At 45.0% G+C, this 72,089-nt stretch overlaps 1 protein-coding gene across 1 annotated transcript; it reads left to right on the plus strand.

The window, feature by feature from the left end:
* The first annotated feature begins 17,204 nt into the window (after positions 1-17,204).
* On the plus strand, positions 17,205-53,336 carry Sspn (sarcospan). Its single transcript, XM_059256996.1, has 3 exons — positions 17,205-17,410; positions 46,583-46,669; positions 52,900-53,336. Exons 1-3 carry the CDS (start codon positions 17,213-17,215, stop codon positions 53,263-53,265), a joined length of 651 nt encoding a protein of 216 aa, XP_059112979.1. The 5' UTR covers positions 17,205-17,212; the 3' UTR covers positions 53,266-53,336.
* Positions 53,337-72,089: the final 18,753 nt, after the last annotated feature.

A 72,089-nucleotide genomic window follows, 5' to 3' on the forward strand; every position in this document is an offset into this window, starting at 1 on the left:
TTGCCCTTTCAGTAGTGGAACCAAATGGAGTGGAAATGCTGGCATCTGTTAAACGTGGTGTACAGTTCTGCTTGCCACGCAGAGCATGGAGCATCACCATGGGAACTCCACAAGCAGGCATTGTTAATCCCTATTTTACAGATGCAGGAGCTAAGACTTGGGGTAAGTAACTTGGGCAGAAACCACTTTAAGAGATGGAGATGCGGTTCAAGTGTTACAGGTTAGCTCTCTTAACAATGGTACAGTTATAGTTAACCCTTCTGGGTTTTGTTTTGTTTTGTTTTTCAAGACAAGGTTTCTCTGTGTAGCCTTGGCTGTCCTGGAACTCTCTCTGTAGACCAGGCTGGTCTTCAACTCACAGAGCTCTGCTTTGTTGTGGAATGTTATTTTAACTGGATAAAGATGTGTTTATGCTGTGGAATATTACTTTAGCTATGTAAAGGTGTGTTACATTTGTTTAATGATGTAAGGATGTGTGTTTAATTATGTAAAGATGTGTTGCATTTGTTTCACCTCGCCTGCCTAAGGCACCTGATTAGTCTAATAAAAAGCTGAATGGCCTATAGCTAGGCAGAGAAAGGCTAAGTGGGGCTGACAAGGAGAGAGAATAAATAGGAGGAGAAATCTAGGTTTGAGAGAAGGAGAGAGAAGAGGGAGGAGAGGGACACACCCTGGGCAAGAAGCCAGGCAGCTGCCAGCCAGACATGAGAAGCAGTGAAAGTGAGATACACAAAAGGAAAGAAAGGTAAAAAGCTCCCAGGCAAATAAAAGGTAGATAAAGAAAAATATGTTAATTTAAGTTCAAAGAGCTAGAAAAGAGCCTAAGCTAGGCTGAGCATTCATAACTAATAAGAAGTCTCCATGTCATGATTTGGGACCTGCTTGGTGGCCCAACAGAAGAAGCCTGCCACACTGCCTGACTTTGCCTCCCAAGTGCTGGGATTAAAGGTGTGCACCACCACCACCAGCACCACCAGCACCACCAGCACCACCAGCACCACCAGCACCACCAGCACCACCACCACCACCACCAGCGCCGCCGCCGCCGCCACCACCACCGACTGGCTCAATCAATCCTTCTCTATCGGAGTCTGATGAAGCTCGCTGTTACCGTCGCTATCACCTCTCTGGACACTATCCATGTTCTGATTCTGCATGCATTTTAACTGTTCCCTTTGGCAGCTGCTGTTTTGGCCCCGTGGTTTGTGCTCTTGACGGGATGGACACGTTTGTGACATCTAGGCACTTGCTCACACTTAGACAAAGAGATGGGATGGAAGAGCTGCAGATGGGGTGACTTCCAACTTCCATGAGGGAAGCTTCACACTGGGACACGATGGTCAGTTTCTTTGTTTTGGGTAAGTTTGAGAGTTAGTAACAGAGCAGCAGATTTCATTATGACATCTTCATGCATTTATCATTGCATTTTGTTCCTATTCATCCCCCATTCTTCCACTCTTTAATGATGCCCCAGATTGCAAATCCATTCCGAATTCTTTACTCTCAAAACTGCAGCTGCAGAGCCCAGTGCCTCCCCAGTGCTCCCTGCAGAGCCCAGTGCCTCCCCAGTGCTCCCTGCAGAGCCCCAGCTCTGACCTCAGCTGCACCCCTTCTCTTCGGGGCTCCCCAGGGCCACCTGCCCTGCCAGGATGCTCTTGTTCTGATGGTTCAGACAGTACCCAGGTGCCTTATTATTTTCTCTAAGTTTGTTCCAAGTTTTTCCTCTTCTTTAAGGCTATTTCTATAGGTCTGGGGGGTGCACACAAACACATGATTGCTTGCTATACTGGAAGCCTGTGTCCTTCTTTTGGGGAGTTATTTCATGCGTCGATGGACAGGACACTCTATCTTAGAATCTTATATTTCAATGAATTTGGAAATAAAATCCCAGGACGCTATATTGTCCTGGACTTTTATCTCTTCTGTTACTGTGCTGACCATGGCTCCTGTCTGTGGACGATTAATCTAAAGTGTCCTCAAGGATGGATGGAAAAATGATGACTTATTTGAATAATGCCACTGAACAGGTAGACGCAGGACAGCTCAGAAACAGAAATGGAATAGGTGAGTGCTTGGCATTTCTGGATTAAGTTTACAGGTTTCTATTGGAGCATCCTGGCTAGAAGAGGCAGAAAGTCTGTGGTTGAAAGTGTTGTAGGGGGAAATGGCAATGCTTTCATTGATCTCCATGAAAATAAATATGCCTTGGTTACAGCCTAGTAAATACAAAATAAAAACAAACCAGCAAAACTCCTTGTGGTAGCTATGAAAAATATCAGGCATTGACTGAGGCTGAACGCAGACTTCTGGGGGCATCATCACTACCTTATTGCACACCTTATTTAGTGATCTCTAAATATCATCTTGGCTAGATATTGATTGCTTTTCCGGCTCTACTTAAACTGCAAATACTGACCACATCTTCCTGTGATTTTCCATGGATGGCTTTATAGGGCGTACGATTGACAATTGATGACATACACATAAAATGTACCATTTGGTAAGGTGTGTGTGTGTGTGTGTGTGTGTGTGTGCGCGCGCGCGCGCGCGCGCGCGCGCGCGCGCTCATAGGCCAAAGGCCAACCTTAGGTGTCATTCCTCAGGTGCCTTGAGTGGCTGGCCTCAGAGACCTTGTCTCTGCTGCCCAAGTGCTGAATTACAAGCTCTCACCACCATGCCTGGCTTTTTACATGGGTTCTGAAGATTGAACTCAGGTCTTCAGTCCCTACAGTTTATAAGTTTTGATATGTACACCCTTCACACTAATGCCTCCTCCGTTCCCCACCCTGTCCATGAAACCCCTGGCCCCCGTTCTGTCCCTCTTATACTCTGAATGTTCTAGAATTCTGTTTTGTGTGTCTCTCAGTGGCCTTGCAGAACTTCTACAGATTGCCCTGTGCATGCTTCCACTGTGGCTCTGTCGAAGCTGGTATGCCTGTGGTTGCCAGTGTCCATCTTCCCATACTGCATCAGCTTTGGTTTCTCTTGAGCTGTTTCACATGATGAGATTGTGTTCAACTTCTTCAGAAATGGCCACTCCTTTCCCAAGTGGTTTTTATCATTTTCCATGCAGGGCCATCAGCCTACTTCTCTTTTATTCCCTTTAATTTTTGTTTTTTGGGGGCTGGGCAGTGGTGGTACATACCTTTAATCCCAGCACTCAGAAGGCAGAGGCAGGCAGATCTCTGAATTTGAGGCTAGCCTGATCTACATAGTGAGTTCCAGTACTCACTACACAGAGAAACTCTATCTGGAAAAACAAACAAACAAATATTTGTGTGTGTGTGTGATGTGTGTGCATGTGTGTTTGTGTGTGACTGCATGTCTGAGTGTGATGGAGACCAGTGGAGGTCCAGGTATTCTATCACTATCCATCATACTGCCTTTTGACAGGTCCTCTTACTGGGTCTCTAGTAAGGGTAGCAGCTAGCAAGCCCCACTCCCCCTTCCCTCAACACTGTGATTGTATGTGCAGTTAGTCACACTCAGCTTTTAAATGGGTGCTGGGCATTCGAACTCAGGCCCTCATGCCTGTGCAGCAATTTGCTCTTACCACTAAGCCTTCCCTCCAGTCCCTGCCTGTCTTTGTAGTGATAGCTGTTCTGATGCGGGGAGTGACTTCCCACCGTGGTTTCAATGTACGTTTCCGTGGGATGGGATGGGAAGCGTTTCTCAGCTCTTGACCGGCCATCTGTTTTCTTTCACACGGGTTCTGTCCAAACCATTTGCTTGTTTTCACTGGATCTTTTTTAAATTGCTGAATTGGAGAATTCTCTGTGTATTTTTTGTCTGGATCCGCCGTCATTTCAGGATTTTTCACAGGTTTCCCCCAGTGTGGGGGTCCTCTTTGCAGTCTCACTCCAGTGTCTGCTGCTGTTGTCTTAGCTGCTTGTCCAGACCAACAGTAGTCAGTCCTCCTGAACAGCTGCTTTTCATGGTCTAGATTCTTTCAGCCACTGCTTCAGCCCCTTGTCCTGTGCAGTGGAAACAGCACCCCAGAACTGGTAAATACTTAAGAATGATTTCCCCCTTCTCTTGTTCCCAAGTCTCCTGCTCTGTTTACTCCACCAGTTCACTGCTGGGTCATCATGGTGGCCTCCGAGGGGATGTCACTGTCTCCTTTCTTCCCCTCTAGGTCCATTGTTCATGCTATAACTCTTGGCATTTTCACAGTATAAATCCAGACGCTTCACTTGCTCCTCAAGTGCTTGCATAGTTTTTATTACCTTAAGAATAAAGTTCAAGGTTCTCACTATGACCTTTCAATGTCCTGGTTTGTCCTTGTTGGATTCTACTTTGAGGTAGTACCAATATGGGAAGGGAGGCTGGTAGGATAGAAGTTCTAATGGAGCAGAGGAGGAGGAGGGATGGGGCTTGCAGAAAGTACATTACATATTTGTATGTGATTCGCTTTATGAAATGCAGTGCCATGTATGAAAAATATAATTATTATTTTCTGAATAGCTGAGCAATGTTGATTTGTGGCAAGGACCCAAAGAGAAGATGTAAAGAAAATGCTTCAATGAGCCATCTTACTGTTGGTGGTCCCTTTTAGTGGACCCCTGAGAATTACTGAGTACTAGAATTCTATTGTTGGTGGCTTGTTATTCCAGCCGAGGCTCATCAACTCCTGGATGTGTGATTGGTTGATGTGTGGGTCCAAGCTCTCGGATACATGCTGGGCCACTGGGAATTTTGTCTTCATCCATAACCATCAAAGATGCTCAACTTTGAATAGTCATGTTACCCCATGGCCACAGTCAAGTCACCCTAGGGGAGGGACTGGGAAGCTGATGGAAGCCCCCAGAGACCCCATCTGGTTTACACCCACTAAGAGTCTAAGAAATCCCTGCAACTGTAAGGCAGAGAAGCTAGACTCTGGGACTAGTTCCCCAGACTGTAAGGACTTTGAGTATCTTGGACTCCTCAGATATCGATTAGGAGGCAGAGAGTGGAGAATGCTGGGTCCGGAACTCTAGCCTATAGATACGTCACCCACACTCAGGGTTGTCTTCCCTCCTTAGTTAATCCTCTCTGAAACATCCTCAGGGACACACCTCTAGGTCAATTCCAAATGCAGTCAAGTTGACAGTGAGGTTGAGACATTGGACCACCCATCCGATTCTTCATTTCTCCCTATATACTGTATGTTTTATATATGTGATATACAGCATCACTAAGAGTGAGAGAGGGCACTTGTATGCTTGGATTAGATTTGCAAATGCTAGCAAAGGGTGGAAAGTGAGGCCAGTTAGGGACTGTGGATCAATGGATATGCAATAATGATGCAGATATAGGATGACATCCAGCTTGAGTGGGGAGGTGTGAGGATGGAGGAGAAATGAGAGAAAAAAAAAGAAACAAGAACAAATTTAACTCTGGTTAAAATTTGGGGGATGTTCTTCAGTGGTAACAGAGTTATTAAGTAGTCTGTGTTCCATTAAGCAAACCCCCACCCATGTTCATGCAAGCCACCCTAATTAAACCTAGGGTAACAAAAATACAACACAAACAATGGTGCTGGAAAGAGGGGGGCACTGGAGAGGGGGTGGAGAGAAGGAAAGGTCCAATGGGAGTGTGATGAGAGAGGGTAATAAGAAAATGACCACAAAGTACATTATGTAGACATATGCAGTTGTCAAAGAATAATAGACATATCAGAACAGTGATACAGGACAGGTTGGGTACAGGGAACAGCAAATGGAACTGAGTCCAGGTCGGGTGTAGCTGGGATTCTGCACCACAGCCCCAGGAAGTTGGAAGATCTCCACCCCAACTCCCTGGTAGCATGTTCCACTCAGATCTCCAATAAGCCTGGCCCCTGATGCATTCTCCCTAAGTCTGGTGCTGTTTAAAAACCTGAATGTCTTCTGAGGAGCTTGAAGACACAAGCCCTGTAAAGAGCTGGCAGTGGCGTAGCTATCTGGGCCAGTTTAAATCACCCGCCCATCAGAGACTCACAGCTCTTCCAGGTGAGAGGTACAGTAGTAATTGTGTCTGTCACAGGAGCTCAGGGAGAGAGCCAGATCATAGGTACCACCAATAACCAGACAGTGGAGATGGGGTGAAAGGGATTCGGATTCTCCCTATGGCTGGATCTCCTCCACAGTGATCAGCTGGCTCCTTCTGAATACAGAGTAGGGACCCAGAGCTCATGGTGCAATGGCCAGCTGGCAGAAGAGGAATCCAGAGCAAGGTGGGTCTGTTTCCCCAGAGGCCTACTGTTGCCCACGTGTGCTTAGGGACCTTATTCCCTAACACATCGGTCAACTGAAGTCCTGCTGGTGTGTTGCCAGCAGCTATACAGACCCAGGATCAGAAACGTTGATTTTATTGTGCAGCCATGGGTTCAAATGCCTCCAAAGGCACCTTTCGAAATTGGGCTAGTACAGTGGTCAGTGGTCATTAAAAACAGCTGTAAAAGGCCATGCTTAGTGAAGGAGGCAACAGCTAATTCAGTCACACAGACATGTACAATGTTGTGTGTTTCCCTGATGGTGCTCACGGCATCGAAACCCCTAAACACTGGCTTGTTTTAGCAGGTATGTGTGCATGTGTACCTTTAGTAAAATACCTGTTTCTGCTGTTATCACCAAGACAGGCCCTGTGGGTCCCAGCTAGAGGCTGTGTGCTGCATAGTTGTCTGGTCTCCCCAGAGACAACTTGACTCTCCTACAGCCTGGTTTGGAACCAGAGAACCAGGAAGATTGGCATTGGAAGAAGTTGATGAACTTATGTTTCTTTTCCTTTTCCAAGTTCTTCCTGGAGGTGCGAACAAATCATGAAACTGCTAAAAAGAAAGGCGATGTGAAGGAGGGAGGCCACACAATGGGTCCTGGGAGACTCAGAATCTAGACCATTAGCCGTGAATCCAAGCAGGAGGTGCTGAACATTCGTTCACACAATTGGGCACATCACAGTGAGATTTCTTTTCTTGAAACAATGAACAGAGTGTCCTGACACCTCTAGACATTAGGGTGCTTACAGGGCCTTGTCAGGGGTAACAATCAGGAATGGGACTTTCATGTCACCTCCCACGCTAACCCCAGAAGTTCTGTCCTACAAAAAGACACACAGAGCTTACGCTCCAAGGTGTGAGCTCAGTGGGCAAGTAGGAAATGCACCTCCTCTCCATGTGAAAGTAGATGCAAATGATGACTTAAATTTGACTAGTTACTTCCAGATATATTTCCTAGGATACCGGCAATGTTATTTTAAGATGCACAGAAACTTGAAAGATTCGTGAGGCCCCTGGGGAAGGAAGAGGAAGAAACTAAACATTTATACTTTAGCTCCTTCTGACTACTCCAGTATCTCCCACACAGGTAGGAACTCAACAGTCACCGAAGAACCCAAGCACTGCTCTATGTGCAAGTGTCCAGCAGGTGTTTGCATGGACACAGCAATTGGACACCAATGAAAACAAAAAGCTGGCGAGCTACTTAACTGTTTGTCCCTCTGGAAAGAAAGTCGTAACATTTCCAAGAGAGCCAGATGTGATGACACATGCCTGTCTGAAACCTCAGCACTTGAGAGGTTGAACCAGGATGGTTTCTATGAGTTCCAGATCAGCCTATATGCTTCACAATGAGTTCTAGGCTAGCCTGGGCTATAGGATGGGAACCTGCCTCAGAAAAAAAAAAACAAAACAATAAGTGGACTGCTATAGTGGTAGACACCTGAAACCCATCATCCCAGAGGTAGAGGCAGAGTGACCATGAGTAGAGACCAGTTTGGTCTAGATAGTGAGCTCCTGTCTCAAAAAACAAAACAAAGCAAAACACATCTTGCTATCTGCCAGTTTCTCCAGCACTGTGCTCAGCTGGACCCTCTAGAACACTCCACAGCCAGTACTGGGGGTCGAGCAAATGAGTCAGACACGGCACAGAGTCTTGGGTGAGGTTCACACTTGTGCTGAGTGTTCAAAGCCCAGCACTCATTCTCATGAGTCCCCCAGTGAAGAAGCCATGGTGTGGAGCACTCTCTCCCTTGAGAGCCATTGGCGTCCCTCTCCTGTCTAAGAAGCTGCTCTGAGTCGCAGCTCTCCCGCCACTGGGGACTCTCCTTTGGTCTGCTCTCGTCTGTCAGAACTCCGTGTTATCTTCTACTTAGAGCCATGATAACAGCAAACACCTTGGAAGATCCTTACTGAGGGCCAAGGTTGAGGACTTTCTCATTGCTAGAGGGGATTGGTTGACAGCTGTGGCCCTTTCATTCAGTCTTGTTTTTAAGACCAGGTAATACTATAGTGGTGTTTTCTCACTGGTGGCTCAAAATAGGGAGTGCTGTGAGAACACATTAGAAAAACACAGTTTCTTTGGGAAATGCAAGTCAGTTTATAAAAGGCAGTCAGATGGGCAGCGTTATCTCAAAGCATTTGATTGTGAAAGTGGAGACACTAATTATAGAGCAAAGTTGAGTTGCTTTTGTACTCTGCAGGGCAGTTGAGTCCAACTTGTCCAGCAGGGTAATCATCTTTGTCCAGAAAATCAATCACCTGATAGAAGCTGGTAAACTAAATCCAGAGCACTGGTGTCTGCCACTGGGACAGTTATGAGAGGGTAGCACAAGGTGATTGGGAAACAGAATCAAAGACCCGATTCCTAGGAAACAGAATGCCGATGGCCAAAACTGCCTGTCTTCTTCAAGGCAGTTGCTTTGAAAGGCACGCTCCTGGCACAGTGTGACTGTTGCTCAAAGAATTTTTAAAATCATTTTTGAAGAATTGCATTTAAATGCTAACAGCCCCATCGTTTTTCTTTCTCTATTTTTAAAATGTATTTGTACTAATTTTTAGAAATTGAATGTAGCTGAGAGTTTGTCTGCATGTATTCTGTATACCATGCATGTGCTTGTTGTCTGCAGAGGCCTGGAGAGCATGTCAGATGCCCTGGGACTGGAGTTAACAGTTGTGAGCCACCGTTTGATTGCTAGGAACCAACCTCTGGTCTTCTGTAAGAACAGCCAGTGCTCTCAAGCACTGAGCCATCTCTCCAGTCCCCATTATTTCGTATCCTTCGAAGGATGGACTTAACACCAGGGATGACTGGCAGTTGTTGAGCAGTAAGTAGGAGAGGCCGTGGGTCCTGGGTGTAGGCTGAGCTGATCGGCAGCCAGCACCGACGTTTGCCAGTAGTGAGGTCATGGGAAGTTGGTGATCTGAAGCATTGGATCATTCATTCATTCATTTATTCATTCATTCATCTATCCATCCATCCATTCATCTGTCTATCCATCCATCCATTATCCATTCATTCATTCATTCCAGCTGTCAGTCATTTGATCAGTCATAAAGGCTTCCTTAGAATTTGTGGTGAGAGCGTTTAGGCATCGGGGATGAAGTCAGCATCTTTACTTTAAATCTCTGCTCTAGGTTAATGGTCACCATTTTTAAAAACAAAAAGCCACATTTATAATTATCAAAGTTCCCCAGGAGAAATTCTGAAGGTTGTTGAATACCTATAGTGTTAGCAAGTAAGCACTTGTCTTAAACATGGGCAGAGATGCAGAGTCTTCCATTTTAGAGGCATCTGTTTGGTATATGGCTTGGTTAGTCCCCTCCCTCTCTCCCTCTCTCCCTCCTCCCTCCCTCCTTCTTTCCCTCCCTCCTTCTCTTCCTCCTCCCTCCTGCTCTCCCTCTCTCCCTCTCCCTCCCTTCTCTCCTCCTCCACCCTCCCTCTCTCTCCCTCCCTCTCCTCACTCACTCACCCACTCCCTTCCTTTCTCTCCTCTATGACTGAGGGTGACCTGTAGGCCTAACCATGTATCAGAATTATTCGGGAGTTCTTTGGAAAGTACAGGCTTTCCAGTCCCCTTCCTGAGTCAGGATCACCAGGGAAGGGTCCCAGTCACAGACACAGGCACTGAAGAGCCTGGTGGCCGAAGCCGAAGCCAGGATCAGTTTGAGCTTAGTGTCCTGTGTGTACCTGCAGAGAAGTCTATCTCCTCTCATGAAGCTTCCTGATGAAAAACACCCCCTTAGCATCAGGCTCTTGTGTCTTACCATGCCTTACACATGCCCAGCTGCCTCCTATAGTCCAGTGGGAACCTTAAGGGCCACTGCCAGTACCTCTCAAGTGTGAGGACTACAGAGAAAGAAGGAGCAGTGAAAAGGCAGGGGACTTAGACAAGGGGTGTGTCCCGCTGCCTTTGTGGGGTCCAGACTGTAGTGCTTAGCAGGCCTTGGTCACCAAGTTATGTCTCAGCCCAGCTAGGTCAGAACCAGCCATGGCGCTTCAGTGTGATGGTTAACTCCACTGTCATCTAGACTAGATTTAGAATGGCCCAGGGGACCACGGAAGCACACCCCTATGTGTGCCTGTGGGAGCTTTTCCAGGGAGGATTAACTGACCAAGAGAGACCCATTCTGAGCAGTTTGACATAAACCCACAGACTGGAGGCCTAGAAAAGGGGGAAGGAGAAAGCTGCCAGAGCTGGCATTCAGGGGGACCGCCTCCACCACACTCCCACCACCATGGTCTGAGCTACTCTGTGTGACTTCTCACTGTGAAGGAGAGAACCCTCCAAAGCCATGAGCCAAAATAAGCCTTTTCTTCCTTACATTGTTTCTGTATTTTATTTTATTTTTTTTTGTTTGTTTTTGGTACCTGCTGTACGAGAGATACACAAGTGAGTGTCTGTCTACACAACACTTGAGCTCTGATTTGAGCTGAAGTTTGTTTAGTAAGCCAGCCAGGCTGCTTTGTAGACACAAATACACCCCAGATAACAGTGTGCTGCTTATTAAATAGGACCTGAAATTCCAAATTGCAAATGCTGTGGGGAGGCAATGGTACAAGATGGTCTCCCAAGGGATACTCCAGAAGGTTCTGGCGTATCCCAAGGGATACTCCAGAAGGTTCTGGCTTCAGGCACAATTAATTTCTGATGCTTAAATACTGTCACCAGCCTCCCCACACACACCATTTTTCCCCTCTATTAGTCTGTCTCTTATTTCCCATTGACCTTATTCTTACCTCTCATAGTGACTCGCTTTAAACTATGGGAAAGAACACTAATCGTGGGCAGCTGGCTTCCAAGAGGAAAAGACCCCCCCCTCCACTGTAGCATCTATTCATCATATCTAAAGAGAGAATTCTTATAGCACCTGCTCCGGCATAGTCCTTCATATACCCACTCCTTGATCCCAGGGTAGTGGGCAGGGTACCCTGATTTGTGTTTTATCAAGCTGAGGCCTCAGTTCTTGGGCCATGAGTGTTCCAAGATGATGCCAAGAAGGGGTAGGTTGTTTCTTGACATAAAGAGAGATAGGAAAGATCTTGGGTCTCAAAACAGTGATGTCTCTAACACAAGACTATTTTAGGGGTAAAATGTTAGAGAAATGTGAATTTTCTCCTGCTGAGTTTGGCTATATCTGCTTCACTGTTCACATGTTAGTTCTTTTTCATTTGTGTGTCAAAGTGTCTGACAACGGCAACAGGAAGATGCGTTTAGTTTCTCGTAGTTTGGGGGTGTAGTCCATCATGGTGAGAAACTTGTGGAGGCAGGAGTGTGGGTAGCTGGTCACACTGTGTCCAGTCAGGAGGCAGAGGGGATGCTTGTGCTCAGCCTCTTTCTTCTTCTTTTTATTCCATCTGAGACCCCAGTCCATGGAATTCAGGATTCCACACTCAGGGTGGATCCTTCCTACTCAATAACACCCGCCTCCCACAGACGTACCGAAAGCTGTGTGTCCTAGGGACTCTAAATTTAGTTAGCTTGACAATGAAGATTAGCTATCAACATTAGATTATCAAAACGTTTCTTTTGTTACCTGTTTGGTTTCGAGGTAGGGTTTCACGTAGCCCAGACTGGCCAGGAACTTGCTATGTAGCTGGGGCTGGCCTTGAACCCCTTATTCTCCTGCCTCCACCTTCCACATTCTAGAATTATGGGAGTGTGCCACCATGCCAAACAAATGTTTTTGAAATGCCAGAAATAAATAACTCCCACAAAATAATTTGAAATAAACTATGCAAATCATATATAGAGAACCCTTTCTATTTTGATATAAACTTCACAAAGCACACTGAAGAATACTATGAATAAAAAAGCAGAGGGTCAGTGCTGTGGGATGGTCTGTATGTCAAGTATGTTGCTGATTGGTCAGTAAATAAATCACTGATTGGCCATTGGCTAGGCAGGAAGTATAGGCGGGACAAGGAGAAGAATTCTGGGAAGTGGAAGGCTGAGGGAGAGACACTGCCAGCCGCCACCATGACAAGCCGTGTGGGAAGGTCCCGGTAAGCCACGAGCCATGTGGCAAGGTATAGATTAATGGAAATGGATTAATTTAAGATATAAGAACAGTTAGCAAGAAGCCTGCCACGGCCATACAGTTTGTAACTAATATAAGTCTCTGTGTTTACTTAATCGGGTCTGAGTGTCTGTGGGACTGGCGGGTGAGAGAGATTTGCCCTGACCGTGGGCCAGGCAGGAAAACTCTAGCAACAGGTCAGGGAGACAGCTAATAATTACTGATCACTTACAATTGATCAATTATTAATACTAGGATATATCATCACTTAAACTTCAAGCCAACCTTCTGAGGCAAGTATTGTCAGTCTTCACATCTCATGCAAGAAAAGCAGACTGAGTCGGTCAGGAGATGCTCCACTCACGGACACAGTTGGTGGGGACGCAGTTGAGGTTGGCAGTTCACAGAATTGGGGGACAGAAGGAGCTAGCCTACCATGGTTAGTAGTGTATCCTAAGTTAACATTAAGAGTGGTGGTGACTAGATGTGGAATTAAGTGCAGGGGACTGAGTCCATGGAAGTGCACATATTAAAGATGAGCAGAGGTGCCAGTCTGGCTTAAAGGCAGCTGGTGACTTGACTACTCAGCTGGGGAGGAGAACTGGTTATCAGAATGAGAACCTCATAGTTTGTGTACAACACATAGAGTGTTTACAATGATTTTAAGATATTTTTAATGTCATTGCTTAGAAAACCTGACTATCATCCATCCAAAGTGTAGTGGTCAAATGGTTGCTAAAGACAACAGCCAACAGATAAAATATGCAGTCAAAGATTTTCAAGAAATGTTTATATTGGCAATGTTAGAATCGAGATTACAGTTAGGACTTATAAATGTATTTTGATAGGCTGGGGAGATGCTCGGTTGGGAGAGTGTTTGCCATGCCAGCCTGAGGACCCGAGTTCAGTCCCCAGCACCCACATTTAAACACCAGACACAACTTCGTGTGCCTAGAATCCTGGCCCTGGGGAGGCCGAGACAAGAGGATCAGAGCCTGGATGAGCCTGGGAGCTCCAGGGTCAGTGAGAGATCCTGTCCCGAAAAGTGACTGAGGTAGCACCCAACATGGAAGTCTGAGGTACATGGAAGTCTGAGGTAGCACCCAACATGGAAGTCTGGCCTCCACATGCGTGTGAATCTACTAGTGCAACAGCACTTCACCTGTGTACACACGTGTACATGTACACATACAAAAAAATAAAAAAAGAACATACAGTTTCTCTCACAATGAGGTGGTTAATATGGAGCCAGATGTCACTAAGAGGGACTCATGGCTGACACCCCACATCACAGCTTAACTCACCACCCTGATACAATGATAGGAAGTCTGTGCACAGAGGCACATTCCCTTGGCATGAACAACTGCTTAGGTACATATAAATTAAATCTGTACAGTCAACCCCCCAAGTCTTTCAGCTCAAAATGTAAGTGAAAAGAAAGAGAAATTTAGATTAAAAGTTGCAGGCTTTAGTCATAAGTTAAAAGAAAAAAGGACTAGAGCAACCCACTTATCCCATCTTGGGAAATTCCCACTTAAATACATAATATGTAAGACAGTTTCTAGCCTTGACTAGCATGTGTATCTCCCAGGCATTACTGCTGCTGCGGCTATTAGTGGAGTTTCGTTTCTAGAGAAATTTTTGAGAAAATGATGTATTATACATTAGAACTTACATGATTACAAGATAAACGATAAAATGTATTGTAAGCTAGAGCCTGGAAATACAGTCATCCTATATTTAAAGTCTATATCATTTAAAGGAAAATATTGATGCTGCATTGATTGTATACACATTCTAGGAGATTCCCAAAGGCAAGAGCTTTCTCAACAGCCTTCCTGCCACCCCTACAGGCTCAGCGGCATTCTGCCTTAGGGTCTTCCTCTTGTCTCCGTCAGTGAGGGACCTCTCCCCCTGCAGAGATTCTCCTACACAGACAACTTGCCTGATCATTACCATCCCCTGTGCACACACACACATCAACATCTTTATCAGCTTCCTCCTCAGTACACAGACATACCGAAACATCTCCCTGAAAGGGGAAAAAGGCAAGAAAACCAACTGAAAAGGAGGCCAAGGTTTAATCTTGCTCACGGTGTCTGAGGCCTCAGTCTATGGTCACTTGGCCCCGTGGCTTTGGGTCTGTGAGTCTGTGGTGACATTGTCTATCACGGCAAGAACTCATGATGGCAGAAACAGTTTCCCTCAAGACAGAGAGAGAGGAAGGGGCGGGGTCCCAGTATCTACTCCAGGGGCACGCCCCAGGGACAGGACTTCCTCCCACTCCGCCCCTTCCCTAAGTCTTCACCATCTCCCAATAGTGCCTGAGGTAAGTGACAGTGTCTTTGGCACATGGACACTTGAGGGACATTTAGATTCAAGCCATAACAAGAGAGAAATTTTACTACAGCTTTATACTTCTATTAACCACTGGTTATTTTCTTTGTGCGCCGTCCCTTCAGAGAGAGGTGGCCCCACACATGTATTTACCTTTATGTCATGTGCATGAGTGTTCTGCCTGCATGTGTGAGTGTGTACCTTGTGTGTGCAGTGCCCATGGGGGCCAGAAACAGGCACCCAATCCTGGAGCTGGAGTTAAAAATGGGTGTGAGATGCTCAATATGGGTGCTGGGGTTTGAACCCACGTTCTCTGCAAGAGCGGCAGGTGCTTTCAACCTCTGAGCCATTTTTTTAGCCCCAGGGATGTGTTGCTTAGTTATTTGTCAACTCGACACAAGCTAGGGTCATCTATGAAGAGGGAGCCTCAATTGAGACAAAGCCTCCACAGACTGGCCTGTAGGCAAGCCTGTGGGGGCATTTCTTGATTAATGACTGATGGGGGGGGCAGCTCACTGGGCAGGTGGTCCTGAGTGCTCTTAAAATTAAAAAAAGCGCAAGCTGAGCAAGCCACGGGGAGCAAGCCGGAAGCAGCGTCTGTCCATGGCTTCTGCTTCAGCTGCTGCTGCGACTGCCCTCGTGATGGACTGTGAACTGAAAGTTGTAAGATGAAATAAACTCTTTCCTCCCCAAATTGCTTTTGGCCATGGTGTCTCTCACAGCAATAGAAACACTAACTAGACAGTGACAGTGACAGGGACAAGCAGACGCTTGACTCTCCTCTGCAGAGTTCTCCATACTCCCTTAACCCTAGCCTGGAACTTACAACCCACCTGCTCCGTCTCTGCAGTATCCGGGAATATGGGCCTGTGCCACCAGGCCCAGCTAGGAGCTATGCTATAGGAACAAATAACTAGTCACAGATAGTTTGCTGGCTCCCTGTGATTTTTATCAGATTTACATAGAAAGACCAAGCGTTTTTTTTTTTTTTTTTTTTTTTTTCTGCTGGGCTATCCTTGTCAGTGGGAATCATGTTCTATATTAATAGCAGCTTTTGTCCATTCCTTCCAGAAATCCTCATGGTTCTGTGACCCCAACACTGATGGTAGACTTCCTGTGCTGCACTGTCCCCTGGTGAGTGTGGCAGTGATCAGGCCATCCTGAGCGGGGACTGAATGTGTGTTTCGGGTTCTGCTTCTAACTGACTGACCTAATCTATGAACCATATTTTTCTCACTGGTGTATAGAAAAGGTATAAGGCAAGTGCTGAGTCTCACTGAGTAAGCGCCTCTGTGTGTAAGCAGCAGGCAGCAATTAGCTTGGAATTCTGAGGGGGCAGCAGGGAGCTAGGCTTGGCCATCTCAACCAACCTAGGAGTAGGCATCATTTATTTATTAACATCTTGGAAACATAATTTCCTTTTGAACAAAGTTTCCGAATGTTAAAGTGACCATACAAAAGGAAGTCTAAATTCCCACCCCCAAAGAGGGACTATTTCTTCGTGGTTTCACACTGTAGTTTGTCCCAAATGATGCTGCATGATGGTACGCATAAATAGGAACAACCAGAATTACCCATCTGTGCCTTCCGGTGGGGACCAGATCTGTAGCTACCTGTCCTGGCACATTGCAGGTGCTAGAAGTAGCTCTGAAATGTTGCCTGGGGGCAACTGTGCATCTCTATCAAGAGTCGTCAACACCCCTAGACCTTTAGCCAAAATGTGAAGACTCACTGGGGGCCTCATAGACACGATTATAATAGCTTTTAAATCCAGGGGCTGGGTGTGGTGGTGCACACTGTAATCTCAACATTTGAGAGGTAGAGGTAGGAGGAGTAAGAATTCAAGGTCATCTCTGGATGTCCAGCAAGTTTGAACCCAGCCTGGGCTGCAAGAGACTGTCACAACATACAAATGAGGATGAAGAGCTTTTGAAAATAAACCATTAGCCCAGCCGCTCTTCGAACAATTATCCCATTGTTAAATTTTAATCAATTATTATCATTATGGTGTGTGAGCATGTGTATGATGTGTGAGTCACATGTGTGAGAGGTCAGGGATTCAACTTTTCGGAATCAGTTTTCTCTTTCCACTGTGGGTCTGGACAGCAAACTCAGATCATCTCACTCACCAGCAATAAAAAGCACCTCAGTGAGAGGGGGAAAAAAGGGTTGTTTTTCTTTTCTCTTCCTTGTTTTCTTTACCATTTTCTTAATTTTTCTTCCTCTGCTCCTTCCTTTCTTCCTCCCTCCCTCCCTTGTTAGTTGGATTACAGATTTAGAAAAAAACATAATTTAACTTTCGGCAGTGACTTCTCAGCTGTTAGTGCAGCCGAGCCCGTTTTTGTGTCCAATGATCTATTGATTAAACGCCAGCGGATTCAGCATTCATCACCTTGCCTTGCAGGTCCTGGAAACCAAAAAGCATAGCGGGCTGGCATTCCCATCACATGGGCCCTAGGCTCCGGGTCCCTACGCGTTGGCAGTTGGCGACCCCCCTCGGGTCCCCCTCGGCCACTCGTGGCCTGAGAGTGTTTTCCACATTTGCTCAGCCCTGGCTGCAGACAAGGCAGGCCCAGCCGCAGCCCAGGCGCAGCCCCTGCAGCTGCCACCGGCCTGAACATGGGGCGCAAGCCGAGCCCCGGGGCGCAGGAGCGCGTGGACGAGGAGGCACGGACCTGCTGCGGCTGCCGCTTCCCGCTGCTGCTGGCGCTGCTGCAGCTGGCGCTGGGCATCACGGTGACCGTGCTGGGCTTCCTCATGGCGAGCATCAGCCCCTCGCTGCTAGTCAGAGACACTCCGTTCTGGGCTGGGATCATTGTAAGCATCGAGTCTGTTCTGCCTAAGCGCCAGCGGGCATGCCAAGCCGCGTGGCCGAGTGGAGACTAACCCAGCTGCATGCGCCCCCACCCCCACCCCAGCTGCACCCCTAACTGCTTGGAGACTGACTGTGGGCACACTTGGGCTCCCCGCCGCGAGGCTGGACGCAGGATTCCGGCCTTCTCCTGCCTGAGGCTTCTTGCTCCTCCCTGGGCCCTGACTCTCAATCTGCTGGAGCTCCAGAGGCCCTGTGGTCATCTTGCACAGCCTCAAAGACAACTGCAGAGGCACCCTGTGTGGCTTGGTCCTTGTCCCATTGCCCAGGCCTGTCTGCCTAAGAAGCACAAAGTGAAGCTCTTCTTGGGAAAGGCAGGGTAGGAAAACCTGAACTTGGAGCAGACACGCTGGTTTTGTTAAGCTACAGTGCCCTGTAGGCTTCCTGAAATCGTGTTCTCAGGCAGGGCCAGAGAATACAGCAAGTGCAGCCCCAATCCACACAGTATAAGGCGGTTTGAAGATCTTCTGGCTGCGGCAGAAATGTGTTTGGGACCGTACTAGTGGGCACTCAGTGCTTTGAGTTGGTATGTGAATTCTTTAAGGTAAAACAGATGCAGCTTACTGAATACCTACCTGCCCTGCCGGAGATTTTACCTTGAGTTTGTTTGTACGTCCACTCTTAGGGAATAGTCCTCAAGTTAGAGAAGCCAGGCTGGCCCCGCCCAAGGTCACGAGACAGCCAGGCTGGCATCTCTGTAGTCGGATTCTGGCTTGCTATTTTAATACCGCATTATCTAAAGCCAGTACTACACTTTCAGACAGAGTGTTTCAGCTGATGCATGAAACAGTGAGGATTGTTACCCCTCTTTGGGCCCGAGGAAGCCCACTAACAAGGTAAAACACCCTCAGGCCCGGAAGGTGAATGTGGTCGTCAGTGGAGATGGGCCCCGGCCCTTCTGCGGTCCATCTCACGGTGCCGGTGCGTTGTATGCATGTGTTGTTGCTGACCACACAAGGAAATCCCAACATAATGTTGTATGGTACAGAACTTAGAGACTCCTGATACATATGCATGGGTGCGGATATTTTTAAATTAAGATTATTCGAACTCACAAATCTTTGAAGAGTAATTTAAAACGTTTAATTTGTGTCCCGAGAATTCCCTTGAAATTATCATGATTGGAGTTTTCTAAGCCAAATGATTTTTAAAAATAACTTCTCAGACATACTGGATATTTTAGTCTCCTCGATGGCTGTCAACATACTCTGGGGGGAAATATCTGTCCTTGAAGGTTAGGCAAAAGGAAGAGTAAGGAATGAAGCTGGTTTTGAGGACCAGCTTTTATTTCAACTTCAAGAAGACCAGTTCCAAAGAAATGAATTAGATTAGGGGGACAAACTGTGTTTTAATGTTTAAGGCATGATTCAGAAATCCTGAATCTTCAAGAATCAAAAGGTCCTGTGAGGTTTGCTGTCCCTGATGGTGTCCTGGGTGTGGCATGGAGAGCCTGGTGCACAGCAGGGCACTCTCTCTTCTTGTTTCCTCTCTATAGCCTCGGATTCATTTCAAGTCCACCCATAGCATGTGGCACTGCTTGAGTTTTCTTTCAACAGAGAATCTGGGTAGTCAGAGCATCTAGCACACATGTCCACAGCCTACTGATGGGGTCTCTGAGAAGCCAGGTGGGGGTGCGTCTCATCTCGGCAGGATGAGGGCTGTGGGCAGTGTGTCCCTGTCTCTCAGACACAGGGACCTTGTGCTTGCCTGACCACACTGTCTGTGGTTGGTCTCAGGGCATTCTTCCAGGCTGTCAGGGAGGGAGAGGCAGGAGGCAGATGGTGAAGGACAGGCGTGTAAACACCACACCTGGTGTTGAGTCCCGGTTCAAACATTATTTGCTGAATAACTGTGGGCAAATTAGTTAATGTCTGTCTCTAGGTCTCAATTTTTGGGGTTTGGGGATAGTGTGTGTGTGTGTGTGTGTGTGTGTGTGTGTGTGTGTGTGTGTGTATGTGACTGTGTTCATGTGTGCATACATATGTGTCAGGGAGGGCATGCACATAGACCTGTGGAGGTCAGAGGACAACATTGTGATGTCTTCCTCAATCACTCTCCACCCCTTTTTTGAGACAGTGTCTCTCACTGACCCCCAAACTTGCCAACTGAGTTAGATTGGCTGCCCAAGGAGCCCCCCTGGATCTCCCGTCTCTGCTCATGCCATGGTGAGGTCACAGACACTTGGAGCCACACCTGTCTTTTTACTTGGGCGCTGGGGCTCTGGACTCGGAGCCACATGTTTGTGCACCAGGCACTTTACCCTGATCATCTTCCCAGCCCTGGTTCTACTTCTTTATTGATAGTAAGTAAGTCTTACCCCTTAGGGTCACCCTGAGGAATCAACAGATCAATGAAACCTCCACACAGCGCCAGCCCATAGCTAACAGGTGGTGATGCACCGTGCTTCAGCTTTTGGGAACAGTCGCCGATGGTGGCAGTCTTCAAGGTTCATCCCCAGGGTGGCGGAAGAGTCCTGAATTGCTGTTTCACGGGTCAGTTTGACCATGTCACCTTTCTCCGTTCCTGGTCACTGTCCACCAATATGATGTTAGCCCAGGACGTTCTGCATCTCTCTGCAGGTTGATAAAAATTAGTGTGGAAGGGGGCCCCTCCCAGGGGTCATTTTCCTCTAGGATGTGGAGTCTAGTCTGGTATATCCTAGGGGACCCTGAAAAGTTGTCCTGTGTAGAAGGCTCACTGCCACCAAACCCATGGCTGAACAGAGCCACACCCCTTCCTGAATGCAGGCTGAAGCTCCCCCACGGTCCACAGCTGGGTGTGCTCCATTCTTTTATTTACTCAGGCTGCCTCTTGGCATAAGAATTGGCTTCAGTTTTCAGAATCTGCTGTCCTGTTAACTTGAGGTTTGGGTGTTAGCATTTCCTCAGTACAACTTGGATATCTGGGTGAACCCACACAGGTGGCTTCTCTTTGACCATTGCCTCTGTGACATGCTCAGACCTTGTACTTAGAGGTTAAAGAGGCCCTGGGTGATTTATGTTCAGAGATTTCAGTCCAGTGGGATGGTGGGAGGCCAGCTAGGCTATCTCCTGTCTCTCCTCCACTGTGACTGTCCATAAAAATGACGCCACTCTTCATACTTCGGCGGCCTGAGATTTCTGTGTAGGAAGGGAAGATGTTGAATGGAGCTGCAGTGGAGACCATTGGCATCAGCTCAGAGTCCTTGTAAATGGCAGAGGTTGTAAATCACAACGGCAATAAGAAGAGAAGCAGTCTCTCTGAGGACAAATGGGGCTCAGGTGAAGCACCTAGGAGAGAGACGTTCATTCTCGGTGTGTTCTTTTCCTATTGTTGGACCAGATCGCCGATCTAGATTTTAATTTTATGTTTGGTTTTCAAGACAGGGTCTCATGTAGGAACTTTACATAGCTAACTTTATGTAGCTGGCCTTGAACTCCCGATCTTCCGGCCTCCACGCCCCAAGCCATTTCAGCTCTTCTTATGCCAGTGAAGGAATCCACAACTGGGAATTCAGTGAGTGCAGTTCTAACTGAGATGTCTTGTATGTTTAAACTTGGGCTTATTTTTCTCTGTTCAGTAACATTTGTTAGGGGTGTCTGCATGAGTCTAAAATGGTGTTCCTGCAGCTGGGGGATATCGCCAACTGCTGATGGACTGAGCACTTACCACACCTGACAGTAATGAATAGTGCCCATTAGAAAATTAACCCACACCAGTGTTTCCAAAGCCATTACCTCTCAGAGAGTCCCCGGCCGTGATTTATTTCCTTTGGCATCTCAGTCCTGAAGGCAATATCATCACCCGCTCTCCCTTCTCACCTCCCCCGAGGACAGTGAGATGTTTTTGTATCTAGGACCCAGCTGTCCTGTAGTCACCTAGTAGGCTGGGCTGATGAGAACTTACTTTGAGCTTCCTGCCTCTGCCTCCTGAGGGCTGGAATTGTGGGTGGGCGCAGCCCTGCCCTGCCCTGGCTCCTGCTCTGTTCTTTAGTTTCTCCGCTTGCAGCCCCTCCATCATCTCCACATCCTGCCCACTGGAATCCAAACTCTGAGATTTGTGTCATATTATTAACCATATCAGAGAGTTTAAGGCAAGGACTTAAAAGAAAGGGAACCATGTTTCCTGTATTCAAGACTAGTCTTGAAACCCATCATATAAATGTGTAATGATTATAAGTTCTGTTGGGTATTTCAAGAACAATTTCAAGAACAAGGAATGGTGATACATGGCAGTAATCCCAGCACTCAGGAGGTTGAGGCAGGAGGATTGCAAGTCCCAGGCCAATCTAGACAACACAGTGGCACCCTGTCTCAAAACATATGCACACACACAAAATTTCAATACTTCTTTCAAATTTCAATTCAATTTCAAATTTCTCCAAGGGATTAGAAATGCAGGTGTATTTGGATGTTTCAAAACTGGCTAAGACTTGACATAACAGAAGAGAAAGATGACTAGTTATTTTAAGAGAGAATTGCAAGCACCCGCTTTGTGAGAGTTTACTGAGAAATTTGCAAGTAGATCTAGAACATATCACAAGTCAGACTGAAGTGTAATTATTACTTATGATTTACAGCTAGAGAAAGCTAGATGCCTGATCTAGCTAAGGAGCTCCACCATGGTCATGAGGAAAGGCTGGAAGAGCAGAAGGTCTGGTGCTGGTTTTCATAGACTCTTTATCAAGTCAGGAAGCCAAAGGTACTGTCAGTTTCCACATAGGAGTCTTGAGATTTGAAAAATTAGATCTGGAATAATATTTTTAGAAACACACTGTGTAATATTCATTATTTTTCATATTGAGACTTTAATATGTGTTCCCAAACCCAGTCTAGCACCTGGAGTACCACTAGGTGATAGTTTTTATTATGCGATTGTCACAGGGTTGCTAGAACCAAGGAATAATAATTACAGGGCCGATTCAATCCCCGTGGAGCATATATAACAGATATCAAGAAAATAACTTGATAGCCATGTGAAATTCTCACATCAAATATAAAAATTTTAATGAGTTTATGAAAATAGCATGGAATATTTGAGAATCTGAGAAGAGGGAGTTTTATTGAGGGATTTATTAAGGCAACTCCACATAGTTAAAAAGGAGGTTTATTTTGGGGGTGGTAACTTACAGCTAGTAAAGGGGTTGGTTACAGGATCCAGGAGAGGTGAGGTGCAGTCCAGCTGGGTTCTCTGGAGAACTCTGCTTGGTCTACCATCCAGCATCCAGGATCACCAGGAACCAAGAGAGCTGGCACATCTGGATCTTGGGTCTTAAGGGCTCCCATCTTGGCCCTGCCTCAGGGGCAGGTCATAGATGTAACCATTACCAGAAGTCTCACTGGGAGTAGTACTTCTAGGTCAAAGTTGGAACAGCTACCCACTACAAAGGTTAGGATTGCACAAAATCATAAGATGCCCAAAATTGTGTGGGAGAAGTTTTACCTCTGCATCTAGCCCCATGATAGCCCAGATTTCTAGATACTCCCTTCAATAATGAGGAGACAGAGCTAAAAACCATTCACTTGTGGATATATTCCACTCGGAAGTTTACCTAGAGGTTAATCTCCAGAAACATCTTTGAGATGTCCACATGAATCATCTGAGTTTTGATGTTTTTGTAAGAGTAATTCTAGCACATCCGCTTTTGGGGGTAACCAAAAGAAAAGAAAGTAATGCATTATTGAACTCCCTATCCACGGGGCTGTTGTGTGTCCCTAACATATAACACATCACATTGAAATCTGTTTCTCTCAAACTTGGGGTTACCTGGAGCTTCTGCCTGAACTTATGTATGCCCATTTTAAAGTAATAGAGCTGGATATTGAAATGCAGAGCATTTGAGCAGACCCTAAAGTAACAGTAGTGTGTTGTCATTGCTGCATTCTGGCTCAGGGCTCCAGGAATGTTCAGAACACTGACTCATGATTTCCAAGATGTTTTAAAGTGGCTTGAGGCTGGAGAGATGACATGGCTTGCTAATCTTTCAGAGGGCCAGAGTTTGATTCTCAGCACCCACATCAGGTAGTTCACAACTGCCTGTACATCCAGAGCCAGGAGATCTGATGACCTCTTCTGGCCTCCTCAGGTACCTGCATATACATTTGCATACACACACATACACACACACACACACACACACACACACAAAAAAAAAAAAATAATAAAATAAATCTTAAAAAATAACTAGTAATAACAACCACAAAATAGATGAATTCACTTGACTTATTTTGCATTTCTGTGGCTAGAAGAAATGACTTCTGGGGTTGATGCACTGGTGCTCTTAGGCCCCCCATGAGGGAAACAATAAGGTAAATCTAACAATAAGGTAAATCTCAGATTTCTCATATGCTATCCACTTCTAGCTTGCTCTGAGGAGATGTCTGGGTTCCCTCGCCCACTCCCCACCACCACAGTGCTATCCTTGCCATTTCTATTAAGATCATTGTCTACTCAGCCCTGCTTGCTGGTGCTGTGCCCTGGAGACAGTGCATCAACATTAAAGGGATGCATGCAGGCAAGCTGGTGCTGTGCCCTGAGAAAGCACATCAGCATTAAAGGAATGCATGCAGGCAAGCTGGTGTTGTGTCCTGAGAAAGCACATCAGCATTAAAGGAATGCATGCAGGCCACGCCAAAGACTCCAGCCTGCAAATCATGATGTAACTACAGGATGAGAATGAAAATTAGTCACTGGACTTGAAGTAGGTACCATTTCATTGAAAAATGCAGTTCGTTTTGGGAGCCTAGAACATGTCAATCTGAAATGCTAATCATAAAAATCAGTCAGAATGTGGAGCTGGATGGGGTCTCAAGATGTCATGGGCTTTTTAGTTTACTGTATTCCCCTAGTTTTCATGGTGTGTGTGTGTGTGTGTGTGTGTGTGTGTGTGTGTACATGCCATGCATGTGTGTCAACTTGGTTCAAACATTTGCTATTAACATGGTGTTTCTAATGAAATTCTGAGGCTTCTAGCACATTTTCTACCAATAGCTGATCAATTTCATCCTTACCTTATGCTAGAGGGCCTGTTAGACCTGTATGGGATCTGATATGTGTTATATACAAGGGATGATTTCTATTTCTGATTATTTCTTGTAGTTTAATAAATAACAAAGTTAATTCTGAATCATCTGGAATAAGTTCAGCCATTTCAATGTATGTAAAACAACTCTTTCTGCATATTGAGAGTCAGTAACTATATTAAGAGGTTTGGGGAAAATCTAATAATACCATTAGAATAGCATATGATTCTGATTTTTGAACAGAATCATAAGGGCTTTGAGCCACTTATATTTCCTGATTTATAACCTGCATTTTCTGATTTGTTTGTATCACTATAGAATGTAGTTGCTCCAGAAATTGGTGTTCCCCATACAATGTGAGGAAGAATCCAAGTAGTTCTCTTATAAACTGAAGTTTCTTGCTTTTGTGATATTTGTAGCTAATTTCTCAAAAAAAATTGCAACCTCTTTGCCAATGTTCATTTTCTGCCCATAATGAGGAAATTTTAGCATTAGTAAAAGATACTATAATTTCCACTGGATCTATTCCTGCCAATTGCCACAGTCTTAATTTTCCTTTCAGAATCAATTCAGAAAATTTTCTACATAGGTCTTTAATTTTTTTACTCTGTTTGTGTGGTAAAAATATCCATTCTAATGTATTTTCTTCTTTCTGAATTAGAATTCCTGTAGGAGAATGTGTAGAAGGTAAAATAACCAGAATGCAATCAAGCTCTGGATCCAAACGATCCACATGTGCATCCTGTAATTTCTTTTCTACCAAAGCCAATTCTCTCTCATCTTCAGCTGATAATTTTCTTATACTATTTAAGTCCTTATCACCTTTTAAGGTTTGAAATAAATTACTTAGTTCTTGAGTTGTCAATCCAATTGTGGGCTATAGCCAGTTAATATCTCTCAGCAATTTTTGAAAATCATTAGTTGATAATAGATTTCTCCTGATTTGTACTTTCTGTGGTTGAATTATTATAAAAATATCTTATATCCTAGGTAATTAATAAATCTCCTCTCTGTATTTTTTCAGGAGCAATTTGTAATCCCCAACAAGGCAAAATTTTCTTTACTTCTTCAAACATTTTCTCTAAGGTATCTGCATCAGAATCAGCTAGTAAGATTTCATTCATATAGTGATAAATTATAGATTGAGGAAACTGTTTAAGAATTATTTCCAATGACTGTTGTACAAAATATTGACACAAGGTAGGGCTATTTAACATCCCTTGTGGGAGTATTTTCTACTGATATCTTTTAACAGGCTAGGAATTATTATAAGTAGCCACTGTGAAGGCCAATTTTTCTCTATCTTGTTCTCATAAAGGTATATTAAAAAAGAAGTATTCTAAATCAATTACTACAATAGACCATCCTTTGGGTAATAGAGAAGGCAAGGTAACTCCAGGCTGTACAGACCCAATTGGCTGAATCACCTTATTAACAGCTCTTAGATCTGTTACCATTCTCCACTTTCCAGATTTCTTTTTAATAACAAATACAGAAAAATTCCAAAGACTGGTCAATTCTTCAATATGTTGAGCATCTAGCTGCTCCTATACCAGCTTTTCTAATGCCTGTAATTTCTCTGATGTCAAAGGCCATTGTTCCACCCAGACAGGTTTGTCAGTTAACCATTTTAAAGGTAGGGCTGTTGGTACCTTTGAAAGATCAGCAGCTGTTGTACCCTGTTTATGTACAACCTGAATGGTTAGTTACTGTTTTTGATAATACTTTCTGTAGATGTAACCAACCGTCTTATTAAATAAGAAACACAGAGCCGATTCAGAGAAGAAAGCCAAGAGGTCAGAACTAAGAGCCTTACCCTTCCTGCTTTAGCTATCCTGCTTCAGCCAAGAGAGCTCTCCGAAAAAGAGGCCTACTTCCTGTGTGTATGTCTTTAAATAGTCTAGATGTTCTGCCTTCTCATTGGTTGTAAACTAAACACGTGACTGCCTTGTCATTGCCTGTATGTACCGCCCTCCAGGTCCTTAAAGGCGTGTGCCACCACCGCCACGCACTTGCTATGGCTCTATAACTCTGACCCCCAGGCAACTTTATTTATTAACATACAATTAAAATCACATTTCAGTACAAGTAAAATACCACCACAACTTTCAATATTTTTCTCAGACACATAGAACAGTTTATGGTTTGTTTCTGAGATTAGAGGAATGTTAATATGAGTATTCCATTGCTGTTACAAATTATGTCCCCATAAATTTATTGCTATGTTAGGCACATATGGCTTTAATTTTTCTCTCTGTCCTTCTGGCCCTATACACTCAACCCATCTTGCACTTTGTTTTACCTGAGATAAAGTTCTAAACCCTAGAAGCTTAAATTTTACCTCCTGAAGAAGCCAATTTGGAAGCCAAGATTTTGGTGCAATTATTATTATATCTGCCCCCATGTCTACCAAACCCTCCATTTCAATTCCATTTATTTGTATTTTTAACTTTGGTGTTTGATCTTTTATAGAAGTTTGCCAAATATTTGCTTTATATTTTCTCCTGAAAATTTTGTTTTATCTTCTAAAGTTGCTCTGTCATCTTGAGCAGGATGGTTTTTCACAATAGGCATTCAGTCTTTTAATTGTTCTGTGGAGGGATTTCCTCAGTGCTCACAGGGAATTATTGAACCAAATTTGACACAGGGGCCTGATGGCAAAGGGTAACCTTGCCTCTCCCATGTTCATCTACATTCATTAGTCCAATGTCAGCCTTTGGCACATCTCCTGAATTTTCCAGAAAGTTGAGGCCTTCTATTGGGATTATCTATAGAAAAAAAATTGTTCCTAGGAATACCTTGCCTACAATCCCTTTTCAGATGACCTGGTTTACCACAATTAAAACATCTAATCTTTTGATTTTTCTTAAAATTTTTAGAAATAACTTCTCCTCTCCAAGTATCATCATAAGTGTGAGATTCTATATCAGATATATTTCTAATCCTTTCATCTGTGGGTCCTGATCTTGTCTTTAAAGGCCTAATCACCCTTTTGCATTCTGAGGTAGCATTTTCAAAAACCAAAGATTTAATTAATTTTTGTCTAACTTCTGGATTTGATGTCATTCTATTTACAGCTGAAGTCAATCTTTGTAAGGATTTTGTGAAGGTTTCTTTTGGGCCTTGTATAATTTTAGTAAATGACTTAGTTCTCTTTCCTGATTCTTCAGCCCTGTCCCAAGCATTCGAAGCTGCTGTATGGCATAGAGCCAAGGTGTGATCATCAAATGTAATCTGTCTTTGCAAATCAGCATAAATGGCTCACACCAAGAATTTGATCTTGGGAAATCTCATAACCTCTAGCCCTACCTTATTGTTCTATGGCCCTGGCTTCCTCTCTCCACCATGTTTTCCACTGTAACTAAGGACCAGCTTCCAATATTGCTATAATTAAATCTCTCCAGTCTTGTGGCATAATTTTGTCCTGAGTGGCCCATGAATTTAAAATTTGTTTCACAAAAGGTGAATGCATACCATATGAAACTATGCTTCCTTAAATCTCTTCAAATCTAACATTTCTATAGGATCCCAGTTAACTTCTGAATAGCCTTGGGGATGCCTATCATCTGGTGGTCTTTTTTGAATGGTAACTGAATAAAGGTTAGTTTTCTAATAACCTTGGGCTGTTCCTCTTCAATTTTATAATGCAATGGTGCAGTAGCTTCTGCTCTAAACTCCTCTGTCTGTGTGTGAATATTTTTCTTAGTTTTACTAATACGTTTTTTTAAGGATTGTATGTTATCAGTCAATTTTTTTTGTATTTGGCAACAATATCAAACAACCTTTTTAGGGATAAAAAATGCATTACCAAACTGATAGTAATTATAATTGATATTATGTCAATCTCACCTAATCTCATCCCTTCATTTAATTGTTCCATTTTCAACCCATCTTGTGAAACCATACAGAGACCTTACTCCCTGCATCATGGCATTGTCTCCCATTTTTAACATGGGGAAAATTAAAAAAACAAAACAAAAACTAACCACCCCCTTGAGAATTCCCAGGTGTCTCACCAGATCTGCTGCTGATGACAGTGAAGTGGAAGGCTGGCTGTCACTGTGCAGCACAGCTGGGCAGAGACACAGGTGCTGCACAGCCTGGCTGAGGGCAGCTGCAGCTGCTGGAGAACAGCTGGGAGCTGAGAGTGTGTGGTGGTCACAACAACAATAGAAGCCTGAACCGGGGGCGGGGGGCTTGTCGAGGCCCCTGATCTGAGGTGACAGTGGCACAAGAGGGTTCCACAGAAAGTCTGCAGCCCACGGGGAGAGAGAGCCAACCTCCTGAAAGCAGACATGGGAATGTGTGGAAGAAGCATGTGTGGCAGGAAGTGAGGGCCCAGGGCGCCTGAAGGCAGAGCCAGCTGGCTGTGCGTGGCTCACTCAGGGCATTTGGGGCCCCAGTGCCTGCGGAGTTTGGGGTCTGTGGAGTTTGGGGTCAGGAATGGATGCAATTGGAGCCTGTTGTAGAGAGGCCGCAACAGGAAAATCCCAGACTTGCTCAGAGGGCCTGTGGCAAGGGAGGAAAAGCCAGCAGCTCCAGGGCTGCAAAGCCAGGGGTGAGTGGCTACCTTGTGATTTCATGCCCTGAATTGGACACCAGATGATGTGTTTATCTAATTATTCTGTATCAATAAAAACTCAGGAGTCAGATATTGGGGTAAGAACTTGAGTGATCAGAGAAGTGACTAGTGACCTCCTATCTCTTTCATTCCTCCATCCAAAAGTACCAAGACCCTCTCTCAAACCTGCCCTACTACTTCCGGTGTCTACTGTCCTCAGTTCTCCAAAAACATCTATGATTAATTTTGGTCAGCTAGTAGCTAGTAGCTAGCTCCACCCTCTGATTCAAAAAAACTTTATTATCAGGTTTTTTTTTGTTTGTTTGTTTTGGTTTGGTTTGGTTTTTTCAAGATAGGGTTTCTCTGTGTAGCTTTTGGTGCCTGTTCTAGATCTCACTCTGTAGACCAGGCTGGCCTTGAACTCACAGAGAGCTACCTGGCTCTACCTTCCAAGTGCTGGGATTAAAGGCATGTGCCACCACCGCCCGGCTTTATTGTTAGTTTTGAGAGCATCAGAATGTGATCAAAACATCATATAACCATTGCTCTGATCTACCAGCCTCTGCTTTCCCAGTGCTGGTATTAAAGGCATGCACCACCACACCAGACTCTAAGCTTTTCTTTAGTTCCTTTTCATTATAAATCTTCATTAGAGTTACCACCAAAACCATATGACAGAATCTATACTAGGCTGTTTAGAGATTTCCTCTGCCAATGGAATTAATCCAAATCTCTTCACTTTAGCCTCAGGCAGACTCTTCAGACAAGGGCAAAAGGCAGCCACTTCCTTCACCAAGATATCACAAGAATGATCTCTAGGAAACATACTAAAATTCTTCTCCTCTGAAACCTCTTGAGGTAGCCTCCCACAGTTCATCAAATCACGCTCAGTACCTCTGTCTTCCATGTTCCTACTAGGATGGCCCATTAAGCAGCAGTTAAAGCATTCAACTGCTTTTCTAATCTACAGCCCCAAGGTCCACATTTCTTCAAACAAAAGCATGGTCAGGCCTATCACAGCAATATAGTCCCTGGTACCAACTTCTGCCTTAGTTTGGATTTTTATTGCTGTGAAGAGACACCATGACCATGGCAGCTCTTATAAATCAAAACATTTAATTGAGGGGGCTCGCTTACAGTTTCAGAGGTTCAGTCCATTATCATCGTGGCAGGGAGCATGGCAGCATGCAGGCAGATGTGGTGCTGGAGCTGAGAGTCCTACATCTTCAGGTAACGGGAAGTTGACTGACTGTCACACTGAGGGAAGCTTGAGCAGGAGACCTTAAAGCCCACCTCCACAGTGACACACTTCCTCCAACAAGGCCACACCTCCTAATAGTGCCACTCCCTTTGGGGGCCATTTTCTTTCAAACCACCATAATGTACATAAATATATAAATACAGCATATCTATTGGTGTTGTCCTTGTTCAAGTCTTGTTTGGGAAGCCATGTTGTTGAAGTATCATGGGTGACATTTTCTTGTCACTTGTAGGAGTTACAATAGATCACAACAGACTTCCTAGTCCTCTGCCTCTTACAGTTCTTTCATAATGTTCCCTGAGCCTTGGGTGTGGGGACTGTGTTGTAGATTTATCCCCTGGGTCTGAGCATCCCAGGGTCAGTTGTTCTTTGTGTCTTGATGAGTTGTGGTTTTCTGAAATGATCTGTATGTTGCATGAAGCTTTGGTAGGAGGTGGGAGCTCCTGTGGGCATAAGGATAAGTGCTTAGAATGGGGCCTATGCTGGTCTGGTAACATGGTGGTTTGTAGATTTGGGGAGAGGTTGCTTTCCCTGCAATTACTGATCGCTTCTCTTGACAAGTTTCTGTTACTTTACAAATCAAACATACCCAGTTAGTAAAAGTGGTTGTAAGAGTGACTGAAGAATGTCATTAACTCTTACAAGCACATGTGTGGGGTGGGGGCTTTGGTCAATTCCTGCCTCCCTTCCCTGCTCTAGGGAGTACCTTGATGCTAAAGTGTCACTAACTTCCCTCTTGGCTAGGTCAGTGTTGTTGTGGGAAGATGTTCACAGTGAGCAACTTCAGGAGCCTGCTCTCCCATGAGGGAGACTGATTCATGTTTGCTGTAATGTTGGGTGTTAGTTGTCAACTTGACAGGATCTGGGGATGGGCCTCCATGTGTGCCTGGGTGGGGGCTCATCCTACTTGCCTTAGTTGAGTGGGAAGAAGAGCCCACTGTGGCCGGCACCATTCCCTAGCAGGGATCCTGAGCTTTAGGACATGGAGAAAGCTAGCTGAGTCCATCCTGGTATTTGTCTCTCTCTGCTTCTTGGCTACAGATGCCATGTAGCCAAGCCCTCTCAAGCTCCTAGTGCTATGACTCCTCTGTCATAACAGACTGTAATCTGGAACTACAGGTCAAAATAAACCCTGTCTCTTAAGTTGCTGTGGTTGGAGTATTTTATCACAGCAAAGAAAAATAAACTAAGATCTTTGGTGTTCTAGAACTCAAGAGAAGCTACCCCTGAGCTTGTCTTTATAATTTGCAGCCATTGTTTGCAGTTTTTGATGTTGGTAATGAAAAATCCATTAATATTTTGATTAATTAGAATGTGTCACAAATCTCCAAGTGTGTCTCCATGCTGGACCTCCTCACGTCACAGCCTCCCATCCAGGTATACCTCCTGAGTAGCGCCCCCACTTAGATAGTTCAAGAACACCTCATGGGATTCTGTTTGTCAGTCATGAAAATCCCTACCAGGCTTTGCTTTTCCTTTGCCAAGCGCCGCACAGGTCTGAGCCACCCCACAGGGAAAGCTGGGAAGGCAGCTTGCAGACCCACACATAAAGCCATTCAGGGCAGTCAGCCCCAGCTTCATTCCAAAACCCGTTGCTAACAGGAGGTTCAAGAACCTCCCTATGCCTCCTCTGGTCTGGGTGTGTATGTGTGTGCATAAAAATGTGTGTGCACATGTGTGACAGGGTCTTTTACGGAAGCTGGAGCTCACCAAATAGGTTAGACTGGCTGGCCAGAGAAGCAGAGGGACCGGTCTTTCCCGAACTTCCTAGTTGGGGGATTAGGGACACATGCCCTTGCTGAGCTTTGTCATGTGGGTTTCAGGCTTGCATGGCAAGTGCCCTGCTCACTGAGCCACCTCCCAGCCTGCCCCTTTGATTTTTGACCGTAGTCTTGATGTTTGCCCGTCTAACGTCTTCACAACCACAGCCCCTGCCTCACAACCGACAGCAGTGCTCCCGTGCTGCCCCTTCTGGAGGGCGGCAAAAGGCCAGCGGTGACTGCTTCTCTGCTGGGCTCCTGTGAAGAAGGGCTCTGGTGTCTGTCAGTGTAGAAGTGAGCAGCTGCCCCCTGGCTGGGACTGTCCTCCCCAGAGAGGCTTCGAGAGCCCTGCATGGGTCCTCTCAGTGGCCTCTCACTCCGATGCGGTCTTGAAGATGTTTGATTCAGCAGTCGTTGTCACATTGCCCTTACAAACCTCTTTATGATAAGCAGTTATCAAGGCCCCTTCTCCTGAGTGGAGGGAGCAGGAGACAAGGAAAAAAAAGGGGGATTTGCTGATGTGTTAGCCACTCCGGAGGCCGTGTTACCGATCACTGTGGAGAATGACACCCTAGCTTTTCTACAGCGTCAGAAGGGGGACCTGGTCAGACCACTATGCCCGGGCTGTACCTTATCTCCTGTTCAGCTGTGTAGGGAAAGCTGTGAAAGCTGAGGTGTCTGTGGTCCCAGGAGAATCTGAAGAGAGAAAGGCAAAGGCAGGACCGCCCTACTCTTAGGGGAAGAGTGAGATCCATGTTACCTTGGGAAGGGCACCCAAGGCCATGAAAAGGACAAGAAAGGTGTCAAGGTAAACAATTCAGGAGAACAAAGGAAAGCTTTACTCTGCATGAAAGGCTGAGTTCTGACATTATCCTCAGAAGCCCCTTCTCAGGTGAGCCATGCCCTGTTCCCATGCTGGCTCTTCTCCAGCCTGATTCTGAAACAGAGGGTCCAAACAATCCTGAAAAGGTAGTTTATTGGATGTTTATTGAAGGCTTTTGGTCTTTGTTCAGGATTCTAAGACCAACTATGATTTTAAAAATGAACATGGGTGACCAAAGAGATTGTGTCCTGCAACCCTCAATCAATAATTCTCATTCAGTCATCAAATCCGGTACGTCACAGGTTTTTCCACATCGAGACCTCCCCAAAGCCTCACTCCCCTTCTCCCTGTCCTCACACACGCCTCACAAAGAGCCCTGTGTCTGGCTAGCCGCGTTGTGGAGAGGCACATAGGACAGACTACGGGCCGCTCGGGGACATTGACCTCCTCGTGTTGAAAAGGACAGAAGGATTCTCAAACATAAGCTTATACTAACATTAATTGCTTAATGTTCCCTTATGGCCAGCTTATAATTTTAAAACACTGGTGGTTTGAGAAGCCACTTGATAATGTTTTAAGGATCAAACAAGCTGGTTCATACTGATTCTCTGCACGTCCTGTGTTGTACAGTGAGTAACCTTCTGTCAAGTGTGCTGTTCTCATGTCTGAGCCTGGGGACGTCAGACCTCTGCAGTCATTTCTCTCTGTCCTTCTTTCCCCTCCCCTTACCTCCCCCAACCCCATTCCTCTCCCTCTTCCTCCTCCTCCTGCTCCTCTTCCTCCTTCTTCTTCAAGATAAGGTCTCGTTGGCTTGGAGCTCACCAAATTCTAGGCTGGCCTACCAACAAGCCCCAGGGATTCACCCATCTCCGCACCCCCTTGCCGAGATGACAACTATGCACCACCACATCTGGCTCTTTTCTTGTGGGTTTGGGAGGAATTGAACTCAGGTCCTCATGCTTACAGGTTAGACACTTTACTTACAGATTAGACACTTTATGTTTCCATCACCCAGCTTTGTTCTGTATATTCTCATAATTCATTGTATAACCACTTGTAGTTATTTTCAAGTAAACCCCAGTCTTGAGGTCATTTTATCCATTAGTATTTTGCTAGTTAAGTCAAATCATGAAGTTTATAAGATAATCAAATTCTAGTATCACACATAAATTAATTTCTTACTAGAAACAAATCAGTGTTCAAACAGCCATAATTAATTTATAAATATTTCTTCATAGTTTGTTAAAAATCAAGATCTAGTTGTAATTAGTTATTATGATTTTTATATTTCCTTTACTAAAAGATTTGCCTTTAATTTCCCACACCCCCATTATTTATTTATTGAAATAACCAATTGTTAATCAAGGTCATTTTTATGTCCATCTTATTAGGTTCCAGAATCATGCAGATAATTTAAAAGACCTCACCCCAACCCATGCCCCATTGGACAAGACACAGTTCTGAAGCCGTCCAGGTCTGGAGGTTGGTGGCTTTCTACACTTGTCAGGGTGTATCCATGCTAAAGGCACAGACTTGGTTCCTTGGTTCCATGCTGATGCCTATAGAGATGTTCAACCTGTCGTGGGCCTGTGTAACTATTAAACCCGATCTCCTCTTACCCACAAATGGCCACAGCCTCCCGCACTGTGCTCTGTCTCTTTAGGATCTTTGCCCCCATCAACTCCTTTTATTTTCTTTCTAGTTAATATAAAAGATACTTGCTACATTTAGTCAAGTATTTTAAAATGTTTTATAAGAAGTTTTCATGTAATTTAGTCCTTGATATTATACAAAATAAAACTTCTTGATGCTTTAAAAATCTTTTTTGGATCAACTTACAATTCTCTTAACCTTCTGGAGTCACAATTTTCTATAAAGGAATATAATACTTTTTTATGTACTGCATTTTTGTAAGTAAATGAGCTAATATATACAAGGTCAGGTCGCTTTTTTTGAGTAGGGACATACTTGAACATGACTTAAAGAATAATGCTGAACTTTAGACAGAGGAGTGGCGGTACCCCAGGCAGGTGAGGAAAGTAAAGGACATTTTCAGTCCAAGACCCAGTTTCTGTCCTGTTGGTATTTAGCTTAGATTTCATCTATCACCTACTTTGTTGCTTCACGATTCTGTTGTCTGTCTTTATTCAGTCTTTTGAGGACGTAACTGTGAAATATCTCAGCAGTTCCTGTAAAGAATTAACCTTCACCCAAATGCACAGATCTGTGCTACATTGTGAAAAGACGCCATAGAGAAGACACTGGGTTAGATGTGGGTTTCCAAGAGTGGGTGAAACACCCAGGCAGAGAGCCCGGTGGCTTACAGTCATGACTCGCTTAAAATGGTTTTCAAACGAGGCTTTGGAACATCTGAGTCGGGGCTTCTGAGTGCTGGCATGCTTCCCATGCATCTTCCCAGTTTTCCAGCAGAAATCTTGCTTTGGCAGAAGCATCAAGGAAAATGTGCATAATCCATGGGGTTCAGGGAGTTCACGCCCCCCGATTCAGCCTCTGTTTGCACGTTCAACATCAGTTCTGTGGGAATCATGTGTACGTGGTACAAGGCAGCAAGTTGGTGCGGCACAGTGCTGTGTGCTAGGAAGCAGGCGGTGATCTGAGGAGTACCCTCTTCCTTTGCACTCGGGTGCTTGCAAAGGAGATCTGGCTAAACACAGCAGGGCAAGTTCCAAAGCCTCACTGGTGGAAAACACTAAAGAGAAAATAGTTGTCTTTGTTGGAAGTGTCAAATCATGATGGAGCCCATCACTTTGAGCTGGACAGAAGGTATTGAACTGTGGCAGGGACATCACTGGTTTTAGAAGTTCTCCTGAGGCCCTGTACTCATCCTACCAATCAGGGCTTTGGCCACAGCAGAGCAGGTTGCTGCTGCCAGTGCTGTGAGCAATACTTGCCTTTAGAATCACTGGGTTTTAAAAAAGAATCTCAGAAATTTTGTTTCACAATTTATTTTGTAAAAAGATGTATATAACACACCTGTGGACTGGGCTAGGTTGGCTTTTGTATTTTAAGGTAATTGCCATACTATTAATGGTTTAATTTCAATGTCTTTACACACTTACATATGAAAAGTGTATACAGTTATTGTAGTTCAGACAGGTGCTTGCCACAGAGAAATTTTTCAGGCAAAAGGACAAGAATTAAGAAAAAAATGGGAGAAAAAGCTTAATGGATCTCATTTCTCTTGAAACCCCGAGAAGGCACACTTTATGCAACAGAATTATTTATTATTTACACTTCCCTTCTAACAGAGAAATTTTGACCTATATCTCTAATATTTACTTCTTTTAAAAGTAATGAAATATGTGGGTGTGGTAGTACGTACCTATGGTCCCAGTACTCAGGAAACAGAAGCAAGAGGGACAGGAGTTCGAGGCCATCCCCCACTGCATAGTGAGCTCCCTGCCAGCCTGTGCTTCAAGAAACATTGTCATCTTTACAAATTAAATATTAAAGATTTCCCCAACTTCCCTGGAAGATGTGGAAATACAAAGCCTAGATTGTAAGTCAAAACTCAGACCACATCTTCATGGGCAGACAAAGTGATTTCTCTGCTAGACTTTTCTGTTAACAATCTCTGCTCCAGTGAAAGATTTTTAAAAATAAGTAAAAATAAGGAGTAAAGAGGATGGTCCTCTAGGACTGTAGTTCCTGAAGGTAAGTGACAAGGCACTGACCACCTTCTTGCCATGTCACAGGTAAATGAGATGCCCCGTGGCAATAGTTCCTAGGTATATAATTCATTCACTTACATACCTTTGTGTGTAGTAGAAAAGAAGCCACTATTCTGAGTCTGATTTATGAAACCAAGATTTATTTTTAAAGATTACAGTTAAAGCCGAAAGTGTAGTGCAGGAGACTACTGCGCCCCATCCTTCCTGTTTGGTTCAGCCCGGTCCCCAGCCTGGTTCTTGGTCTTTCTGTTTGTTCCTGTCACTCCTGTACTCAGCTGATGTCTTGTGCACTAGATTCAGCTGCAACAATTGTGGTTTTAAAAAATAATACTAATTTTGGATCTGTTATGGCCAGAAACTATTTTTTCAATGAACAGTTTCTTCCCCCCCCCCCTGCCCCCAGCATTTATAAATGCTCGCTTCTATATATTATCACAGGACAGGGTGATCAGAAACATACAGAGCACACTGTGGTCACTGAGAGTGGCATCTCTGGGGCATTTGGTAATAAATTGGCCTACAGCAGAAACAGACCGAAGCAGAAAAAGAGGTTTCTATCACCCAGATATTTGCTAACTGTTCATGCCAGCATTACCCAGGGGGTGCCTGACAAGTGGCCTTTGCAGGCCAGGCCGCTACATGAATGGATTCTTTTACCCATTTGATGGTGTTTATCAGCTGCCTTGTGAGGTGTTAGACTAAGCCCTTTCCATATGCTGTTGCATTAACTCCTTCAGCAGTGTGGGAAGCAGACATCTCTGAGGTCCTAGGCGTGCTGGAACTACCAGATCCTGTGCTAGGTTTCCATTGTAAGCTGTGTGGTCCATCTCACAATGAAACTGTGGACAGTTACGTTTCTTTTTCTTTCTTTCTTTTTTTTTCCCTTTTTTTGGTTTTACCTTTTTGTTTTTTGGCTTTTCGAGGCAGGGTTTCTCTGTGTAGCTTTGCGCCTTTTCCTGGAACTCACTCTGTAGCCCAGGCTGGCCTCAAACTCACAGAGATCTGCCTGCCTCTGCCTTCCAAGTGCTGGGATTAAAGGCGTGCCCCACCACCGCCGGGTGGACAGTTACATTTCTGTTCCCTGGGTCCATGCATGTCACATACATAGCCTCAGTCTTGGGAAATGTGCAGTGGGTCTGTGCTGTTGAAGAAAGGGAGCTAGCAAGATTCACATGAGAAGCAACTGCAAATTCACTGTGTGTGTGTGTGTGTGTGTGTGTGTGTGTGTGTGTGTGTGTGTGCATGTGCATGTGCTCATGTGTGCCTGTGTGTGCACTTGAGCTCTCAAATGTGCATGTGCAAGCTTGCATATTGGAATTGTTGAGAATTATCAGTTCTTGTTCTTCAGGCAAAACTATCACTTAAGAATGTATGGCCCTTTTTGCATCACTTTGCCCTGCTAGAGAAGAGCGCTGAGGTGTCTGTGGCTCCTGGCCACTGCTGCATTACAGCCCCCTTGCTTATTTGTTCAAGGACACTGCTCTGCTCAAGGCCATCGAGGCAGGGATTTGGGTCTTGACTCCTCACTGTAAGGTCTGCAAGCCTCCGAGAGTCTGTGGTACATGGTAGAGTACAATGAATATTTGTTAAAAGAGCAGAGTGAGATTATGTCTAAGATGTGACAGGGTGCTTTCATTTACATATATTATTCATTTTCAGCTCAGATTTCAGAGTAAGTTACTGGCAGAGATTGAGCTCATGTGAGATGGAAAATAAAATAATACCTGCTGCTGTTCCAGGCACATTACTTCAAAGTCTTTAAAACAACTTATAAATTAGCCAGTATTACTTTCTCCACTGAGTACTAGATAAGCGAGTGTCCCTGACTGAGTTGAACCCTTAGTGCCTCAGCCATGACTCAGCCATTCAGGGCAGGAGCATGAGCCCGCAGCCTCCACAGATCTCTGCCACTTCCTGCCAGGATTCCTCCAGGGAGACACCACCGTGCCCTGCAGTGGTGAGGAGACAGGGCAGTGCGCTCTGACAAGTACACTGTTAACTCTGATGTTCTACTCTGCCACAGTATCATCAAGCCTGTCACTGAGTTTCCTGTTCCTTGTCTATAAAACAGAACTAGTAACAGTGACTTCCTAGGACACTTGTGAGTGTGAAATAGAAGCCAGGTGTGGCACACACTGGTGAACCCACCACTTAGGAAGCCGAGTCAGGAGGGCCAGGAGTTCAAGGTCATATATTCAGTGGCATAGTGTGTTCGAGGCCAGCCTGGATTATGTGAAACTGTCTTAAAGGCAACAATAACAACAAAACCAACAAAGGAAGTGGCATGACTCACTTACTGAGGTACTGAGCATGGAAAATTGCTCACTGTTAGCATGATGCCAAATCATCTAGATACAGGCTTTTCGTACATAAATATCAAGAGCATGCCCAGTGACCACTTACACAAATACTGATTAGAAGATGCAGCAAGTGTGACCTATAGTCTCAGCTGTGAGCCTGGCTAAGTTGACAGTACATTCAAGACCTTTTGACAGATTTTAACCTTGGTCGCTGACAGCCACAATAACTATGCATTAGTAATCACTAGCTAACAATATATCCACAATCAGTGGTGTCCTCTGGCTGTTGGAAGGATTATCCCAGCTACTTTCTTTACATTTCTATCAGTCGTCAAATTAACTATAACAACAAAGCATTATTGCTTCTTTTTGCAGATGGGGGAACTGAGAACACAGAGAATCAGTTAAAGCCAGGCATGGTGGTGCATGTCTACAGCCCCGGTACTCAGGAGGTAGAGACAGGAAGGTCCGAATTCAAGGCTAGTCCCAGCTACAGAGTGACTTCCAAGCCAGCCTGGATCTCATGAGATTCTGTCGCAGGTCGAGGATCAGAGGGAGAAAGACTTTTATCTAAGACACTTCATAAGTAAAGAAATGGAATCAAGCCGGGCGGTGGTGGCACACGCCTTTAATCCCAGCATTCAGGAGGCAGAGCCAGGTAGAACTCTGTGAATTTGAGGCCTGGTCTACAAAGTGAGCTCCAGGACAGGCACCAAAACTACACAGAGAAACCCTGAATCAAAAAACAAAAAAAAGCCGGGGCTAGAGATATTGCTCAGTGGTTAAGAGCACTGACTGTTCTTCCAGAGGTCCTGAGTTCAACAGTTCAACTCCAGCAACCACATGGTGGCTCTCAACCATCTGTAATGAGATCTGGCGCTTATAAAAAAACCAAAAAAAAAAAAAAGGAATCAATTCAAGCTATAAAACCCACATTTTTCCCACTGTGCAGCTCTAATAACATGTACAGTTTCATACTTGATTTTCAACTGAACCAAGCAATTTGTTTTCATTTGTTCATTTTCTTTCTTTTTTTTTTTTTTTTGTTTTTTTTCAAGGCAGGGTTTCTCTGTGTAGTTTTGGTACCTGTCCTGGATCTCACTCTGTAGACCAGATCTGCCTAGCTCTGCCTCTTGAGTGCTGGGATTAAAGGCGTGCACCACCACTGCCTGGCTTGTTTTCATTTGTTAAAGAAACTGTGACTTAGTGTTTTGTGGTTTTGAATGTTCTTTTTTCTTTTTTTTAATGTGTGTGTGTGTGTGTGTGTGTGTGTGTGTGTGTGTGTGTGTAATCTAATTTAGAAGGACACATTTCTGTGTCTGATTATTTTGCTTTTGCCTAGATCTGTAATGAAAAGTGTTAATATGATAACAAATGCTGAGGATATCTTTCACCATTCCATTGTGCTTAAATTCTATTTGATTAACCCCAAAAGCTATATCTTTAACAAACAGCACACAACAAAAAGAGATATAGCTGTCTCAATGATGATGACACTGTGAAATGGATGAAGGACTTGATGACAATTGGAAGGGGACATAGCATTGCCTGCTTATTTCGCAGGGTAGGACTCATCCCTTTGTTCAGTGTTTCCATGCTGTATACACTACCCACCTATTACCCAGTTAGCTGATATACAGACTACCAAATCAACTGTCATTCTAAGTATAGTGCTTATATTCAAATAATTCCTTTTTTTTTTTTTTTTGGTTTTTCGAGACAGGGTTTCTCTGTGTAGCTTTGCACCTTACCTGGAACTCACTTGGTAGCCCAGGCTGGCCTCGAACTCACATAGATCCGCCTGGCTCTGCCTCCCGAGTGCTGGGATTAAAGGCGTGCGCCACCACCGCCCGGCCAAATAATTCCATTTTATTTACTAATGGTCTTGGCATACTAGAGTATTGATGCTGATAACTTTATTATAGCATATTGTTATAAGTGTATTTTGTGATTAATCTGATGCCATGCTTTGATATATTTTCCATAGACAGAGACAGAGAGAAAGAGAGAGAGAGAGAGAGAGAGAGAGAGAGAGAGAGAGAGAGAGAGAGATACTACCTTGAGAGTCTTGAGCATCTGATGGAGTCCTTAGACTATGTCTCTCATAGATACAGGTGGACTAGAGTGTGCAGTGGGATTTCTCTTTGGCTCTCTCCTGTGTCCCTTTGTACTGAGTCTCTGTGCTTATTGCAGGGATTCTAAGCAGTTAGTAAAGCTTAATTTGCCAAACAGAAATAAACCAACCTCACTGGGTGAGCAGATGCTTCCATCAAAGCAGAGGCAGAAGATGTGGTGGGATGGAGTGTGGGAAGGAAGTCTGTACATCTCATGAAAGCTGATGGCACACATCTCCTTGGTACTTTGAAATCTGCCCTGGTAGAATTTACTCCATGGGAATGACTAGATATGGCAAACAGCTCTGAGCCATGGTTGAACATTAACTGTCGTGCCCCTGAAGATGTGGTCCAGTTTTTGAAAAGATCGTTTTGCTTTGGGTTGATGTGGGTGATACCCATCCAGTATATCAGGATTTTTGTCACCAATTTTAAGAGTTCTTACATTATGAGCACTAGCTTGTCTCATGGTATCAACACTTTTATTGTGTATACATTATGAATATTAAAAATTCATCTTGCAATGAACATACACCTAACCTTTTACATTATGAAGTCTCAGAAGATGAGGGGAAGAAATAAATGTAAAGCATTCTACTGTTGTGGAACATTACTTTAACTATGTAAAGGTGTGATACATTGGTTTATGCTGCATTTGTTTAATGATGTAAAGATGTGTTGCTTTGCCTGCCTAAGGCACCTGATTGGCCTAATGAAAAGCTAAACAGCCAATAGCTTGGCAGAGGAGGGATAGGCTGGGCTGGCGAGCAGATAGAATAAGTAATAAGGGGCGGAATTTAGGCTCAAAAAGAAAAGAGAGAGAGAACGAGGGAGAAAGAGAGGAAGATGCCCAGGGCTAACCAGCCAGCCAGGCAGCCACCAGACAGACAGACACGGAGTAGGACATACAGAATGAAAGAAAGGTAAAAGCCCTGAGGCAAAATGTAGATAAAGAGAAACAGGGTAACATAAGTTGTGAGAGCTAGTGGGACAAGCATAAGGTAAGGCTTGCATTCATAAATAACAAGTCTCTGTGTCATGATTTGGGGGACTGGCAGTCCAAGAAAGCCTGCTACATTCTACACAGGGCTGAACACACTGTAAGTGGTCCTGGATAATACATACTGTTTTCACTGTTCATGAGAACTCACTCTATACAGTGCTCTGCCATTCTGATAGACTCCACACAGGCACTCAGGGGACTGTTCACACCTAGACCCGTGCTTCTCAGGGTGTGGCCCCAGGACCAGCAGCAGCAGTATTGGAATTTGTTAAGGATACAGATTCTGGGTCTCAACCCTAGACCTGCTGAATAAGAAATTGTGAGGATGGGATGGACCAAGATCTTCAGGTGATTCTGAACCAGGCTTCTTGGCCTTGTTTAATAAGGAATGAGCAATATAGAGTTAAAAAAAATTCTTCAGCCATGCTTATGGATGCCTGTCGGTCTTGAAATCTTGATCCAATAAGCAACCTCTAATAGCTCTTTTGTTTTTCTTCTTATTTTTTTTCCTGGCACATTATGTGTTAACAGCTCTCTTGAGTAAGACAACTCCACACAGAGACTACAATACATTTATCATTTGTTGAAAATGACTCCTAATAGTTTACTATTTTCCTTACATAATGTAGGTGACTTCTATAGAGATTCCCTTCAGAAAAACCAGTGAGATGCAATCTACTTTCCTGAGTGGTCCATTGACTTCATGACCATAGGGAGAGGTTAAGTTCCTCTTGTTACAATACTTATTGGATGAAAGCACTTTGCATCCAATACTTACAGAAATAGAGTCACGTTTCACATTTAAAATTGATCAATGGGGCTGAGAAGGGCAGAGAAATAATGGAAGGTGTTCGGCAGATGTTTTTATTCCCCAACAACCCTGTCTATCAACTCTGACAACAATGTTGAAAGAAGAAAACAAATAAATTGAAGGCAGTGAGAATATCACAAGGCCAGAATATAAATATACACCGAGGGAGAGGTAAATGATAATAATTCTCATTTTTTTGCAGAATATTCTGGGTGCTACTTTCTTGCCATGGCAAAATGAAAAGATAATTTGTATCTATGCATCTCCTTGCCTTGTACTCATAATTCTTTAAGGGATGTATCTGCAGTCAATTAGGTCAAATAAGCAAAGCCAGTGTGTGGCAAGCCCTGGGACCCCTCTGTCTGGAAACAGACTCGACATTCAGAGAACATTCCAGCCCTGCTTAGCTCTACAGCTCACGAGAGGTGGACTTTCCCCTGTACAGACAGAACTGTCTTTCTATAGATTGTGGGGTTTAGAAGCAAAGAGCTTGTAGACACGTATGTCTAACAAAAAATAGGTTAAAATGATTTTTGTCTTTTGTTCCTTTCCATTCAAAAGAATACTTTAACATTTTCTTATCAATACAGTTACCCACCTGTGGTGAACCGGTGTCCCCAAGCCTTCAGTGACCCTGGCCCTGTTGCTTCTTGGCACTAATGTTCAGAGCCCCATGTCTCCCCTGGCCCAGATTGCAGGGGGATCGTACATTAGCATGCCCTCCCCTTCCCTGCCTGCAACTAGAATACCATGTCTTCTGGGCATGTCCATATCCTGCCAGCCCAGGAAGTAGGTTCTTCAGTCTGGCATGAGAACTTTCCCTATGGCTGTAAAGCCTTCAGCTTGAAGTGTTCGATGAATATGATTTTTCTGTAACATCCTTGTACATACTACTAATAAAAAGAAAAAATGGTAATTCATGTGAAGCTATGGGTAAGAAGACCCCACCCTCAGCTTATACATGCTAACTTATTAACATGTGTTGAGCTAGCACAAGCCTGTAGCTAGAGTTTTCCTGCCTGGCCCACGGTCAGGACAAATCTCTCTCACCTGCCAGTCCCACAGCCACTCAGACCCGACCAAGTAAACACAGAGACTTACATTGGTTACAAACTGTATGGCCGTGGCAGGCTTCTTGCTAACTGTTCTTATTGCTTAAATTAATTCATTTCCATTAATCTATACCTTGCCACATGGCTCATGGCTTACCGGCATCTTCACATGCTGTTTGTCATCATGGTGGCTGACAGTGTTTCTCTGACTCAGCCTTCCACTTTCCAGCTTTATTCTCCTTCTTGTCCCGCCTACACTTCCTGCCTAGCCAATGGTCAATCAGTGTTTTATTTATTGACTAATCAGCAACACACTTGCCATACAGAACATCCCACAGCACAAGCCCTATAACAATATGACACAGTGTCAAAGTTAAAAGAAGTATATTTGAGGTACTTTCTGTCCAAAGTGGGTAACTTGGACAGTTATCTATTTTCACAAGACTCTCTAGTTGGGCCAGTATTTCATACATTTTAACTGCTTCATATAGGTACACGACAAACATATTCTCATCCATCTTCCTCCAGAGAGCTTCCCCAAGCCTCCATCAGGTCAATTACAGCATCTGTGCATTCCTGCAGCTTATATGCTGTGCACACCTCCATTATACTGCCACTTCCCTCTGTCAGGCTGGGTCAGCCTCGGAGTGAGACTGTGGTTTTCGTCTGTCAGTTCCCAGAGTCATGGAACAGTACAGACTGTGTAAGCCATGAAGTTCAGTAGATGGACAAGTGCCTGGGCATTGCAATGCTACGCAGTGTCCTGCTGGAGGTCAGGCCTAGTGAAGGTGACCCAAGAGTGGCTGCTAACGGGGCTCTGTATTGTGGAGGAACTGTGATTGTTCTTAAGATCCTGGTCAGTTGATCTTGATCATTAGAATGTACATGTCTCATCATGAGAAGGATGGAGAGCTTGGCAATTGAGATTTCAGCCCAGCAGCCTCCAGGGACCAAGACATTATGTGGGAGAAATCTTGATCCTGCTGACAGAAGCTGAGGAGAAAGCCCAGGCATGTGCTTCAGGATGTGACAGGAGCGAGTTTGGAACATTCTGTCTGGCTTGCTGTGAATGAAAAGGGAAATAAGAAAAAACAAACCAAGGCCTTTGTTCCTTTGCTCCAGTCCTGCAGATCCTCTGTGTGAGGAGAGGTAGTGAACCCTGACAGCCTCGCCAAACTTGTGCCGCACTGGAACCTTTAAAAATGTATTTAAAGACATGAAAATGGCAGAGGGTGCTGAGTGGAAAGAGAAAGGGGGGTCATTGAAATGGGAGGGGGCAGTGAAGGAAGTGGATGATGTGATTAAGATATATTATGCATGTGTATGAAAATGTCATGATGAGATCTGTTGTGTATTTTTAATACATGCTGATAACATAACAAATTTGAAAGTGCTTTCCTTTCACAAAGGACTTGCTCCCCGACTTAGAACCCTGAACTGCCCAGCCTCTTGTCTCCCCGCCCACACCTGCCCATCCTGTGCTGTAGAACCACCTCCCTGAGTCTTGCTTTGTTTTCCATTCACAACTCTTCAGACCAACATGCTCATGATTCCAATGATGTGCCTCTCTAGAAATGTCACCCGGAGCTCACGGTGGTCCTCCTGCCTCAGCCTCCAGCGTGCTGAGATTACAGGCATGAGGCCACCACACCTAGCTTCCCAATAGACTAATCTTGTTCAGATTTCTGAAATAGCGTCTCAGAATCCTTGCCACATCACCGGACATCTCTGTTTATTTTCCTGAAGTGTGTCTAAAGCCATGTCACCCCCTGCTGGAGAGCCAAGCCACCACCTTGTCACCCCTCTGCTCTGTCTTCCCCCTGCCTTTTCTACTCTACATTTTGTTACAATTCCGCTGTGGGTCTGTCTGTTCTGCTGGCCTGCTCTACATTGTCCCATTGCTGGGCTGTGGCTCCTGCATCTGCTTTCGGCCAGGCTGACTGCTGTGTGCTGCAGGCCTGCAGTGTGGGCCTCTGGCTTCCTCTCCATCACCCCAACACCCCTTTTATAGGGTTCTGTGATGATGACATGAAGAAAGTCCTTAGACAAGCTCCAGCAGGCTGTCACTACTATTATTCCTTTTCAAGCCTAAGTTTTAAGCAAAGCCTTCTGTATTTTCCTATTAGATTCCATTTCTTTAAGCTTTTATAGTTCTCTGAATGGCATGTAGCAGAAAATGTCCTGCTTTAGCGTAGTGTGTGAGTTCATTTGGACTCTACTGGACATATACTAATCAAATAGATTAAATTTAATTTATCATTGTGTACACTCTGAACCATCTTCTGTAGTACCTGGAACACAGAGGAACTTAGTAAATACTGGCTAAGTTAAAACAATGTCTTTGCTGTTTTACAACCATGTTCCACTGGACTGGATAGATGGTTCCATGGTTCAAAGTGCAGCCTGCTCACGAAGAGAACCTACCCACCTTAGTTCAGTTCCCTGCGCCAAGTCAGATGGCTTACAGCTGCCTAGGGATCTGACACCCTCTTCTGGCCTCTGAGGACACTGCGTTCATGTTCACATACCCACACATAGATACACAAACACATACTCAATAAAAATTAGCAAAAATACATCTTTAAAATTGATTTTCACAAGTTGAGAAAAACCTGTTTGACATGAATAAAATGAACCAAAGGGATTGACAAAATAGATGATCCCGGGAAGGACACAGAGCTGAGTGTTTCCGGAGTCCTGACACGTGTGCCCCAATGATGTCCTTTGTCCCTGCTGCAGGTCTGCGTGGTGGCCTACCTTGGACTGTTCATGCTTTGTGTCTCATATCAAGTTGATGAGAGGACATGTGTCCAGTTCTCGATGAAAGTAAGTTGTTTCTCCTTTTTTCAGAATCATTACATAGGAAGAAACGTGAGGACAAAAAGAAGAGGGCTTTTCAAGTGTTCCATGTCTGACGAGTTTAGAAACCTCGTTTTCAGGCAGTCCAAACATGTTTTAGGAGGATATTGGTCCAGACACAGAGGTAATGCTGGTCCTTTTAATTAATTTCCATGAGTTAGATTGTTCCTAGAGCACATGAAGTGGGACCTATAATGTCCCGAAAAGGAATATTGAACAGTCATCAGTTCAAGGAAACACTTGGCCAGGGAAAGGTGTCTCTCTGGGTGCCCACTTCCGTGTCTTGTGGTTATTTGGAATATTTCAATAATGAAACAATCTGAGTGTTTCCCCTTGTAGGTGGGAGCACCAAGACAGAAAAGGAACATTGGCCAAATCCGGTGGGCCCTGCCAATAGTCTGTGGGCAATGGCTAGGCTACGCGGGGCTTGGCAATTCTGTCTTTCGTTACTATGAACTTTTTGTCTGTTGTGGACAGTGCGTTTGGTTGCAGTCTGTTTAAGTACACAGCACCTCGCTCCACAAATATAATCTCCAGATTATACTTAACTTAAACACTTAAACAGAGACTTAAATACTTCCCTCAGAGGCGAGGAACATAAAACAAACTGAGCAGCTTGGCTGGTGGATTTCACTCAGTGCCACAGCCAAGGATGAAGAGTGTTCTGTATGTTTCTCTTACCCATCCGTAGCTGACTTTTATTCTAGGCATGTTCTTTGCTACAATCAGGAAGCATGAAGCCCAAGAGTAAGTCAACAATGTCATTTAAAAACCACAAAGATAAAAAATAGGATGTGTTTAAAATGTGGGGATGTAGCTCGGTTGATTCAGTGCTTGCCCAGCATGGACTCCCAGCACCAAATAAACGGAGCATGGTGGCACATGACTGACTGTAATCTTACCACTCATTAAGCAGAAACAGGGGGATCAGAAGTTCAAAAGTTCAAGGCCAGCCTCAGCCATGTACTGAGTTGGAGACCAGCTGAGCTACATGGAATTCTGTCTCAAAAGGAGGAGGAGGAGAAGGAGGAGGAGGAGGAGGAGGAGAAGGAGGAGGAGGAGGAGGAGGAGGAAGAAGAAGAGGAGAATGTCATATACTCAAAGATGGTGGTATAAAAAGCAGTGTGCTCACCCTTTGAAGGACAGTTGTGAGCCACCATGTGGGTGTTGGAAACTGAACCTGGGTCCTCTGTAAGAATAGCAAGTGTTCTTCATCCCTAAATCATGTTTCCAGCCCTGAAATGTACCTTCTTGATATGAGGGTTTTTTGTTTTTTGTTTTTGTTATTGTTGCTTTTAGAAGAAGGCAAGAGGGAGCAGACACCAGTTCAGGCTCTTGTTTTTGATGATCTGATCAAATAACAAGGCATGATGATATGAAGAAGGAAAGAAAGGAAAAGATCAAGAAAGCCAAAAACCTAGTAAGAAATAGCTTGCTAAGTTTCAGGAGATTCATCCAGCAGGTAGGAGTACTCTGATGTGGGTTGTATCCAGGCGTGGAGAGCACCTCAAGTTCCTCACTCCCTTCCTGATTCCTGAAAAAGTGGAGATGAAGCCTCCCTTTTAGTGAGTCCTGTAGCTAGAGTTTTCCTGCCTGGCCCACAGTCAGGACAAATCTCTATCACCTGCCAGTCCCACAGCCTCTCAGACCCGACCAACTAAACACAGAGACTTATATTGCTTTCAAACTGTATGGCCGTGGCAGGCTTCTTGCTAACTGTTCTTATAGCTTAAATTAATCCACTTCTATAAATCTATACCTTGCCACGTGACTCGTGGCTTACCGGCATCTTCACAAGCTGTTTCTCATCGTGGCAGCTGGCAGTGTCTCTCTGACTCAGCCTTCCACTTCCCAGCTTTATTCTTCTCCTTGCCCCGCCTATACTTCCTGCCTAGCCAACGGCCAATCAGTGTTTTATTGATTAATTAGCAACACATTTGCCATACATCCCACAGCAGAGTCCCCTGTCAGGCGTCTCAACATCTGTCCCTTAAAAAAACAACAGAAGAAAAAGAAAAACAGGGATGGGGAAGAAGAAGAAGGAGGAGGAGGAGGAGGAGGAGGAGGAGGAGGAGGAGGAGGAGGAGGAGAAAGAAGAAGAAGAAGAAGAAGAAGAAGAAGAAGAAGAAGAAGAAGAAGAAGAAGAAGAAGAAGAAGGGTAGCTGTTGGTGTCGGCAGGCTGCAGACCCGCCCTGGGAAAGTCTCCTTAGCTCTTTCCTTTCTTCAGCAAGACAGACACTGACTGACAGACAGGCGGTCCTTCCTCCTCCCCGAAGGGGACCTTCAGCCAGGCTGCTGCCAGCAATCTCTTTGTGGCATCTTTGTTCCAGAAAGAGCTTTGTCCAGGCTCCAACAGGGCACAGCTCATGCTGTGCTTTCTATAGTGGTTTAGGGGATGAAATGGGCCTTCAGGAGGGGCTTGTCACCACATGGCTGCATTTTAGCCCTCTTTCCCCTGGCTAAGCTTTTTAGTTTATTTTCTCTTATTGGGTACCTAGATAGATAGGACAAGCCACCATGCTATGGTGATGGAGTCTTCTTGTACAAACACACACTCACATACACAAACTCACACATCTGCACACACACACACACACACACACACACACACACACACACACACACATTGTGGTGGTCTGAAAGAAAATGGCCTCCAAAGGGAGTGGCATTATGAGGAGGTGTGACCTTGTTGAAGGAAGTATGTCACTGTGGGGGTGGGCTTTGAGGTCTTTTTTCTCAAGCTTCATTCAGTGTGGTAGTGAGTTGACTTCCTGTTGCCTCTGAGTCAGGATGTAGGACTCTCAGCTCCAGCACTACATCTGCCTGCATGTTGCAATGCTCCCTGCCATGATGACCTCTGAAACTGTAAGGAAGCACCTCAATTAAATGTTTTTATTTATAAGAGTTGCTGTGGTCATGGTGTCTCTTCACAGCAATAAAAAACCCTAAGACACTCACACACAAACACTCACACACACTCACAATATACAAACACACACACACAAACACATACACATACTCATACTCACACACAAAATAAACACACATACACACAACACACACAAGCACACACACATATACAAACACACAAAACCACACACACATACACAAACTCACACACAAACATACACACATACACAAAAACACACAAATATTCACACACAAACACACACAAGCACACACTCACATACATACTCACACTCCCCTGCTCTTAGACCTGGAGACCACTAGCACTTCCCTGCTTTTCCCCTGGACTCTCTGCCTCTGGGCCTGGCAGGTCGCTGGGTGTGGACCCTCCCACCTCCCTCTGGGTGTACCCCCTTTTCTGAGTGCTCTCCTGCATTTGAAGGTCATGTGTCTGCAGACACTTTGCTGGCCGTTCCTCAGGCTGCTCAATGGCAACACTTCCCCAGCAGCAGAAAGGCCTTACTGTTCTGGCCAAGGGGGAGACATTAAATCTAACCAGAACTCCCCTCCTCCCAGAGCTGCCAACTGGGAAAGTCTCAGCAGGTTCCAGAGACAGCAGGTCAGGAGCAAGCCTGAGGATTACAGAGCTGGACTCCAGGGACATTCTGCTGGGACACCCACACAGGCTGCTGTCATATCCAAGGTCATTCCACACACCTGCCTTCATTGACAGTTTATTTCTGTCATGTGGGCAAAACAGGGTGCCTGGTTTTAAATTGTGGGTTTTAATGCAAGAGCCTGTGGCTGTCAGGAAGGGGCCTTGCAGATGTCACCAGCAGGCTTGAGTATCTGTGACCTCAGACAAGAGGCTTTCCTGACTCTGATGTGTGCCCATGTCACTTTGCTAAGGGATGTGGCTTCTCTTCCCCTGTCCTTGAGCTGCTGGATTCTGCATATTAAAGGAGCTAGATTACAATTAAGCAACCTCTGTGTTTGTGTCAATGTTTACATCCTTCTACAAGCCAAGTCCACTTTGTTCCTCCCACGCAGCAGAAAACAAGACAGATAGTAGAGCTGGTCCTGGGAGGTTCCTGGAAACGGCAGCATTCCGTCTCTGCTGGTTTAACTCCTGTGCCCTTGGGAGATATCTGCTCTTGATCCTTAGGGTGATACTATGAAGTCAGGTTAGAAGTATCACTCCAGACAGATATGCAGGTAAAGAGATAACGGTTAATATGTCCAACAGATGATCCCCAGGTAGCATTCCAGAGCAAAGCCTTAATTAGGAGGTCTGGCCTGCCAGCTCACGTCCTTCACTGTTGTGTGCTTGGGAATAAATATCTGAGCTAAAATGTATCATTTAAAAATTTTCTAAATTCTATTTTATTTATTTATTTATTTTCTCTGTGTGTGTATGTGCTATGATGTATGTGTACAGGCCAGGGTGCATCTTGCAGGGCGTTGCTCTCCCCCTCTACCACGTGGGTTCTAGGTATTGAACTCAGGTCGTCAGGCTTGGTGGCAGGAGCCTTCACCCGCTAAGCCATCTTGCCAGCCCTATTTTCTTTAAAATATACAAACTTCTTATTGTCAACAATTGGACTTTCCCATAGTAAGTGTTAGAAATAGCTACCATTTAAGGACATGTGTGTGCATCTGGGTGTGATTGTGAATGTGTGCACAAGGCAGGGTATGCAGTAGACAGAAGAGCAACTGCCGGATCTGTCTGCTGGTGGCCAAAACTAAAAAATAAAATGGTGTGGCAGAATGTCAATTTGGAGCTGTTCTACTAAGTGGATGGCTACCCAAAGGGAAATGACCATTTTAACTGGGGTTCCTCCTGCTAGCAGTCACACGTGGCCAGCATAAACTGGCTCCCTATACCAGGAATTTAAATTCAATCACCAAGCCCAAAGATTTCAGAATAATCCATAATATTTTCAATATTCTATGCCATTAGCCTTACACAATAAATCCATATTTTGAAGTCTAAACACGCCAAGTCTACATAAAATATTTTCACTGAATGTTCTGGGGACAGGACCGAAGCAGTCCTTTTAATATCACAAATTAAATAAATCCTTTCTAATTTTATAATGATGCCACTTTGCACTTCCCTGATTTCCCCCTCCAAGGAACACTAAACATGTCAAGTACAAATTATTCCTGTTATGTTTCTAAGATACAAGATGTTTTATCAGGCATGATGATACCTGCCTGAAATCCCAGCCCTTGATGGGAGGAGGCAGGAGGATCAGGAGTTCAAGGCTGGCCTCAGCCACACATCAGAACTGCTCTCGGTAAGGAGCAGCTTTTGTCTATGTGGCAGCATAAATCTTGTCCTACAAACTGTAGGCACTAGTCCCAAAGTCCGGTTTTATCTGGACCCCACACAGGGAGACCACAAAGAGAGCTGTGTCTGGTGTGTGACTCTAGTCCCAAGAGCATCTCTTGTGCTGCACAGGGAATTTTATTGTGGCTTTGTTGGTGAGAACCCACGACTTTTGGACACAATGTTCCAGAAGTAAGTAAAGTAAACCAGAGACGTTTATGGAGAGTCCACAATTCCTTCCCAACAGAGCTAGGACTTTAACCAGCACGACCAATCCCAGAGCTACCATGTAGGCTAAGTCACCTGCCTTCCATAGCCATCATTTTATTTTTCTACCCAGAGGCCTCTTGCTCGGGGGTCTTGACAATCATGGCTGTAGTATGATAACTACAGTATCAAGTGCATTCTGTTTTCCATTAACCTTTATCACTAGTTGATCAATCTGTAATAATTTTGACCAACACGGTGCTCGTATTACAGAAACCTGGCCTTTGCTTTCCAATCTCGTTTCCATCCTATGACTGGCAATTTTCAATTTAAAAAATAAGTGCCGTGTGTCATCTGGGAGAGAGGGCTTGTTCGGGATTCATTTACGTTTCCTGCTAAATCTAGACATAAACATCCCACAGTCAAGCCAACAGGTCATTGCAGGTCATGGAAAAAGCCAAGGACTGCATGACAAATGGCATACATAACTCTAAAGCTGGCCACGGTCGCACACGCCTATGATGCTGGCACTTGAGCACAGGAGGGAGGAGGACTGGGAATTAAAGACCGTCCTCAGCCTGGGGGACATGAGACCCCGTTGCAAAAATCCATCAGCCATCTAACTAATCAGCATGAAGTATATCCATGTCTTGGTATTACGGTTTGAGAGAACTCAGTAAAACCGTTCACTAGCCTGCTTTGTGGTCAGCCCATCTTCTCTGTAACAGAAGGCTTTTCTTCTCTGTTGCAGGTGCTCTACTTCCTGCTGAGTGCCCTGGGCCTGATGGTCTGCACACTGGCCGTGGCATTTGCCGCCCACCACTGTTCCCTGCTTGCACAGTTTACCTGTGAGACCTCCCTCGATTCTTGCCTGTGCAAACTGCCTTCCTCGGAGCCTCTCAGCAGGACCTTTGTTTACCGGGATGTGGCTGACTGTACCAGCGTCACTGGCACTTTCAAATTGTTCTTAATTATTCAGATGGTTCTAAACCTGGTCTGTGGCCTTGTGTGCTTGCTGGCTTGCTTTGTGATGTGGAAACACAGGTACCAGGTCTTTTATGTGGGTATTGGGCTACGCTCCCTGATGACTTCTGATGGACAACAACAAAAGACCTAACAGCTTGACTCAGGCGTGGAGGCAGGAACAGAACCCTGGTTAGCCAAGGTGAAGAGCACAATTTTTTTAAAGGCAAATAAATGCTTATTCATTCTCTAAATGAATATTTTTAGATTTTTCAGAAAACAAAAGAACTTTTTGTAGATATCTATTGTGCATTTTAAAAAATTCTTGGGAGGTCAGGGATGGAGAGATGGCTCACAAGCCCTCTTGCAGAGGACCGAGTTCAAGTTCAGTTCCAGAACCCAAGTTGGGTGACTCACAACTACCTGTACCCCCAGCTCCAGGGGCATTGGGTGCCCACACATATGCACACACATGTACATAATTTAACAAAACAAAAACTTTTAAAGTTTTTATGAGACATAAGATTCAAATTGATTTCACAAACTCTAAATGGAAAAGGAATAACAGACGAGGAATGAATGACCTAGATCAATTGCTTTCTGGTGCTTACTCCTAACACTCTTTCATCCATGACTTACACAACCTCCTTTCCTGTCCATCCAGTATGATGGTGTGAACTGGCATCTAAGGCCACTTCCTAGCCTCCAGATTCTTCTAGTTCCTTCTACCACCTGCCATTATCCACCCTGGTGTCTTGGAGGAGAATGGTAGAGTCTGGGAAAGATAAATCTCTGTGTTGAATGCTTTAATTTATCACAGTAGAGATGTCTTTAAGGCATGAAGTAGCTTAAAAAAAACTAGTAGAACAGGAAGGCCGAGTAATTATAAACACCTGGGTGGGGTGCAGCCTTCTGGCTGCCTTAACTCCACTCCATGAGTGGACTGCAGCCTCCCTCTGTGATCATCTGCAGCCTCCATGATTGTCCGCTTCACATAATTGAATGGTAGTGCTGTTGCATTCTTAACGATGTAGAAAGTTTAAAAATAATTACATTATGCCTCTAGTCTATCATCTAAAACAAATCATTAAGACTAATTTCCAGCTAATTGTTCATTATAATTATGCTGTTTAATGAGCTCTGGCTGTCCTTAGGCAGTGCTGTTGGTGTTGAGAAAAATTATAGCCACAAGGGAAGATGTCTGAAGATCCACTCTCCTGGAAGCCAACCACTACAAAAAAGAATATGTAAAACACTAACACTCAGGTTTAAAACACTCTTAGAGAAAAAACAAGAGCATTTGTCATAGGAAGCACTTACACTAATAGCACAATTGTGATGTGTGATGTGTTGAAGAGTATCTCTCTTGACAACCAGGTACCTTTGATGGTGATTGGGTACCACTGTTGAGTCCTGTCGTAAACTTGAGCTTTTTATAAAATCCTATTAATGATGACTTTTACAGTTGACCTGGAGACAGATGTCTCAATGCCATCATTTGGACAATATGTCCACGGTTAGAGGGTCGATTTAGTTTGTTATCAGTTTAGATTTGACACAGGTACTTTGTTAGGATAGACTTTGCTGCATTACAGTTATTACTAAATTCAGAAGAGCATCTGTGCATTGAGGAAGGTGCTCACCTGGGAAATCCACACCATGTAAAGACCACCATGAATGTCTCTCCTAGTTGGTGTTTTTAAAAGTAGAAGTTCCAGGTCATGGTTCAGCCAGGTTTGCTCTCTACCCTGACTGTCCATACACTTTCCTAGTCCCTAGTCCTATGGGAACACGTGTTCTCCTTGAGAGTCGGTGGAGAGTTCCATGGTGGTGACAGTGGAATCAGTCTGTGTGACACACACATCCCAACTAAAGGAACGTATTAGGCTAGTCAGCTGGAGGACTGGCCACTGTAGTTCACTCCAGGTAAAACTCATTATGTTCTGCCTTGCCCTGAGTCTGCCCCTCTTGCCTGCCAGCTCCGATCAGGAAGGCCCATCAGAGTGTCTAGTGGATAAATAGACTAGATCTAGACCCACCAAAGGTCTGACCTCAGCTGTGCAGGAGCACAACACTAAGCCTCCAGATACTGACCTGAAAAACCTTCCATATTTGTTAAGAATAACCAACTCTGGACTAGGGAAATGGCTCAGTTAGCCAAGTGCTTGCTACCCCAGTAGGAACTTGATCCTTAGAACCCAGGTTAAAAAGGCCAGGTATAGTGATGTGTGCTTGTAATCCTGGCACTGAGGATGTAGAGACAGGCAGATCCCTGGGACTCCTGGACCAGCCAGCTTTATTAAGATCGAATTTTCGGTCTCTGGTGAGGGAGTTTGTCTCAGGAAACAAAAAACGAAGAAACAAAAAAGAAACCAGAGTGGACAGCTGACCTCTGGCCTCCACATAGATCACACACACACACACACACACACACACAGTTACACCTGTACAATCTGAGGAATAACCAAATTCACATTGACTTATGATAGTTTTCTGTAGAAATAGTGAAAGGATGGGGGATCGGGGATGTCACAGGCTGTCCTTTCAAAGGGAGGTTGTTTTCAAGTCAGTTACTGTGCATTGGGTACTGCTAGAGGCACCCAGAACAGCAGAACACTTTCCACAGCTTTGACCAGCACACTCAAAAGGGTTTTGTGTGTGTGATGGAAAATCAAGATCCCTACACAATTAGGTTGCTCTGTGCTTTACAAACAACTCATGGGGCATTTTAAAGGGTACAATAATTTTAGCCTGCAGGTTTCTTGTTTTCTAACACAATCAAGAGTAGGCATGGTTTAAGGTTATAATATTTTGTCTGCAGAGAATGGGGATTTTACTATTATATGATCAAATTATTCTTAACTCCCCAAAGAGGAGGACAAAGTTTTAAGTGCATAGAAGGAGCAAAACCAAATGAAGGGATCCTGTTGCTAAAAGCTCACTGTATACTGGTATGTGTAAGAATTGTGCTGCATGAATAACAAATGGCTTTGGGTTGGATTTGAAGTATTTTGACTTTGTGTTTTGCAAATATTGAGCTGCACTAAGGACAACAGAGAAGGAGCAGGCACAGAGCTTCTCACTTAGCAGAATGTTACACTTCAAATCTGTCCAAGAGCCAGGATGGTGACTGTGCCTTCCAAACCCCAAAACAGCAAGGTTTGCACAGCCCCCCTCCCAAGCCTCCTTCAGGAGAATTAAATGAATCAAGATTTTGCAGAGAAGAGAAGCAGCCAGGACTTGGCAGTACTTGGAATAGGAATACGACAGTCTGAGTGTACAGACTGTAACCGAGCCCACTCAATGGGTCTGTGCCTTCACGTGACCATCATCTGTGGCTCCCAAGCTCCATCCAAATTGGTGTAGGCAGCACCTTGGAGCCATGCCTAAACCATAGCTACTCCAAAGCCCTAGAAACTGTAGTCAAGTGGCAGGCCTCACATTTCTCCTTCTTTGGATTGAGAGCTTAGATGTTCTCTTCTGAGTGCCTTCCAGTGTGTTCCCACAGCAAAATTCCATTCTGTATATGTTTTGTATCCATGTCCAAGGTGGTTTCCTGATACTCTTTCACTTGCCTTCTATGTGCAGCATGCTCTTCTTTTATGAGACTGTGGTAGAGACTGGAGAAAAGCTGCCGGGGGGGGGGGGGGGTATTAGGGAGCAGCTGAGGAGCGGTTACCGAAAGACCATCAGAAATGAACTCGAAAGCTGTTCATCATTTGCAAACATGAACTGTGTCCTGATATTTCCTGGTGACTGTCTCTGAATCCTTGCTGCATGATCACATTTGTATAAATATGCCACTGGATTTTACTCCAGTTAAAAAACCCACAATGTGCTTTAGCAGTACAGTGTAAATTCTGTCTGTCTGATGGCCAAATGCTTAGTGGTCAAGCCACTGAAATGAGTTCGTGTCTTCTAATTTTCTTATCTCAAATGAGCACTGTCCCTTTCAGAACTGTGGCTCTGTGTTTTGGTGCTACAGTTTTCTTTCCTGACCTTGATTAAATCAAGAGAAGAAGATGAAGTGTTTCTATACATTTGAGGTGGTTGTTTTTAAAGGTGTGTGTGTGTGTTTCCATTATTAATAAACTTTTCATAATCCACAAATGTTTTAATGTGACCGTGCGATGCATGTGAATTGGTATATGTGAAATTGTTCAGATCAGTGCTGGCTTCAGAAACTTGTTAGAACCTGGAGGTCAAGGTGTTAAGTGAAATAAGTCAGGTCAGAAAGATTAATACTGCCTGTTTCGTCATGTATGTAGAGACTAGAGTGTTACATGAATCTTAAAAGGTCTTATTAATAAAAAACATGGGAGCCAGATATTGGGGTGAATGCTGAAAGATCAGAGAGATAGTACAAGCCACAGCTAACCTCACCTTGTCAACTTCTCAGCTGATCTTGTTTCCTCAAACTGGAAGCCTCTGAGTCCTCATTCAAATGGATCTCAGCTGAACTGCTGCTATAAGCTAAAAGCTTAAAAAGACTCTAGTTCCTGGTCCTCACGTCTTATATATCTTTCTGCTTCCTGTCATCACTTCCTGGGATTAAAGGTGCGAGTCACCATGCCTGGCTGTTTCCATTGTGGCTTTGAACTCACAGAGATCTGGATGAATCTCTGCCTCTGGAATGCTAGGATTAAAGGCGTGTGCTGCCACTGCCTAAACCTATGTTTAATATAGTGGCTGTTCTGTCCTCTGACCCCAGATAAGTTTATTAGGGTGCACAATATATTGAGGAACACAATATCACCACACTAGAGCTTACACACACACACACACACACACACACACACACACACACACACACATTAAACTTCAAAGAGAACCATGTGGAGGAAGAAGAGATCTTAACAAGGCAGTTGGGGTCAGGGAAGGGAGGGTAATGGAATACAGTGACTTGAAAGGGAAGAGCAGCCGTGTGAGGAGGAAAGAGGACCAGGAAAAGGAAGGCAGAGGACAGGGCAATGACAAAGAATAAGAACAAAATATATACTTTTTAAAGGTCATAATGAAACACATTACCTTCTATGCTAACTTTAAAAAATGTAATTTAGAAAAATATTAAAAGAATGAAAAAAACAAAACCCTGTGTTGGTAATAGACAAGAACCAGCTTGACGGTGGTGCTGGTTTAGTCTCAGGCAGTCTGTATTTTGCACTTCTCATTAGGGTAGAGGTCAAGGTTGTAATTGGTCCCCGGGTAGAATACAAGCTGGAGGGAATCTTGTGAGAGGTGCCTGGAATGCCAAGTCCTAATGTCTATCAATCAATGTCAAATAAAGCTGACTGGGCCTAAGATAGGATGCTCATGCCTCATAGTCCACAGTTATGAATATTACATACATGATGGCCTTCTCCCCTAAGATCTGAATCAAGGACCTACTCTTACCAACTCCGAGGCAATGTAAGAGTCCATCACACTGAGTGCTCTCTCCTTCTGTTTACATAGGAAAGCTTCTAAAACAAACAGCAGGAGATAAGTACCAGTGCACCCCTGAGCTGCATTTCATTACTCAGTGTTAAGGCCCCAGGGTTAGAAGTCTGACCACCACGGATTGCTGTGACATTGGACAAGCCATTTGGTTTTACTTTCCACAGATGCAAATTATGGAAAAATCGAACCTCCTCACAGTAACATGGGGGAAAGTGAAATGAAGTAGCACTTACCCAAGAAACTTCAGTACAGGGTTTCCTCCTTCTGTGGCTGGTTGGTGTAGCCTATGGACACAAGCCTGCTCCCCACATCTAGCTACAGGAGTAACTTGGATATAGGCTAGTCATTGTGAAATATAAGATGTCTATTACCGTGCATTTTTTAAAGTTCAAAGTGCAAGCAAAAGTCAAACTATTCTGAGACAACAATGTATTCATTCTGTCTTTCCAGCAAATATTTATACATGTATAGTGATCCCTTGAAAAGCCTGGGAACTTAAAGGCAGTTGTTTTTGTTGGGGAAGAGCATTAGAAGAATTATTAACCCAAGGGGCTGTGACATGCAATCACGTTACTGTTGGGGAAAGCAGAGGCTATATCAGCACTCCAAATGCAAAGATTACAAGGACCCCAAGTTTTGGTGGGGCCATCCTCTGTCGCTGCGGTAGGAGAGTCTCATCTGTGCATTGTGGGCTGGTCCTTAATACCCAAGTAGGAGACTGGCGGATAAGAGATGAGAGGCCCCGGGGAGCCCCGACCTGGAAACATGGTGAGATGTTTCATCTACTCTGTTAAACTTCCTTCCAGACCTTTCTTCCCAGAAATGCTCACGGTATCATCTCTGCCTGATCACGTGTAGTTCCAGACCAGGGCTGCCTCAAGGACTGAGCTCTGTGACCAGAGATGACTGTAATCTTGTGAAATCCACCAAGTGGTTCCCTCCATCTTCCTATACAGGAGTCTGTCAGACCACTGATGGCCCAGGGAGGACCTGACGTTGGTGAAGCAGGTGGGCTGAACTGTCCAACTCAGAAAAACCTGGTTGGAAAGTGTGACTGAAGTTAAGTTCTTCTGTTGGGGTGGAATCCATGTACTCTGACCAAAGCGGCCATGTCTTCTCAGACAACGTCACTTCCTGTAGCTTTTGTCTGGCAGTCACGTTTGGTTTAGATCGTAGCAAAATGACATAAAGATGTTAAGTCATTCTCAATTAGAGAGGGCTTCCTTCATTTTGTTATAGGGAAGCTGGATTTCAAACACTGAGTTTGACCGGAATGGGGGAAAAGTGTAGAGGAGTGACGCTGAGCATATTTGGATACTGGCTGAGGGAACCACAGAGAAACTGGGTTCTGTCTGGCCTGGCTTGGGTTAGAGCAAGAGCAATGACCCCGGAACAACCTTCCACCCACCACCCAGTTTCAAAGTTGCTCCAGATAACTCTGGGGAAAGTGGCCAAGGTGGTTTCTCTGCTTGTGCATTCTCTCTTCTCTGTGGGCTTTCTGCAGTCTTCCAGAGATCACACACACACACACACACACACACACACACACACACACACCCATACACACACACACACCCATACACACACACTCACACATACATACACACACATGCACACACTCCATAGCCAACCTGCCTCCCCTTCCTTTGAGATACTCTTCAGGTATTGTGAACTCAAATGTTAGTGGCTAATATAGCGATTCCCATAAATGCAAGCCACACAGTAATAGGTTCTTTCTAAGGGCCAGCAAAATTCTCTGATCTAGAGAAATGAATCATGATGCCAGAGAGTGGAGACCTGGCCAGATGCTTCAAACCCAACCATGTAGGTAGCCACCTACTCTGTCTGACCAAGATTTTGACAGAGCTCCAGAGTTGGTGGACACTGAGACTATCTCCCATTAGCCTTGGCTGTACTGTCAGCCTGCAGCTAAAGCCACTGCTGGTTATAACTAAGTGACACTCTGCTCAGACCTATTGAAAGATTTCCATAGAGCGAAAGGAAAGGGACTTTTCCTCACACAGGTCCAGAGGGCTTTTACCGTGAAGGGAGGATGAACAGAAGGAGAGAATTCATGCAGCAGCTCCTGGCCCCCAGTCTGGATCCCTGAGCACTACAGACATCACACCAAGGTTGACTGACTTTCCTCAGACCCAGGGCTTCTCGTCATCTTCCACAGAACACCCTCAGACTGGCCTGGAACCACACCAGCCCAGAGGAGGATGCCAGCCAATAAGCAGAAAAAAACTCCCAAATTGTAACTTAACAGAGTGATCCTTTTTTTTTTCCCCCTTTAATTCCCAAAATGTGTTTTCCCCAGTCCCTGAGCACAGACCTGTGGTTTTGTCTCCCGGGCTTTGCAGCCTCTGCCTCGAGCCAAGAGACTTGGCTGTGCTTCCCCCTGAGTCAGAGTCTCGGCTGGTAGCTGAACCCAGGAAGCCCTGGCCCCCACATCTCTCCCTAGAACCACCAGCCCACACCACCTCCTGTGCTCAGCCCTTTGGCTGGGTGTCCTGCCCGCTCTTTGTTTGGAAAGCGCCATCTTACGTAACTCCAGAACCTACTAAATGCTCCATTGTCTTCTGCTTGGGAGCATTCAGAACAACCTATTACTGACTTATGACTTATCACCAAGATAGAATCTCTTGCCCGCATCTCCTCAGCCCCTTGGAACTGGCCTCACCTGCCTTACGGCAATCAACAGCCTGGCTTAATGCTTGTGGTCTTTGGGGAATTACAGGTTCAGTACAAGGTGCAGGGAACACAAAGGAAGGTTCATCTGTAGGTCAGGGTGGTTCGTTCAGTTCAGGCCGCACAGGAAAGCCATTTGTAACTCAAGACTGAGGCAGGCGTAAACAATTCTGATCTGATTATTCCTTCGCTAATCTGATTTTGATAAACAGCTGATGAAAACGGGAGACGTCTTGGCCCTAGGAGAAGAGATACCCGGGTAGTATAATCACTTTCTCTTATCTCACCAGGCGGGGGTTGATTTCAAGACTCCTATTAATAGCTCAGGGTGGCAAGAACTGTGACCTCTGCCCTGGATCTTCAGAGCCTTCAGAGCAAGGTGACAACCGCCTATTGGGTGAGGTCCCTTCAGCCATCTTTATTCTCTATGAATCTCTGATTAGCCCTGTTGGGGATTCTAGTAATTACTCTAAGCTGGCACCTCCAGAAAAAAAAAATAGACCTCTTAGGATTCAATTAAAAATTAAAGGGACCTTTGTGTGTGGTTACCAAGGAGCTTTCACAGAACAGGCGGGATGTGGACCTGCACAAATCAAACACTGCTCATCGCTGACGTTTCTATGTGGTTCTGCTGCCTCAGCAGCCCTAGGGAGAGGGGCTCACGAGGGAAGGGGGACAGGCTGTCCTCTCTTCCCCACAGACCTGTGATCTTAAAGGGTCCCTCAGGCCTCCACTTACTTCTTTCTCACCTGGGACCAGCTAGCTGTAGGACCAGGTTAGGCAGAAGTGTGCTTCTTTCCTTAGTTAGTGACATGGAACCCTCAACCAAGCTTCCAGGAAGGGTGGAGTGGGCTGAGTGTGGGGGACAAATGTGCCTCAGCTTGTCATATTTATTTACTGAGCTTCAAAACAGGGACCTGGGGCTAGAGAGATGGCTCAGCAGTTAGGGTGCTAGCTGCCTTCCCAGAGGTGTCCAGTTGGGTTCCCAGCATCCATGTCGGGTAGCTCCAGGGGATCTGGTGCCCTCTTCTGGCCCCCATAGGCATCCAGACACATGTGGCATATACTCACACAGACAGACACACTCCTAAATTAAAAAAAAAAAAAAAACAATTCTTTTTTAAATGAGGGAGCTAAGAGAACCTTCCAATTTCAATGATAAAAGAGCGATTCTCTCAAGGATTGTTGAAGACCTGTGCAGTCTTTGGGCTAAAGCTTCTGACAGGGACTACTCATCTATCTTACAGGGCAAAATTTTAGATCATCCAGTTTAAATCACCCCCACTCTATAAAATACAGGAGGAAGTCGCTGCTTTCAATTTCTTCTTTCCTGATGACAAGTTGAAGTTCACTTCACAGGAGGTAGCTGAGTTGCTCCGATTTTATTTGAATACAACTTGCATTCCCAAATGGGAAAGTCAGAGCTCCACGCAGCTCCTGGAGGTGCCCTTAGAGATCTGTTCCTCATTCACTGCTGTCAAGCCATGAAAGGGGATCAGCAGACATTGGTGGGAAGTCCTGGACTGAAGGCGTCTAACGCTGTGGGATGGTCTGTATGTCAAATGTGTTGCTGATTGGTCAATAAATAAATCACTGATTGGCCAGTGGCCAGGCAGGAAGTATAGGCGGGACTAACAGAGAGGAGAATTGAGAGAACGGGAAGGCGGAGGGAGACACTGCCAGCCGCCGCCATGACAAGCAGCATGTGAAGATGCCGGTAAGCCACAAGCCACGTGGCAAGGTATAGATTTATAGAAATAGATTAATTTAAGATATAAGAACAGTTAGTAAGAAGCCTGCCACGGCCATACAGTTTGTAAGCAATATAAGTCTCTGTGTTTATTTGTTGGGTCTGAGCGGCTGTGGGACTGGCGGGTGAGAGAGATTTGTCCTGGCTGTGGGCCAGGCAGGAAAACTCTAGCTACAGTCTAACATGGAGAAACCATCAATGGGGCTTGGGGAATGTTTGTGTGAATGGACACAACCCTCTGCAGACCCCTCACATAGCAGGCAGCTTCCATAGCTGCTTCATTCACACACCACCCTAGAGCTCTAAAACATCTACCACCGAAAGTCAAGGGAATTAACAAACAGATCCAGATGGCCCCACTGTCCTTACTTTTTAAATTTACTTTTATTGTATGTTTGTGGGTGCTCTGTCTGCATGTATACCTATGCATAGTGTGACTGTAGTGCCCCAGAAAGCCAGAAAACGGCATCAGACCCCCTGTAACTCAAGTTACAGACAGTTATGAGCCACCATGTGGGTGCTGGGAATTGAACCCAGATCCTCTGGAACAGCATCCACTGCTCTTAACCTTGGAGCCATCTTTACAAACCCTGTCCCTTTGTCGTCCCATAGCCTCTTCTTATTGCAAAAGCACTTTGACTTGGGGAACATTGAAGATAGGGTCAAAGTTGTGGATTTAAGGGGCTGTGGAAAGACTGTCATTGTAGTACCAACTATTACTTCAATGGAACAATATAAATTTAAAGCAATAAGTCCCTTAATAATAGTATGTGCACATATAGTGTGCATATTTTAACACATGGAAATAATATACAAAAGCATATTTATCACCCTTCAGATGAGGCCCCAAAAGGAGATACAAAGAAATTAGTTGGTCTGCCCAAGCTAATCCTGGAATTCAGATGCAGACAGTTTGATTCCAGAATTATCACAGAGCATTTCTCAACTGTCAGGGATGGCCCCTCAAGTTCATATACAAAGAAGGCATCCTCCAAATATCATGGGGCTTTACAAAGACTAGTTAAAGAGAAATATGCCTCAGAGGTCTCAGGCTGGTGCTGAAGGCCTGGAGGATTCCTCGAGAGCCCTTGGTCAGCACCATGTCAAGGTCATTGACAATGATGAAGAAGTTGGTGATGGTGCTGCTGTTAGTGACTGTGATGACCAGTCAACTTGACCACATCTGGAATCAACTAAAACACAAGCCACTGGGCACTCCTGTGAGGGGTTTTCTGGATCAGATCATTTGAGGTAGGAAGACCTGTGACACCTGAGTGTCACCTTCTAGTGGCACCTAGATAAAAGAACTTGGAGGAAGGAAACTTTGCTTTTTACCTGCTTGCCCTCATCCTTACTGGCAAGTTTATCTATCCTGTTGTTGAGGCATTCCTTCACCAGAGTTAGAGCCAAATTTTTTGGGCTTCCAATATAGACTGAAAATGAGCAGCTATCTACAAATCCTCCAGGCCTTCAGCACCAGCCTGAGACCTCTGAGGCATCCAGCCTTGGACTGAGCAACTACAGGGTTCTTAGCCTTTCTAGTGTGAGACAGCCATTGCTGGACTACCTGGACCGTATTATATGAGCAACTCTACTAAATCTCCTGTGGGGTGTGTGTGGGTTCTATTAGTTCTGTTCCCTTAGAGAGCCCTGACTAATACAGTGATGATGATGGTGGTGATGAGGACAGTGGTAACTATCCTCATGTTGAAATCACAGACATAGCAGGAATCCAGAGAATCCTCTTAGGTCCCAAAGTTCCTCTAGCAAAGCACTCATCAGAAATACAGTTAGTAGCTTCTGTCTTCTGAAGCTGAACACCAAATAGCAGCTCCTCTCAGCTCCCTGCAAACACTGCATGGAATACTGAGGATTTTCTTGTGTTCTTCCTCAGACATGATTTCTAATCAGTGTGGAAAGTGAACCAAAGCCTCCAAGTCATGGCAGCTGGAAGCCCAGAGGCTTGGTGCCCTTGGAGAATGAATGTCATGACAGGCGAGCATAAGCCTTTCTGAGAGCGAAGCAGTAACTGCTTAGAAGGACGGCCTGCCACTTTTGCTCTGGAGCCCTGGCAGGTCTAAGAAGTGTTTGCACAGATACATACAGGCATTTTTCTTCAGACCCAGCTGAATGTTACAGTTTGAATGTGAAACCTCTCCACAGGCTCAGATGTTTAAAGACTCGGTCCCCAGCTGATGATGCTGTTTGAGAGGTTGTAGAACTGTAGGAGGTAGAGCCTCTCTGAAGGAAGTAAGTCACTGTGGGGTGTAGCTAGAGTTTTCCTGCCTGGCCCACAGTCAGGACAAATCTCTCTCACCTGCCAGTCCCACAGCCACTCAGACCCAACCAAGTAAACACAGAGACTTATATTGGTTACAAACTGTATGGCCGTGGCAAGCTTCTTGCTAACTGTTCTTACAGCTTAAATTAATCCATTTCTATAAATCTATACCTTGCCACATAGCTCATGGCTTACTGGCATCTTCACATGCTGCTTGTCATGGCGGTGGTTGGCAGTGTCTCTGACTCAGCCTTCCACTTCCCAGAATTCTTCTCCTCCTTGTCCCGCCTATACTTCCTCCTGCCTGACTACTGGCCAATCAGTGTTTTATTTACTAACCAATCAGAGCAACACATTTGCCATACAGAACATCCCACAGCAGTGGGGAGACCTCAAGGGTTCATAGCCCTGCCCACTTTCCTGTCCAATCTCAGTCTCGACTCCTGAGTTAGTGTGACTAGCTGCCTCCTGTTCCAGCTACCTGCCTTCCCTACCATGACAGTGCTATCCCTGCCTAAACCATGAGTCAGAGGAAACCCTTCCTTCCATAGTCACTTTTTTTCGCAGCAACAGGAAAGTAACTAAGACACACAGTCACCTTCTTCTCACTCATCATTATCTCTGTCCCTGAACCTCACACAGCTGTTGTAACTCAGATCCCATAGTGGGGCAGCACTTTGTGAAAGCCCTGCTAAGGACCTTTCTGGGCAAACCAGCACCCTTGGGCTCTGCAGTTTCCCATCTAGACCTTTTCCAAAGCATTGCTTACCAGACCACACTGCCTGCCAGAGGCCCTGTGGGTTGGAGCAGAAGTGGACAAAACAGGCCAGCCCTGTCTGTTTGAACCTAAATGTGCAGTGTTGTACGTTTCTACCCTGTAGATCCTGATGAGCTAAAACAGACCAGCTATAGATGGACAGCATCCTTGTAAATTAAAAACTGACATGAACCCAGCCGTGAGAGGACCTTTCCGTACAGGAGTGTCCCTTGCTTTCAGGAGTGCCCTGGATGCTGACTAGACCAGGCAGAGGGCACGCCCACACCATTACCACCCAAACCCCCAACCCCTCCTACCCCAAGTGAGCTTGCTTCCTTGCTTTTCTTTCAAGTGAAGCAAAAACAACCAGAAACTGAGGAGGGTCCATGGAGACTGCAGCATGGGAACCCCGAGAGACCCACAACACAGAGTTTTATGCATGTTTCTCCCAAGACACAGAAGCAGTTCCTGACTGAGAAAGATTGGAAGGGGTGTCGGGATTTTTCTGTTTTTTCTTTTCTCATTTCTGTGACAGCATGCCTCTCATCAATAGCTTCAAAGAAAGAAAGATCCGCTTTAGTTCCTGATTTCAGAGATGTCTTATGGTCATGGCCAGCTCTGTCAGTTCTGAACCTGGGATTAGGCAGAGCACCATGGTGGTGGGATTGTGTAGCAGAGACTGGCTGCCTCATGGTGGACAAGAAACAGGGAAGTGAGGTATAGAACAGGCCAGGGCAGGATCTAGTCCCCAAGAACACACCCTTCACCGACCCACTTCCTCCAACCCCACCTCCTTCTTTCCAACCCCTTACGGTAACACATCACATTATGAACCCATTAAGGCATCAATTCATCGATTAGGTCAGAGACCCCAGGATCCAGTCACTCCCCAAAAGTCCATCAGCAAGCAAACCTGAGGACATGAGCCTGTGGGGACACTTCATAGTTACACTGTAACAGGAGGTCACATGAAAGAACATGTGACACTTCCACAGCACACCCAGGACTTCTGAAGGGGTCACACATTGCTTTGTAAGAGTTGGACTCCTGGAAGGGCTTAATGAAATTGCTGTTTAATACATGTATTTCAGAGACAACATTTCTCTGTTTTACACCTCCATTCATACTCTAGGAGTGCAGTGGGGACCTTGACATAAAGCAGAAAAGAGACTGTTTTTGTCAATTTTTTTAAAAGTTTGGATCTTGTTACTAACAGTCAAAAGTTGTTTTTAGACTTGTTTGATTTGAGAAAAAAATACAAAAACAAAAGAATATAATATTGTAATCCCTTTAGTGAATTCCTACACTGTTTTTCTTAACAGGAGAAAGATACTTCTCAATCTAACATCCAGGCTGTAAAGCAAGAAGACTCCTAACCCAACATGATCATTTTCCATGAGCTCAAACAGGACAGAGCAGAGACCCAGGGTCATCAGAGACTGTTAAAGACTATGGGGACTTTTGAAATTGGACTAAATGCATCTTGCATTATGATATGGCTACAAGTCTATGGAGGCCCTGGAGTAGAATGTGGTGGTTTGAAAGAAAATGGAATCCCATAGACTCACAGGGAGTGGCATTATCGAAGGCGTGGCCTTTTTGGAGTGGGTGTGGCCTTGTTGGGGGAAGTGTGTCATGGGGGAAGGCTTTGAGGTTTCAGAAGCTCAAGGCAGGCCCAGTGTCACTCTCTCTTCCTGCTGCCTGCCGATGTGGATGTAGAACTCTCAGCTACTTCTCCAGCACCACGTCTGCCTGCACTTGTGAGCCAGCCCCAATTAAATGTTTTCCTTTATAAGAGTTGCTGTGGTCATGGAGTCTATTCACAGCCATAAAACCTAGCCAACTAACTAAGATACTTTATTTTTCTTTTACCTTGGGAGTTTAAAATGTCTTTCTGTTTGTCTAGGCCCTGAAATTGTGCACAGTCTAACCTGAGTAGGCACAAAATCTCTGGTTCATGTTCTCTGGGATGCAGGCTAACACCCCCGCCTCCCACCCCTGCCTTCCAAGGACTCAGTGGTTCCTCCACATCCTATTACTTAGTTATCTAATTATCTAGTTATTTATCCATGGACATTTCTCCTAATGTGTTTTCTTTTTTAAAATATAAGAAAGTTAAATAGAAGTTACCCATCTTGTCCCAACCTCAGCGATTTAGAGTGGAAGTCAAGGAGAGTGATAAGGTACCACAGCACCCATCAGGAGAGGCTAACCGTGACTGAGACTTTTAGGAGGCAGCCAGGTAGCATCTTCTTCAGGAATGTGTTCTCGTGGGTGTTAACACATTGTGTTGGTGACTGTGACTTCCGCAGAGCAAGCTTCTTGTCTGCCTCGCTCTGGTTCCATCAGCCCGTTTGCCCAGTCCTTGTCCAGGCTTCACTGCCATTTGCTAGCTGTTTGCACTCAGACAAAGTCATCAGCTACCCTTACAGAAGTCCCTTCCCTCATCAAAGGAGGGTGTCTGCAACAAGAACATACCAGTCTTGTTTCCCCACCCATCTTTGAATCTGAGATGCAAGAAGAGGGGATTCTGTTATGATATATGATGGGGACTGAGGAAAATAGGGCAGTTCTGAGTTGGTGTGAGAGCAGAGTCCTTTTTCTTCTATCTACCCCCTATGTAGGCAACTAAGACACCCATGCTTACATTTAATATGGGGAGTGATTTCGGGGGATGGAGAGATGATGCAGTAATTTAAATACTAGCCTTGTAAGCACAAGGCCTTGAATGTGATACACTGGAATCCATGGCTTAAACAAACAAACCAGAATGAGGCTTGGAGATGTGTGCTTATAATCCCAATGCTGGAAGGAGACTGAGGCAGGCAGACCCTTGGGTTCACTTGCCTGCCAGCCAACCTGGTCTAATCAACATGCCCTGCCTCAGACTAGTGAGAGACCCTATCTTAAAAAACAAGGTAGGCAGTCCCCAAGGAGCAACAGCTGAAGTTGTCCTCTGGCCTCTAATTCGCACCTACAAACATACATCCATGTGTGCCTGCACAGACATGTGTACTTACCCCTCATTAAATAAAATAGAGAGCAATTTCTAGAGCACTCTGCCTCAGAGCCATCTCTGGATGACGTCATCCTTTGTAAGTCTACTTCCTGGCTATCCTCATGAGTCTGTCTGCAGCCAGTGTGTACAGCCTTTCTCACTGTGGTGCAGAACTGTGACCAGGGACGACAGTGACTCCAACTCATCTGCAGAAGTAGGGTCCACTTTCAGCCTCTGTTCATGTTGCCGACAGACATTGGGTCCTCTGGCACAGGTCCCCGACTGTGCCTCTGGTGGCCTTGTCAAAGCTGAACTGTCCTCTAGAGAGCAATGCCTGCAGACTTCCAAAGAGCTCTGGGGTCCCACGCCAGCCTTTCTCAGCTGTGTGAGGAGGGAAAGCAGGAGACATCTCTGCTGCGGCCATCCTTCTGCCTTTACGAAAGTGTGTTGCTCACACAGAGGGGTCACCTGTAGTTCAAGACAATGCAAAAGCTGAAGGGGGACCCAAACAAAATTTTCAGTGACAGACAACTAGTCTGCCACGGATACATTCGGGAGGCCATTTAATGCCGGGAAGGAGAAGAATTGGTCCAGAGGCCCCACGATTCATGGTTCAGGGCACTGTCTTCTGGCTCTGATTTTATTTGTCTGTCTGTTTTAGAATCATGAATGCAGCACATTCAACACATACACTGACTGAGAAGGGAGGGCTGTGCTCATTGCACAGAGAAATCAGAGCTCCCTCTCCCCACAATTTCCAGAGAGGGGCCAAACAAGCAGTTTAAAGCTAACACCAGGCTTTGGGACCAGGAGGCAGGCGAGAATCAAACGCCGTCAGTGGTCCTCCTTGCTGTCTGTCATTGCCTGTGCCTCCACCACGGCCAGGGACGTTCTTCACCGGTTCAGCTTAAAAATAAATACGTTTTTAAAAAAGGACTCGGCTCCAGCTTATCTTAGCAAGTGACTCATGTGGGCTCAGCTGGGCGGCTGGCAGTGGCCTGAGTGTCTCCACCACTCCACACTGGGCCTTTGGCAACGGGACAGGAGGCCACAGGAGCTGGGTGAGGCTGGACCCACGAAGAGGGAAAGAATGGCGTGAAATTCAATGCAGCTGTTGAGATTTCCTTTCATTAACTTAAATTATATCAATTTCTGGACTTCAGATATCTATTGAAAGGCGAGTAAGAAAAGGACTAAAGAAGACAATCTAACTGCTTTTACCCTAACTCAAATTGAGAAATAATGGAAGTAATTCAGCCTGGGGCTGAGATGGGCCTCCCCCATTCCTGCTGTTCCCTGCCTCCCTTCCTGCTTAGCTAAAGGTTTCTATTTCAGCCCTCTGCCTCTGAGGCAGGAAAAACAGAGCTAAGGGAGCTGTCCCCACTGCTGTGTGCCTGGCCTTGCCTCACCCCTTACCCAGAGTGACTCACTGATGGAGTCCCTAGCACAGTATCTCTGGAGGAGCGAGTGCCGTGTCGCTGTAATGGCGTGCTTAGTCACACTGCCCCAAAACCTTTATTACAGCCGTGGTGCCTGGGCCGTTCAATTATTCATGTATTTCCCATTCCAAGTATATGCTGGGAGAAGAGCTGATCAAAAAGATGTACCGTAGCTGTGCCAGACTGAGGTGGAAGGGAGGCCAGGGCAGAGGAACTGTCAGCTCACATTCCCACATTCTCAGGCCCCCTGTTCTTGCACTCCAAGCTATTTCCTGAGGTTCTTTCATGAGCCTCTTTTGCTATAACAAGATGCACTGATCTTTGGATGGTCTAAGCTTCTTTGGGATACCCCTATCCTAAAGATACCTTGGTTACAAGGTAAAAAAAGAAAGGCAAGAGAGAAAGAACATGTAAAAGATTCTACCTCAGTAGTATTGACCACATAACCTGTGTCATGCTGTTCACCGTTCCAGGAGCAGAAGACGCCAACATCCACACAAGAGACAGGCCCACACTGATGTGGGCAAGACAGTGAGAAAGAAGAATAAGGCAAGAAACAGAGCCTTTCACACAGTGGGCAAAGCTTGTGCAGAACAGCTTCCCATGGGAGAGGTGAACGTCGAGTAACAAAAGGTCGGTTGGCAATGGGAGGCCCCTTGATAGGCGCGTTACTGCATCAAGAACCCGAATGACAAGCAAGAGCCGGGCAATGAGTTGTGATGATCGTGCTCCAGGTAGAAGGAACAGCAAACGCACTGGGAAGCTAGGTGTTAAGGGCAGAAAGATGACGAAGTACCTGAATCAGAGTGTTGTGTTGGAGGGGTAGGTGCTACCAGATACGAATGCAGAAGTCTATGCTGATGGGATCATGGAAGAACTGGTATGCTGTGATTAGTAGTTTGGGCACTGTTGGTATGTCTGTAAGCTGTGGGGTGGCATAGAGTTCTTTTGTGTACCACTCACACATGCAAAGCACACATGCATGCTTACACACAGACACAGGGAAGACATACTCTGCTGGGGTTATGGGGTGGTTTGTCTTCTTTGTCAAGTTGGCTGGATCTCAGAGTCACCTGGGAGACACACCTCTGGGTGTGTCTGTAAGGTTATCCAGGGGCAGTTTTAACTGAGAAGGGAGCACGCCAGACTGAGTAACATGGGGAGGAGAGCAAGCATGCACACTGAGCACCAGCGCCATCTTTCTTAGATTCGTGCCCGCAGGCAATGTGATTAGCGAGTCCTGCTCCTCCCGCTGCCCCTTGCTGCCTCGGTGGATTCATCATGATACTCTTACGCCAAGATCCAAAACTAAGGATCTTTCCTTAAGTCACTTTTGTTGAGTATTTTGCACAGCAACTGGAAATACAGCTACAGGTTGGGGAAATATGTTTTTATAATTGCTTGTTTTAGCTTTATGTCATCATGATAAAAAATATATGTTATAAACAACTTGATGGAGAAAAGCTTCATTTTGGTTCATGGCTTCAGAGGTTTCTGCCTATGGCCAGCTATCTTGGTTTCTTTTTTAATTTTAATTTTATTATTTTATGTAGATGGGTGTTTTGCCTGCATGAATGTCTGTGCATCACTTGCTTGCATTGTTCATGGAAGCCATAAAAACAC

The sequence above is a fragment of the Peromyscus eremicus genome, chromosome 3 (assembly GCF_949786415.1).
Source record: "Peromyscus eremicus chromosome 3, PerEre_H2_v1, whole genome shotgun sequence".
Taxonomy (NCBI): Eukaryota; Metazoa; Chordata; class Mammalia; order Rodentia; family Cricetidae; genus Peromyscus; species Peromyscus eremicus.

Excerpts from the sequence above, each read along its gene's own strand:
- Sspn (XM_059256996.1), top strand. The coding sequence starts at position 17,213 with ATGGGGCGCAAGCCGAGCCCCGGGGCGCAGGAGCGCGTGGACGAGGAG. Across the intron at positions 17,411-46,582 it reads CGTTCTGGGCTGGGATCATT|GTCTGCGTGGTGGCCTACCT; the intron begins GTAAGCATCGAG and ends TCCCTGCTGCAG. Across the intron at positions 46,670-52,899 it reads GTGTCCAGTTCTCGATGAAA|GTGCTCTACTTCCTGCTGAG; the intron begins GTAAGTTGTTTC and ends TCTCTGTTGCAG.